The sequence below is a fragment of the Lolium rigidum genome, chromosome 2 (genome assembly GCF_022539505.1).
Source record: "Lolium rigidum isolate FL_2022 chromosome 2, APGP_CSIRO_Lrig_0.1, whole genome shotgun sequence".
NCBI classification, from domain to species: domain Eukaryota; kingdom Viridiplantae; phylum Streptophyta; class Magnoliopsida; order Poales; family Poaceae; genus Lolium; species Lolium rigidum.
In genome coordinates this window covers 225,291,057-225,362,626 of record NC_061509.1, presented here as the reverse complement: position 1 = coordinate 225,362,626, position 71,570 = coordinate 225,291,057, and the positions used below count along the sequence as shown (strand labels likewise).

General features: G+C 45.3%; 3 protein-coding genes across 4 annotated transcripts; 2 read left to right on the top strand and 1 right to left on the bottom strand.

The window, feature by feature from the left end:
* Window positions 1–2,013: 2,013 nt before the first annotated feature.
* LOC124688229 (metalloendoproteinase 3-MMP-like) lies at window positions 2,014–3,532 on the bottom strand. The gene has a single exon (XM_047221941.1). It carries the CDS (start codon window positions 3,331–3,333, stop codon window positions 2,218–2,220), a length of 1,116 nt encoding a protein of 371 aa, XP_047077897.1. The 5' UTR covers window positions 3,334–3,532; the 3' UTR covers window positions 2,014–2,217.
* Window positions 3,533–16,303: 12,771 nt separating this feature from the next.
* LOC124688228 (chaperone protein dnaJ 16-like) lies at window positions 16,304–20,260 on the top strand. 2 transcript variants are annotated; one of them, XM_047221940.1, is made up of 12 exons: window positions 16,304–16,568; window positions 16,912–17,035; window positions 17,109–17,191; window positions 17,276–17,387; window positions 17,471–17,575; window positions 17,959–18,009; window positions 18,867–18,953; window positions 19,033–19,141; window positions 19,222–19,370; window positions 19,454–19,507; window positions 19,575–19,872; window positions 19,968–20,260. In XM_047221940.1, exons 1-11 carry the CDS (start codon window positions 16,405–16,407, stop codon window positions 19,860–19,862), a joined length of 1,326 nt encoding a protein of 441 aa, XP_047077896.1. In that variant the 5' UTR covers window positions 16,304–16,404; the 3' UTR covers window positions 19,863–19,872; window positions 19,968–20,260. The 2 variants fall into 2 exon arrangements, with proteins under 2 accessions (XP_047077896.1, XP_047077895.1); XM_047221939.1 differs by having other exon boundaries at window positions 16,305–16,568; window positions 19,575–19,867.
* A 723-nt stretch (window positions 20,261–20,983) lies between these two features.
* Window positions 20,984–22,023, top strand: LOC124688227 (peroxidase 31-like). The gene has a single exon (XM_047221938.1). It carries the CDS (start codon window positions 20,984–20,986, stop codon window positions 22,013–22,015), a length of 1,032 nt encoding a protein of 343 aa, XP_047077894.1. The 3' UTR covers window positions 22,016–22,023.
* Window positions 22,024–71,570: the final 49,547 nt, after the last annotated feature.

The window sequence follows — 71,570 nt, the reverse complement described above, 5'->3', positions numbered from 1 at the left end:
GTGGTGCTTCCCGTCGCTACAGCGCCTCACCAGATCGGATGGTCTAGGGTTTGGTGTGTCGGTGGGGAGAACGGCATCGGACGACCTTGTCGTCTGTGCCCCGGCCCCCACCTCTTTTATATGGCGCTGGCGACAGGGGCCCACCAACCATACGGGTTGGGCGCCCCCGATCAGGGCGCGAGACCAAGTCGTACGACCGTTGGGTCGTACTGGAGATCAAACTAACAATGAACGGTCTTCTTCCATCACCCTATATGCGATCCTACATCATCGATTCAAGATAACACTTCAAACTAATATGTTTATGTTTAAACGTGTTGTTTACATGTTCTCTGTGATTGGTAATGTTTTATAAACAACTTTTGTGGACTAAATCTTGCGAAAATTGATCATATTATAACTAATATAAAACCCATTTGCAACATCTTTTGAAATATCTAAATATTATTTGATTTTAAAACGCCGCACACTTGCCTGCAGCCTTACTTAACTTATCTGGGTTTTATGGATGTGGTTCAACCCTCGTTCTGAATCCACCATGTTTTTGTAGACCCGGTGATAGCCACTCTGTTGGATCCGTCCCGTCCTCACAACTTCTTCTCTTGCTGGCTCCATCACCATCGATATGTTGTTGACCTCCTCCCACCCGTTGTCCTGCCATAGTCCATCAACATCTACAGCGAAGCGTTATCCGGATGGCCCAGATTAGGGCATCTCCATCATCGTCAGTAACCGAGTGGTATGTGGATGGCGGATAGCCTTCCTGATAGGGCTATTGGGGCGTTGGTGGAGATGGTGTTGGCATGTTGTCCATGGCGGGGCACATGATAATCACTATGAGTATTCAAAATCAGGAAAAATAATACTAGATATAACCGATCAGCTCCGTTCCCACCTTTAGTTACATGCGGCGTCTCTAAGGCGGTCACAAATTGATCGCCAATTTCCCACTGGAGCGAGCCAGTAGCTGGACAAGTAAGCCAGTTTGGGACCAATTGTACCGCCGGTTTGCTGCTATTTGGCCACACATAGAGCTAGGTTGGTTGGGCTAGAGAGGATAAATACTACATCATTTTCTGTTAGCAAAAAAAAATGTATTCAGCTGAATACCCATGAATATATGTGTGCATGCCTATGCTGCCCGACGATGATATTCTCCCTCTAACTACCAGCGAGCTTGTGAAGTGTCCATCGTATCAAACATTTCCTTATTTATTACTCCCTTCGATTCATATTACTTGACATTAATATAGATGTATCTAGATATATTTTAGTTGTAAATACATCGATTCTAGTTGCAAGTAATATTAATTGGAAAGTGTACATGAATCTTATATTTATCATATTTTTTCCACTTAGTATATTTTGTCCCGAAAGAGTTTTCATTTCCATATTGAATGTTAGGAGTGTACATATTTCTGACGGAAGTCAAATGTACTTGTGAATTTGGAATGAAAAGTCATGGCGCTATATTAATGCGTGCATGTACCAATTGGACGGGCGACCAAACAAAGCATAGAATTTTCCGATGAAATCTCAAAAATTCTTTTTCCAGATTGGACGGACATGGCGATCCTGAATAGAATAGCTAATCCAAACCAACTGCAGCAACTACCGTGTGCCACGAGCAAATAGATATTGGAAAAGTAGTGATACTAGTAGACTGCTACTCCCTCCTACCCAAAATATGTTGCATATAAGTTTTAATTAAAGTCAAACTTCGTAAAGTTTAATCATTTATATTAATAAAAATATAAACACAACAATATAATAATATTTTTATAATTGTTACGAAATATATTTTCATATTATATGCATTTGACATGGTATATTTTTGCATTATTATCTATATTCTTGATTAAAATTTACACAATTTATCTTACGCGGAAAATTATGCACAACATAAAATAGGCAGGAGAGAGTAGTAACATACTCCCCTGCGCCATGACCAAAGTTGTGATGGCAAACCAACGACTAAAGAGAGCTCACGCTTGACACCTAAGGAGTTCACCAAATAAGAAATATAATCATGTTGTATTTTCAAAACAAGACACGTGGTCTGTATAATCTAATTATTCTGTAAGTATTTTGTATGTACAGAAGAATGTATCCAAGAATCAATGGCCAATCGGACAAGCAATCGAGCTAGCTAGAGCCTAGAGCAGAGATGGACGTGATCGTCGTCACGGCAGGTAGAAGGATGGAACAGTCTACAGACTACAGTGGTAGTAGCAGCAGCAGGCCAACCGCCACAACCGCCCCAACGAACCCACTGACGGCCGGCCGGGAGTGCACGCCGGCGCTGCTGTCCGTCTCCCTGCTGCTCGTCGACGGCGACGTCGGCGCGACGCCCTTGAAGTCGGGGTTGGTCCCGTAGAGGCTCTGGATCCCCTGCACGTCGTCCGTCTCCAGCTCCACCTTCCTGGTGCCCGTCCGGATGGTCGGGTACATGATGGAGCCCTGCACCGACGAGTGGCCGAGCCCCAGCAGGTGGCCGATCTCGTGCACCGCCACCGACTCCAGGTCCACCGCGCCCGAGGAGGACGACGCGCTGTCCCCCACCGTCCACGCCTCGGCGGCGTCCAGGTGGAACCGGCCGTCCGTGGGCGAGAAGGCGTGCGCCAGCGTGCCGAGCGGCCCGTCGAAGCCCTCGCCGTCGCCGTGGTCCCCTGCGTAGAACCCGATGGTGATGTCCGCGTCGGCCCCCGGCGCCGCCTCAGCGAACCGCAGCGTGGTGGCGTCCGACCACCGCGCGAAGGCGCGCGCGAAGACGGCGCTGAGCGTGGCGCGGTCGATGGACGTGGCCGACGTCGCGGTCAGCGCGTACGTGAGGTCCCGCCGGAACGGCGGCCACATCGGCCCGCCGGGGAAGTAGGTGTACAGGTGGCGGCCGTGCGCGGACGAGGAGGAGTTCCTGTTCATGGTGGAGGTGCCGTTGATGACGTCGGCGACGCCGCAGCGCGGGGCGACCATCTGGGTGACCGTGGAGGGGTCGAGGGCCCCCGTGGCGTCGAGGCCGAAGTTGCGCTGGTACGTGGCGATGGCTGCCTCCAGGTCGGCGTCGAAGGCGTCGGTGAAGGGCGAGGTGGACGGCGCCGACGGGAGGTACCCGAAGTGGCTGAGGTAGCCCTTGAGCCTCGCGAGCCCGTCCCGCTCGTCGCCCATGTGGCAGCCCGAGAGGTTCTGGAACGCCGACCATGGGTTCGGGAACGGCGGCTCCGGCAATCCGGCCGGGAAGTGTGCTGCTGCCGGCGTGGCAACGATCACCAGCGCCGCCGCCACCATGGCGGCAGCAACAAACAAGGAGAGGGGAGGAGAGGCGTAAGAGGCCATTGGTGATGAAGCCCTCGGATCAGAGGAGACGAGGAGGTGAAGCAAGAACACCAAGCTGCTGTCATGTAAGCTTTAAGACACCTGCTCTGCTTGCTACGTATACTACGAACTCTGACATGAGCACTTCGGTCAGCCGGCGGAACGCGGTGATCACCACGGAGCGGGAAACATCCGCCGCTTGGGCTCAGCGAAATGTCCAGTTTCGTGTCTGCTTTTCCAAAAGTTTCGTCTGGTCAAGTACGTGGTATGTGGCCTTGCGTTTGCAGAATGTTGCTGTCAAGCCGTCACACTGTCGACTCGAAAGTCGACATGATATGGCGGCATGGCATTAGAGTTGGAACGCCTTTTGGTCTCGATAAAGCCTCGATGACTAGAACGGGAGAAGCTTCTGTCCGACTTGTTGGTTTCCGGTGAGCTACACGCAAGATCGACATCGATCGAGGATCGGAGGCTGAGGTCATGGCGGCATTGAATAGGAGGATATCGTTTGTTTCTCCTTTCTTCCAACCGCACCGGCCACGACGCAAGGAAGGGGACGACGATCGAGAAGCAAACGGAACAGACGTTGATGTTTTGAATCAGCAACTTTGTCAATCAGAATTCAGAAATTAGTAGCAATACGCGACCTTCTAGTTCTGGTAATCTGCAGGTGGCCTACTGACCTAACATTCCTCCTGCTCAGGTGAGAACCCAAAGCAAACGACGAGGTAGACGAATGGGAACGCAGGCCATTCCTAGGCCAGATGCTCTGCCTGAGTGCTGTCGCGTGACATGAGCAGGCCTCGCACTTTCAAAAGACCCAATTAGAATTTCTGAAATAATTGACTGGTTCAGGTTCAGCTAAGCCCTGTATAATGTCAAGTGGGAAAAGGAATAATTCCGCCACGCCATATGAAAATATCACCCAGGAATTTTCGACGCGAACCACCGGTCACTTCATCGCTTTGAAAAACCGTTGCGACGGCCATGAAGCGGATCAGCTTGAAAACATTACGCTGAAAGTGCCTAGATAATGACGGGCCTAGTAGACATTCCTAGACTTTAAAGGCATTGCGGCCAATCATATAGGGGATCGTCTGACCACTTCCTTTGAACAATTGCACCCGTTCTTTCTTCCTTTCTTTTCTTGTGCAATTCCCTTCACTTTTTAGACCTTGGTACGCGGAGGTGATTAATTCAAAAAATTGGATGGCATTTATCAAATATGCAAGGCAAGACTACTAATGGACACCTCATACACTCTAGAAATATCTAAACAATGATACATATACGTATCCACTATAACGAATCAAGGGCAAATGAATTGGTGGACCAATGTGAAAAATATATGTTTACTTAGACTTATGTTGAAACCCTCCGCAATATTGTTTTCTTGAACACCCAAAATTAAAAGTGCAAATAATTTAGGTTCATGGCGAAACCCGTTGTAGGAATATTTATTTTGTTAAATGCTCCTAACTAAATGGTGAAAACAATTTTGATTTACGGCAGAACCCTTCGGAAGAACATTTTTTTCTTAAACTCTCCAATATAAATAATGGAAGAAACATTTTCAATGAGATACAATGTTAGCGTAGCACTAGAAATGTTAGAGTAGGGTAAATATGGAAATTTTATGATTCAATTGCATCCGAGTATAAATTTTTTCGGAATAACATTTAAGAAAGATATTGGTGGCTTGCAGTTACTCATTGGTCGATGTAGTCAAGTACTCTAAAGACCCCATGTTTTAGTGTCGATGGGAGTTTAAAACAAGCACTAGCGGATCAACTAAAAGAGGAGAAGCAGTTGAGAGAACTACATGTAATACCATATAATCTTTGTTTGAAAAGCTGTCCACATATCTTTTTTTGTGGGGTCTAGTTCATGGTTTTCTTCATCCGAATCATACAAGGTGAAATATAGATATCATCTATTCTAGGTTTAGGTGTTGAATATTGAAAAAATTGATGACATTTATGCACGTAAATTAGTGTTAATCAAACATATATGTTTATTATATTGGTATGTTGTGAACCTAAAATATTATTACAACCCTTATTGTAGTCCATGCTTTATTGAAATTTTCATGTTAGACCAAAACATTAATTGCTCAAATAAATTTGTATCCACACCCTGAGAGCAAATATATGTGTGTGCACTTTTTGAAGAATATAAAGTAATTTTTTAAATTACAAAACAATATTATCATATGAGTAATATCATATTAAATCGTAATTAGGAGTCGAAGTAAACACACCGAAAAGAATTTAAGTGTAGACTGTTCACAACCATCGAATAAGTAATTATGAAACTAGATGGCCGAGTTAAGGTGTTTGAGATCCAGAGTGTCCCAGCTAACTTCTTCTTGTTATATTGGTTTAGATATGAATATAGATGTACATAGGAAACGGAATGAACTACCTATAGTTTATCAACTTTACGAGAAAAAAAAGGTATACTATATGGGTTGGTGAACATAAACACAACCATTTGCATAGAAGATCTAGGCGTGGTGCAGATTCACATTCTATCCATTCCAATAGACGATGATGTAATTTCTATTGCAGCTGTTGGATCCTCAAAGTTTCAGCAATTTACTTACTAGATCTATGCGTAGTGCAGAGCTCACATCCTACCCATTCCAATGAACGATGATAGAATTTTTATTGCAGCTGTTGGTTCCTCAAAGATTCAATAATTATTCAGTAATAAGAACCTTGTGAGTCAAAGTAATGATATCGACGATGAAAACTAGAGCATCCCAACATAAAAGACGATAATGAAAGTAGAAAAGAATATACTAAGAAGCCTTCCAGTTCAGTCGTGCTTGTTGCCTTTCTCTGCTCTCTGCTGTAGCCCGCTCCAGCCCATGTCCATTCACAAGCTATACATACAAGGATACGTCATAGACAGATGTATCGGTTTCATAGAAGAAGAGGCTAAGGGGCCAAAGTATAGGACGCCACGGGTGCAACACCACACTAACTCGAGAGGGTAGCACACATGGCTAAAGCAACTACTCGCGACATCTTCACTTTTCTACAGGTCCAAGGATGCCTCTAAACAGTCTAGCTGTTCACCATAGCTCCGCATCCTCAGAGATCTTCTAGATCACCACGTTCTTGAAAGGAGCCGCACCTTTGAAGACCACATCATTTCGATGGCGCCAGAGACTCCAGCATATGAGCACCATCACCGTTCATAGGTCCCGATCGCCTCCTGGATCTCCCTCTTCTCCTGCATCCAACTAACGAGAGTAGTATCCGGCTGTGGCATTCAGTGGAGCTTGCTCCACGCATCGGCGGACCTACTATCCCTGTTGCCTGGCGACTGCCCGGGCTTCTCGTTCGATCGGCTCTGCTTTTTTTTTTTTTTTTTGAGAAAAAATCCATCACCAGACATAGCTATGCCCGGCTTGAACGAGTTAATTCTTGGACAATGCCCCACGTCAACAGTTCTTGGGCCTCAAACTGGGCCAGGAATCCTATATTCCTCCTACTGGGCCATCATTAGGCGTTAGCTCTAACCAACCGATACTGTAGCAGAATAAAAAGAATCAATCCCCAACGCTCCTCCTGTGACTGGAAAGCTTGTCCAGCGACGATTGCATCCTTCTAGCACTGCAACTTGATTTACTGTTTCCGCTTTGCAGAATTGTTGTTCGGTGCATGAACTTCTAATTTTAGCACTGCATTTGCTTAATTTAGATGAATTTGGTCTCTACAAATCTACAACTGAAATGAATTAGAAGTGCTTTTACTGAACATAATTTTCTTTACATTACAGAAACAAGGAGTTTTTTTTTGGTTGACACAAGAAGCTTACCACAATCGCAACCATAACAGCAATAGTGTCTAGTACGACGAAGGGCGGGCCTATGTGTATTCATGGGTATGCAAGTGAATACCCAAAATATTTGTCAAAAATTTCAAATCATATGATACAGCTATCAGTTATCATTACATTGTATGGAATCCGGTCCACGTTTTGATAGTAATAGATTGTTGTTCTGCTGGCTAGATGTATTTGGCTTGTATAAGCACGTCCTGTGCTCGAATCCTGGTTCCCACACCATTTTTTCCAATTTTGTTTGTACTTTTTTTTATTTATTTTGAATATTTGAGCTTTTCTACTACATCGTTGTGTACCGATGAATATTTGCATGTGCTATTATGTTGTTTATGTATCGTGTCCATATATTTGAGCTTTTCTACTACATCGTTGTGTACCGATGAATATTTGCATGTGCTATTATGTTGTTTATGTATCGTGTCCATATTTACATGTGAAAACTTTGATACGATGATCTTTATACTTGCCGATGTATATTCACAAAATTTTGGTCATAGTTTGGCTTGCGCAGGCTTCGAAAAATTTCTAGGTCCGCCATGAATGCCTCGTTCCATTTGGGGAACTGAGAGTCGTTGTAGTCACCATTAGCGGGGAAGGCCTCTTGCTCGGGCTAGGGCTGCAGCGGCGCTGGCTTGGCTTGCAGCGCCGGTGGCCTGCGACCTTTGCGCTCCAACACTGGGTAGGTGGTGATGAGCCAAAGCGGCAGTGTGGCGAGTTTGGAGGCAAGTGTGAAGTTAGATACGAGGCGAGAGGGTGATAAATAGGTGGAGGCAAGCGAGTGCACATCTTTTTTTTTCTTTTTCGAAATGGGGATAATACCCCAGCCAGCCTCTGCATCAAAATGATGCATATGACTGCTTTATTAACTTATTAAAAGAGACTCCAGCGTTTACAGTTTATTACATCTCACTCATCGACTAAAGTCGAGACTAAAATCAACCATCTAAATAAACAAAGAAGTTGTCTCCAAGAAAACATCAAAGATTTAATCTAAGCTGATGCCGCCGACCACCTTTGGTTGTAAAAATCCCGTGCGACCATCTCCAGTCGGTTGCACCCAGACTCCATGGCAGCCCGGTGATCCTCTGGTTGGAGATAAGACCACATTCGGATCCAATGAATAGCCAAAGGAATTACCTGCAAGAAAGGTTGAGGTTTCGGCTTGTTAAAAACCACTTCATTACGCATATTCCATATAGCCCAAATCAAAGCGCATACACCCACACGAATATGCAGTACATCTTTCTTTGCAATACCACTAAGCCAAGTACCAAAAAGATGAGTGATATTCACAGGTTGGGATAAACCGAAAGTCATATATATTATGCGCCAAACAACCTTAGCTAGAGGGCATTCAATAAACAAATGGTGAATAGATTCATCCTTATCACAGAAAACACATTTCTTGCATCCTTGCCAATTTCTTTTTGCAAGGTTATCTTTGGTTAAAATAACTCTCCGATAGAGAAACCACATAAAGATCTTAATCTTCACGGTACCTTCATTTTCCAAATATATTTCCTTAAGAAGTACCTTTTATCTTGTAACAAATCAAGATAGTATGACTTTACGATAAAATTGCCTGAACTAGTTAGAGCCCAAACAAAAGAATCATTTTCATTAGACAACCGAACATGCATAAGACGTTCCACTACTTCTAACCAGAGAACCCACTTGTTGGGTGTTAGAATCCTTCTAAATGAAATCTGAAGAGGGTTATTCTCTAAAACATGCGCAACTGAGACATGTTTTCTTTCAGCAATGTTAAAAAGAGATGGGTATTGCTATGACAAAGGTGCGTTCCCCAACCACTTATCTTCCCAAAAACTAGTATTTTTCCATCGCCAATTTTGAAAGATCCACGCTTAAGAAAATCATCTTTCACTTTCATCAAATCTTTCCAAAAAGGAGAATCAAGTGGCTTTGCTTTTACTTGAGATAATGTTTTAGATTGAATATATTTGTTACGAAGCAATTCCTGCCACACCCCCTCTCCATTCAAAAGTTCAAACAACCACTTACTAATTAGACTCTTATTCTTTAGTTCCAATACTTCAATTCCCAGCCCCCCTTGGTCTTTAGGGCGACACAAGATATCCCACCTCGATAACCTATACTTACGCTTATGACCATCACTCTGCCAAAAGAAACGTGATCTATAATAGTCTAGCCTTTTTCTTATCCCTGGGATCTCAAAAAAAAAGATAACATTAACATAGGCAGGCTAGTTAAAACCGAATTAATAAGAATTAAGCGGTCTCCATATGATAAAAGCTTCCCAATCCAGCTACTCAACTTTCTCTCAAACCTGTCCTCAATTGGTTTCCATTCACCATTCCTCAATTTACGATAATGAATTGGTATGCCGAGGTACTTAAAAGGGAAAGCCCCAATCTCACAACCAAAAAGGATTCTACATTGCTCCTCAACTTCCTTAGCTTTACAAAAACAGAAGATCTCACTCTTGTGAAATTTAATTTTTAGGTCCGATAATTGTTCAAACATACAAAGAATAAGTTTCATATTTAACGCCTTTTCTAAATCATGTTGCATAAAAATAATGGTGTCATCTGCATATTGCAGCAATGACACGTCCCCTTCCACTAAATGAGGAATGAGTCCATCTACTTGACCATCATCTTTGGCCCTATTTATAATGATGGCTAACATATCAGCGACTATGTTGAAAAGAATCGGAGACAGAGAATCCCCCTGCCTTAAACCCTTTTTTGTTTGGAAAAAATGGCCGTTATCATCATTTACTCTAACCCCTACACTTCCACGAGTAACAAAATCTTGGATCCAATGGCACCACTTGGGATCAAAACCCTTCATACGCAAAGCTTGTTGTAAGAAATCCCAGTTAACTTTGTCATAAGCCTTTTCGAAATCAATTTTAAGCAAAATGCCATCCATTTTTTTACTGTGTAACTCATGAATTGTCTCATGAAGGATCACGACCCCCTCTAAAATATGCCTTCCTGGCATAAACGCCGTTTGTGTCGGTTTAACCACCTTGTGTGCTACTTCCGACACCCGATTCGTAGCAACTTTTGTAAAGATCTTGAAGCTTACATTAAGAAGGCAAATAGGTCTAAATTGCTGGATTTGAATCGCGTTCTCTTTCTTGGGTAATAAAACAATGGTTCCAAAATTAAGATGGAACAAAGGCAGAACACCGTTTTGGAAATCTTTAAACATTCTCATTAGATCAGTTTTTATGATATTCCAAAAAACTTGGTAAAACTCCGCTAGGAATCCATCTGGTCCCGGTGATTTATTTTTTTCCATTTGCATGATAGCCTCGTACACCTCTTTATCTGTGAAATCAGCCGCGAGAATGATATTCTCTTCCTCAGAAATTTGTGGGATATCAGCCTTGTCCGATTCCCTCATAGAAAAATAATTTTTGATTGGCGCCCCAAATAGACTTTTATAGTATTCAGAAATATACACTTTTAAATTATCTTGGCCAACAATTGTACCGTCATCTTGTTCTAACTGAAATTTTTTCTTCCATCTGTGTTTACTATTAGCAATAAGATGAAAATATTTCGTATTGTCTCCTCCTTCTTGAATATGCTTAACTTTAGCCCTTTGAGCCCACTTGGACTCTTCATCACGTCTTATCTTAACAAGCCTCTCGTTAGCATTGTTAAGATGAACACGTTCGGCGGAAGAGAGCGGCGTTGTTTCAGCTTTTTTATCAAGCAAATCAATTAGGTGCAGTAAGCGATCTCTCTGATTTATAAATATTACTCAGGTTTTTAGCCCACCCTCTAAGAAAACTTCTAAGATGACGTATCTTATTCTGCCAAACATCCATAGAGCTAGTACCATGCGATATGGATGTCCATTCTCTTTTTATAATCTCCGCAAAACCCTCAAGGCGCAGCCAAGATAATTCAAATGAGAACTGCGATCTATTTCCAAGGTGAGCTTGTTCACCAGAATCAAGTATAAGTGGGGTATGATCCAATTCAGCTCTTGCGAGAGCCCTAACACTAACGAGAGGAAACTTTTGTTCCATTCCACACTAGCCAGCACCCTATCCAGCTTCTCATACGTGGGAATATCCATACGGCTTGCCCAAGTATACTGCCTCGGTCGCTCCCCGCGAGCGACCTGGGCGCTAACCTAGCTAGCCGTCGGGAGAAGCTCCGCCTCCACCTTCCTCCCTCGCCGCCGCCGGCAAGCGTCACCGGGCAAAGCCCGCGCGGCGTGGGCGGCGGCGGGATCTCCTCCCCGCTCCAGCGGCGGGCTGCGCGGGGCAGCCTCGTCGTCCAGAGGCGCGGGCCGGCGCCTGGTCTTGGCGCAGGGCGGCGTGGGGCTCCGGCTGCTGCGTCGTGGACGGCCGCGCTCAAGCGAGCGCTGGTGCGGCGGTGGCCGGCGGCGCTCAAGCGAGCGAGCGTTGGACGCGCTCAAGCGAGCGAGCGTCGGACGCGCTCAAGCGAGCGGGCGGCCTTAGATCGGCGACGGGCGAGCGGCCTCGGGATGCTGCGGTCGGCGGTGGTTGTGCGCGGCTCTGGCTCCGCACGTAGATGCGCAAGCGCGCTGGTGGCTAGAGGGATCCTTAGCGCGGTGGAGGCGTCGGGGTCGCTGTGGGCAGGGCCGATCTGGGCCTCTGCGGGCCCATGGTGCGGTTGCTCGACGGCGCGGCGGGCGGTGACCCGATCTTCGACGGCTCCCGTCCCGTTCTGGTGCTCCGGCAGTTGTTGGATGCGGAGTGAGGTGCTGCTCTTGGCTCTGCATCGGGTGTGGGCGTTTGGTGGTTGGCGGCAAGGTCCCATGTTTTGTTGGTTGTTCTCCTTCTACCCGAGCTTCAAGTAGGCTTGACGGCGGAGATGGCATGCCAGGCGAAAGCTTAGCACCTGTTCTGTGTAGGTGTCGATGATGACGGTGCCCACGGGAGCCGTACTCCTTCTTGAAGGCGTCTTCGTGAGCTACATCTCCTGCCGTCGCGGGTGTCTGGCGTTCTCCTGGTGAAAATCTAAGCTCCTCGGGAGCGGGCGACGGCGACATCTATGCCGCTACCTTCTTGAAGGCGCTGCCTTTGGAGGCCCAACACCTGTGGTGTGGCAGGTTTGCGTCAACTAGGCATGGTTGCCTTGCGGCCGAAGATGGTGGAAGCCGGGCGGCCGGCTCCGGACGGTGGATGGTGCGTCGAGGCGGCGGCCTCGAACGGCCTTGCAACTGCGGGCATATGGGGTATGGTCGTGGTCTAGCAAAGCAAGGGTGGCGTGCTGGTGCTACGTGGGTAGCGAGTCCGTCGGCCCGGTCGGCGCGATCAAACGATCGGTCGGCTGGCACGCCGGGGCGGCGGCCCCGGATCTTTTTGGCGCGACGTTCGTGGTCTGCGGATGATCGTCTAGTGTAGCCCGGGCTACGAGGCGTCTAGCCGTGCGGCGTTGCGGCTCGTAACCGAGCGAGGGAAGCCGGAGTGGCGGCTCCGGGCACGGATGTGTTTGTTTGTGCAATGGTGGCTTTGTGTCGTGTGGGCGACGAGGCTCTGTTGTTTGTGCGGTTTTCTGGCCCTTTTTTCCTCAAAAATGGAGTCGTTCTGTACGGTTTTTGTGCCCGGTTTTCCTCATAAACTGGGTCAACCGGTCGTCTTGACCTTCTCCTCTATTGCGATGAATATAACAGTTCTCCTGTTGTTATTCAAAAAAAAAAGTATACTGCCTACCCCAAAGAATAATTTCCCGAAGATCAAGATTTTCAATGATTGCGTTAAAAACAAAAGGCCATCGAGTGTTGAAATTGGCATTATTCTTATCCTCTTGTCTACACATAATATTAAAATCTCCTCCTAACAGTTTAGGGAGAGGCTCTGCTTCACAGATCCTAACAAGCTTTGCTTCACAGATCCTAACAAGCGTGCACATCTACGGTGGCGGTATCCGAAGTGTCTCAGCGTGGGGGAATCGACGCTTCCATTAAAGACGGTGACGTACCTCTGAGGGTATTGGAGGTGTCTCAGGGCACTCACACCGGTCATTGAAGAGGAAACCACCGTTTGTGTCACTTCCATGCCAATGTGACGCGAGGAGACGGCGCGCCTGTCCAACACCGTGTGCGTATGGCCAACCCTAGCCTAGCCTCCCGCACCCCAACCCTCCCGCCGCCGCCGCCGCCGGCAGCGCCGCCGGGGCAAAGATCTCGGGGCGTGGCGGCGGCGGGGGCCCTCCCTCGTGACGCGTCGGGAACGGCGGCCAAGGAGTCTCTCACGCGGCGGCGGCCCTTCCGTCTCCCGGGGCGGCGGCGGTTGGACGAGGATGGAGGGGCGGCGGCGGTCCTCCCGGGGATGATCCAGCTGCGGGCTGCGGCCTCCCCGCCACCCATCGGCGGCATGCCGGCGGTGGTGGCTGGTGGAGGCCGGCAGCGCCTTTCCCTCCGCCTCTCGCCGGTGAGGGGCGATGATCTTGTGCTTCTCCCGTGGTACGAGGACGCCCGGGGCAGCAGCCTTGGGTTCGACGGTGGAGGTGACCCTCTTCTTCGCCGGAGAGGATCGGCCTGCGGTTGGTGGTGGTGGATCTTTTGATCTATCACCGCGTTCCGGCGGCGAGATGGAGGTGCTTGGAAGCCGGCGATGGTGTCGCCGGTGGAGGGTTGGAGTAGCCGGCCCGGGATGGTCGCCGACGTGGGGGTCCGACCCGAATAAAGGCGGCGGTCCTAGGGCCTCTCTTGCGTGAAGAGGAGGACCTACCGGAGGCCTGGACTCGTGATCCGGCCGGAGTGTTGAGTTCGGAAGGCTCCGCCGGCGAATGTAACGATGCTTTTGCTCGGAGTTTGCTTGGATCGGAGGTATTCGGTCGTGCGCACCCATGTTTTTATTCCGACCGTTTGGTTCTGGAGGGAGCGGCGCGAAGCTCTTTTTCCGTGTTGACATCAAGTGACTATGGATCCATGATGAAAGTCGGAAGAAGAGAATTTCATGAAGGCCGGAGGGAGGACTAGCTAAGGGAGGTTCAAGTCTCTGCGCTGTTGAGGGACTTGCTTGGTGTTCGGGCTTCACGGCAGCGGTATGAAAGTGGGGCGACAACACAGGTGAAGTACGAGTCCTACCTTTCGAGTGAAACCCAAGGTCCGGCCTTAATTGGTTGTGCTCGGCAATGGATCTTGGTGGAGGCATTGTTTTGAGAGCGGGGACTATCTTCGGGGTGAAAACCTAAGATCTTTGATCGGGCGACGACGAGTGTTTGAGTGCTTGTTCCCTTCTTGGAGGCGTCGTTTTTGGAGAGTCCGTAATTCGGGTGTTGTCTTGGCGGTGGATGTATTGCTTGTTGTTAGGCTCGAGATACCGTAGCGGGACTTTTGTTTCTTAGTTTTCTTTTCTTGTTTTTTGGCTGTGTGCATCCGTAGTGCCATTAGGGTGGTGCGTTGTTGCAGAGGCTGGGTGTAATTGGTATCTTGTTGATATTAATATATTCCCTTTATCGAAAAAAAAAAGATGCCGACGGCTTTATTGGGCTTGGAATCCCGCCGGCACATTATTGAACGCGCATGCGTGAACTCAAAATATGACTGACACCTAATTTCTCCCATTGAAGCTATTGCGCTGCCAATGTAGATGCTCTAAATTAAAGTTTGAGGTCAGGTGCGAATCGCCATCAGCTCAAGAAAAATACCATCTCCTGCAGGCAACTAGGCTGGAAGGGTGACACACATTCTTGCTGGCCGTGGACCACTTTGACGTCAATCATTCACGATCTCTATTGCCCAGTCCATCCATCCATCTGGCCGTAATCAGACAATTTTCACAGGTAAGCAGCGGGGCCCTTCTCGGTGATCCTGGATCGGTACACCCTGCTACAGTTGGCCTCTTGATCGCTGTGTCGCTGCGTTGCATCTACATGCTGTTTGCCAACCTTGTTTGTGTGTTGTATTTGGTGTTGGAACTTCTGCGAGAGGAAAGCCAGCATTTGCTGTCCTCCTTCTGGAGGTAATCGCCCTTTAGAGGACATGGCCGAATATGCCCGTTGCGTGAAGTGTTGAGCATGGTATCAAGCAAGACCGAGTGAGCTTCAGTGTGCGGTTTCTTGTTTTTCCAACTGGCTATTTTGCGACTCAAAATTCAAGCTGCTTTGGAGTGTGAAATTATGATATTTAGAGCATCTCTAGTAGCGACTGACCTCGTCGAAACAGAAAACGGCGAGTTCAGTCTCCCAAATTTTAGGGTTTCGTTAATTTTAAGTGAGATTAGAATAGAAACCGAATAAACGAACTGAAAAAATGAAATCAAACTTTTGCGGGAAAAATTTTAGGCGATGAACTTGCGAAATGTAAAGAGTTCGATGCTCCAATCGAGGTACATACAAACTTAATTTACATATAAAGCAGAAATTAACTACTAATCCTCCGCCACGCTCTTACTTTGACCAAAATTTAGCCTCGGGATACTTACCGGGACCTCTACGCGCGACGGTGGACGGCTAAGGGACGGGCGAGATTTTTCTTGGACCCCAGAACTCGGTTTACGGGCCAGGCCCTGTGCCACTTTGGGCTCAAACTCGTAAACTCCCCGGTTACTATTAGAGATACTTGGAAAAAAGATTCAGTCAAATCCGAACGATCCTCAAAAGATCTTTTCTTCGTGAGAGAAAAAGTCAAGCGATTCGATGTTTCCGAAATGTTGCAATCCCCGTCGACTGGCCATGGAATTCCACAGCAAAATCTTCCAGATCGTCTACCTTCCCAACACCTCCCTCTCTCAATTACAGTTCTGCCCCACCAATCTGGGCCCAACCTGCCATTCGAATCCATTTGCCAAATTGGCGCTCGTGGGCCGTAGGCAGTGCTACAGTCGAACCTCGAGGGCGGGCGGCCAAGACAGCGACACACTGCGCTCCAACGGGGCAAGGCTTCATTTCAAAAAATAAAAGACACGAGCTGGCCCACCGCCGGCCGGCCCCACCTGTCGGCGCCTAAATAATTCGTCCTTTGTCTCTCTCCCTATCGGCTATCGCCCTCGTTTCGTCGCCATTCCCTTGCCCCCTCCGTCGCCACCGCGCCCAAATCAGCAGCTCCCGGAGCTCGCCAGCCTCCGCCGGGCCGGCGAAATCCTCGCAGCTGCCCCTCCGGAGCCGTGTCCCGCCGCCGCCGACGGCCGCGGCGGGTAGTCGGTGTCCACGGCGCGCTCCTCCTCGCCGCCGCCATAAGATCTGAGCGAGCGAGCTCCTGCTGCTGTATAGGTCTGGGGGTTAGGGTTCCGGCTTGGCGGGTGCTGAGGCGGCGTCCATGGCGGGCCCCAAGTTCGGGTCCTTCAAGTCGGAGAGCAAGGGGGACTCCGCGGCGGCGGCCGGCGCGGCGGCGCAGAGGAGGGACCCGTACGAGGTGCTCGGGGTGGGCCGCAATGCCACGGAGCAGGAGATTAAGAGCGCCTTCCGCCGCATGGCCCTCAAGTAAGTCTAGCTCTCGGATTTCGGGCAGTTCTCTCGCGCTCTTGCTCTGCTTGCTCAGGAGTCAGCTCGGTCTATAGGAGGAATTGCTCTACTTTCTGCGGATATTAGCTCATTTCGCATCAGTTTAGCTCTAGTACGAGAGTCTATTAGCTAATTTTGAATGAAATTGTCGCTTCTAGCAACGGCCGGCACACCATTTTCTGGGACCTTTTTGAACTGCGTGTTAGACTCAAACACCAGACCAGGATGATTATGTAATTCAGTACTAGCTCCGCTAGCTTGTTTAGCAATAGTTTGATGAAGGGCCACAGGCAGCTGTTTCAGTAATTCGCTCGTCCTGCAGGTACCATCCAGATAAGAACGCAGATGACCCTGTGGCCTCGGAGAAGTTCCAGGAAGCCACATTCTCCTACAACATCCTGTCAGATCCAGATAAAAGGCGGCAGTATGATTCCTCCGGTTTCGAGGTGGCCTACGACATGATTTCAGTAGTCTGAGTGGCTTCTTTCTCCTGCGACTAACGCTTTTGTTACCGCTCAGGCCATCGAAGCAGATAGTCATGAACTGGAGCTCGACCTATCGAGTCTCAACACTGTAAATACGATGTTTGCAGCTCTTTTTAGGTAGCTTATTGAGGATATTTCTGTTTTATTCTACAGTATTTAATCTGTTTATGACGCCATGTAATGATAGTCACGTTTGTGTAGCAAGCTAGGGGTACCAATTAAGACCACAGTTTCAGCAACAGTTTTAGAGGAGGCGTTGAATGGGTCGGTGGAGATTTCTCAGCTTCATCTGGGCAAATCCGTGTGCAAGAAGGTTGACAACTGCTCCCATTGTCTCTTCTCTATGCATTTTTTTTTTGGTCGAGCAAGTAATATTTTAGATTTAAATGTTGGCAGGTGGAGAAACAAACAGCTCATTTTTATTCAGTCGACATAACAGAGGAAGAAGCCAAATTGGGGTTAGTGTGTAGGGTCCGTTCAACTTCGAAAAGTAAATTCAAGGTCAGTTGCAAATTTGTCATCTGCACCTACCTGTCTTATTCTTGTCACAACTTAACTACTCCATTACATTTCTTTGGCTGAGAAGCTACATCTTCTCTTCATTGTGATGTTGCACTTGGATAAATGAACTATGTATTTGTTCCTTTCTACTAGTTATTTTTTCACATTCTGAATATCAAGAAATTTGTGATGATATGTGCACCATTTCAATTTTTTAACCAAACAGATAATTAGTTGTTTCCCTTGAGATTATCATGGCATTGGATATTTGAAATTGGGAACAATCTGGACACCGTATTTTGTGTGATTGCACTTCAAGTTTAGCAAAATTTCGGGTTTCACATATAGGTTCTTATTTCTAAGGCAGATCCTTTTCCTTTCAGTTGCTCTATTTTGAACCTGAAGAAAACGGTGGGTTAAGCCTTGCTTTACAGGTATGTTTAGCCGGTTTATCATTTATTTATTCTTGACAGAAATAAATTCCAACGACTCTTCTATTTGCAACTAGTTTGTCACCTGCCAAGCATGAATTGTCAATGCATGATTTATTTGTTGCCATCAGCTGTTGATCTTTCCTAATATTTTCTTTCTGAAAAGTGTGTGTCACATAGTCCACAGGACGTTCTAGATCATATGGTGCATTATTCCATGTTTCTCTGTAACATGTATTTTGTTTCGTACAAACCTGTGTTATTAGAATCATCTTTGTGTTAATTGTTCGGTGACTCAACGGTTCCTTTTTTCTTTTAACCTTAAGATTACTCCTAAAAAAACCTTGAGTTGCATTGTAATAGTTGTACCACGTGAAGCCTAGAAGCTTTGCTTTCTTTATACAGTTGGAACTTCCCTCTTCCCTCACGTAGGTAACTTAGAATTGCATTTTGTAAATTCATGTGAATGCCAGATATGTCGCCAGCATCATCTGAGGTTTAGATATGGCCCGTATGTCTCCAGGCCTCCAGGGACCAGGGACATCTGCTATAAACTGCTTTCTGCATAATCTTACCAGGGAGCTGCTTTCTGTAAATGGCCTAAACCTTAACAAAGTATAATTGTGATTCTATCCCCTATCCAGAAGCTTTCTTTAAATTCTGGCACTTGCACGTGTTGCATTCTATGGCCTAACCAGGTCTTCTAGTGTGATGGGATTAGTCACATTTTCATGTCGTGAAATTTGTGTTGCATATACTGTAATGTCTTGAAACTAAACTTCTGTTCTTGATTTTTGGCGCGCTAGGTTTTGAGGCTTTTTTGAGCATTCTATCGGCTAACATCTATCAGTCTGTTGCAGGAAGATAGTGCAAAGACCGGGAAAGTTACTTCTGCTGGGATGTTCTTTCTTGGCTTTCCTGTGTACCGTTTTGAACATACTAATTCAGTGAGTATACAAGTAGTGTCTTGTTGTCTCCTTGTGTTTCTTTGTGTGTTACCTCTTTACAAGTTCCAATTATTTCCAGGCTGCTGCTGCAAAAGATCCTGATAGTGCATTCTTTAAGAGATTGGATGGCTTTCAACCATGTGAAGTTAATGAACTGAAAGAAGGGACCCATTATTTTGCTGTTTATGGTATGCCACTTTATGTTACATCCAGTAAAATTATTGATGGCAAACAAGCATTGGCTTAAATAAAGTAATTACTCTATTAGGCGATAATTTCTTCAAAAGTGCAACCTACACCGTAGAGGTTGTATGTGCCAAACCCTTTACCGCTGAGAAGGAGAAGCTACGAAGCGTGGAGGCAAAGATACTTGCAAAGCGGTCTGAGCTGTCTAAATTTGAGTCAGAGTATAGGGAGGTATTCCCTCACCTTCTGAATATTCTCTACTAAAATGGCCTGTTAAGTGAAAGCACGTCATTATTAAGAGCTGAAATTGGCAGGTTTTGGCAAAGTTCACTGAGATGACCAGCAGATATGCTCAAGAAATGCAAACGGTATGTGTAATTGTAGACAATTTGTTTCTGCTTCTCATCTTGTTCTGACGTCATGGTTTGTTCATAGATCGATGAGCTTCTCAACGAAAGGAATGCAATCCATGCATCCTACACCAACAGCCCAACTCTAAAGCGGAGTTCCAGTGGCGGCAAAGAGAGGCCATCCTCTAAAGGGTCCAAAACTGATGATGAACACAGTGCGAAAAAAGAGAAGAAATCGAAGAGTCCGGCGATGGAGGCACCAGTGAGTGATGAAGAGGGCCCTAAAAAGGAAAAGAAAGCTAAAGAGCGCGTTCGCAGGAAGAAATGGTTCAGCATCCATCACTTGAAAGTTGACAAGAGAAGACCCTGCTGAAAGACGTAATGTATTGTCCTACTGTATTATTTTGTTTTGATGACACCACTTGCAGTTATTCACCTTTCTTCCTTTCTAATTCTAATGTTATACTATTATCTGTAGGTACTACAACCTGGTACTCACAGGATATGGCAAGGATCTCGTTTTGACCTCCCGAAGGGCACGCGCTTGCTCTTATCTTTTCTCCTTGTACCGTACGGAATTGTTTCCTGAAAATTCAGGAATCTGGGCAGATTTGGAAATGTTGTAAAGAAATGTATGCGTAGCATTTTGTTAGGTGATTGCTGGTGCTGCATCTGTCCTCTCTGAATTTAGAGGGTTATTGTTGTTTGTATACAGCCTTAAGAACATGTAATGTTAAAGACTACGGCAGAATCCAGTGTTACATTCATTCATTCTTTTTTGGTGATGCCAATGCTGATCTGTTGCTTGACGTAATCTTTGCTTGGATCTCCCATTTAAGAGAGTTGCATCATTTCTAGTACAGTATTGGTTTCTTGTGATAAATTTAACAAAGAGGCTTCACCACAAATTGACTGATGAAACATCAATGGAACGACATCATTTTAGCAGCTGTGAGTCTGTCGTTGGCATACTCCAGTATTGACTAGTGAATAAGTTTTTAGATAGTGAGCTTCTGTATGACCATACTCGAGTGCTGAGCTCCTGATTAATAAGCACATAACGTTACCAACTGAAGCCATTTACTTGTGCAATCTGAAAACCAGGGAGTTGGGCAATTCGCCATGAATGTATGCTAACAGAATGCAGCAATCGTACGTAACAACGCAGCTAGCAATTAGCTAGGCCTAAAGGTAGTAAAGACCAGAGCAATGGACACGTTATTTCAGACATGCATGGTGCATGTCTGCTCTCCCTCTCCGGCCTCTTGTTCCTCCTAGAAGCACTCCCGGCCACTCCGTTCCCGCCATTCGCTCCCCTCCACCGGCTCCGAGAAACATCCTCTCCAAGTCCCCCGCCGTCCCCTCTCCCTCGCATTTCTTGGACCGCCGCGCACCTCGCCGGCCCTGACGTCGCCTGCTAAGCTAGGAGGGATAAAATTAACCCAAAGAGCCACACGCGCGCAGGATCCACGTACCAAGCAGCAGCTAGCAGCCATGCGGCGCATGTCCCTCCTCCTCCTGGCCGCGGCCGCCCTCCTCGCCGCCGCGGTGGTGGCAGTGCATGCCGGGCCCCCGCCTCCTGTGAAGCTGTCGCCGGACTTCTACAGCCAGACGTGCCCACGGGCGGAGCGGATCATCGCGGAGGTGGTCCAGTCGAAGCAGATGGCGAACCCGACCACCGCCGCGGGCGTGCTCCGCGTCTTCTTCCACGACTGCTTCGTCAGCGGCTGCGACGCCTCCGTGCTCATCGCGCCCACGCACTACGCCAAGTCCGAGAAGGACGCGGACATCAACCACTCCCTCCCCGGCGACGCCTTCGACGCCGTGGTGCGTTCCAAGCTGGCGCTGGAGCTGGAGTGCCCCGGCGTGGTCTCCTGCGCCGACATCCTGGCCCTGGCCTCCCGCGTCCTGATCACCATGACCGGCGGCCCCAGGTACCCGGTCCCGCTGGGCCGCAAGGACTCGCTCTCCTCCAACCCCGCCGCCCCGGACGTGGAGCTCCCGCACTCCAACTTCACCGTCGGCCGCATCATCGAGCTCTTCCTCGCCAAGGGGTTCACGGTGCAGGAGATGGTGGCGCTCTCCGGCGCGCACACGCTCGGCTTCTCCCACTGCCAGGAGTTCGCGTCCAGGATCTACAACTACCGCGACAAGGGCGGCAAGCCGGCGCCGTTCGACCCCAGCATGAACCCGACCTACGCCAAGGGGCTCCAGGCGGCGTGCCAGAACTACCAGAAGGACCCGACCATCGCCGCCTTCAACGACATCATGACCCCCGGCAAGTTCGACAACATGTACTACGTCAACATCCAGCGCGGCCTCGGCCTGCTCAGCACCGACGAGGACATGTGGTCCGACATGCGCACCAAGCCCTTCGTGCAGCGCTACGCCGCCAACAACGCCGACTTCTTCGACGACTTCTCCAAAGCCATGGAGAAGCTCAGCATGTACGGCGTCAAGACCGGCGCCGACGGCGAGATCAGGCGGCGCTGCGACGCATTCAACAGCGGGCCCATCACCCAGTGATCGTGCTATGATATGAAATGTGTCGCGACGATCACTGCATGGTGGCACTCAGATTCAAGCAACAAAGTTATAGAGGCTGGGTGATATGTCGAGTTTAATTAATTCTTGTTCGATCCAGTAATCCCTCCCTTTAGTTTGTGTGTGCGGTGACATCTACGCATTATTTATATTTATTTTCTTTCTTTTTCATCTATCATATCCTCTAACTCAGGTATGTCCTAAGTATATCCGTTTCATGATCTCATTCCCTACTGTTTCTTTAGGATATGTGTAAACTGTAAAGTCACATTGTTTAATATACAAGAAACTCTAGTGTTTGTTTTTCATTACTATTTTCTCCTATTCATATTAGTTGATGCTAATATATATGTAGCTAGACATATTTTAGTTGTCGATACATCCATTTCAGTACCAATAATATAGATCGGAGAGATTAAGAAAAAGAAATTTAAGTTTTTTTTTTTGAAAACACCATATATTAAGTCAGCAGGCCGCCTCATTAAAAACATCTCAGTCCCCTTAAGTACTCTGGTGAGCGGCCTTAAAAGATTTAGTCTTGCCCCCAATGAACCGTTTTTTTCTTCTCCCCGTGTCCCAAGAGTATCACGGTTCACGGCTGAAAGAACATCTCTCATATTATGTTTTTATGTGTTTGATGTCAATGTATGTGATACACTAATGTTTGTTTAAGTGGTACATGGATTATATAGATACATATATATGTGTGATGGATGTTGTAAGTCGTGTCAAAAAGAAGCTGTAACAGGATCACCAGGCCGGATAATCCGGGCCGGATATTTTCAAAATATCCGGGCCCCATTTTTTGGCTAAGGACTTGAGGATTTGTGGCTCAGTACACCCTGGACATGGGCCGGAGATTTGCCCGGATATTTGCCCGGATTTGCCACAGGGCCGGATAATCCGGGCCGGATATTTCCAAAATATCCGGGGCCCTCGAAATCGGCTAAGGACCTAAGGAAAAACAGCTCTGGACAGGGGCCGGACATTTGGCCGGGTTTTCCCCGGAGCCGGATTTTCCGGGGGGGCCGAATTATCCGGCCCTTACTTAGGTCGGATTATCCGGCCCCCCGGAAGCTCCAACGGCTGGAAATTGGAAGGGGGTATTTATACCCCCTTCTTCTACCTTGCTCCTTGCTCAATCATTGCACAAAAATCTGCCAAGCTTCACCTCCATTAGAGCCACCTCAAAAACACAAGATTTGCAAGATCTCCTTCCTCCCCCAACCAAAGTTGTTGATCTTTGGAGATTCGAAGGAGAAGACACCGATCTACATCCTCACCGAAGCGATTTACATTTCTCCCTCATTTGTTTGAGGGCCCTCTTGCTAGTGTTCCTTTTGGTTCCCTAGTTGATTGTTGTTGATGTGTTATTGTTGTTGATTGTTGTATTGCTACAGATTTGGGAGCCTCCAATTCGGTTGTGGATGTGTGCCCCAAGAACCTTGTAAAGGCCCGGTTTCCGCCTCGAGGAAATCCCTTAGTGGAAGTGGGCTAGGCCTTCGTGGCGTTGCCCATAGGAGATCCGAGTGAAGCCTTCGTGGTCTGTTGGTTTGGCTTTCGTAGCAACTACACTCCTCCAAACGTAGACGTACCTTCTTGCAAAGGAAGGGAACTACGGGAATCATCTCCGTGTCTCCGCGTGCTCCACTCTCGGTTACCTCTATCCTATTCTATCTCTTATATTGTGTAGCTATATCTTGCTTAGTTGATTACCTTGTCATATAGGTAAATTCACTTAGTTGCATATCTAGAGAATTTACCTTTGTGTCAAGCCTAAATTGAAAAAGAACTAAAAATTGGTTAGCACCTATTCACCCCCCTCTAGGTGCGGCATACGATCCTTTCAATCGGTATCAGAGCCTCGGCTCTTATTTCGGGCTTAACCGCCTAAGAGTATGTCGGACGAGGATGAAGGAGATATGCCCTAGAGGCAATAATAAAGTGGTTATTATTTATATCTTTATGTTTATGATAAATGTTTATATATCATGCTAGAATTGTATTAACCGAAACATTAGTACATGTGTGATATGTAGACAAACAAGAAGTCCCTAGTATGCCTCTTAAACTAGCTTGTTGATTAATGGATGATTAGTTTCATAATCATGAACATTGGATGTTATTAATAACAAGGTTATATCATTATATGAATGATGTAATGGACACACCCAATTAAGCGTAGCATAAGATCTCGTCATTAAGTTATTTGCTATAAGCTTTCGATACATAGTTACCTAGTCCTTATGACCATGAGATCATGTAAATCACTTATACCGGAAAGGTACTTTGATTACACCAAACACCACTGCGTAAATGGGTGGCTATAAAAGTGGGATTAAGTATCCGGAAAGTATGAGTTGAGGCATATGGATCAACAGTGGGATTTGTCCATCCCGATGACGGATAGATATACTCTCGGCCCTCTCGGTGGAATGTCGTCTAATGTCTTGCAAGCATATGAATGAGTTCATAAGAGACCACATACCACGGTACGAGTAAAGAGTACTTGTCAGGAAACGAGGTTGAACAAGGTATGGAGTGATACCGAAGATCAAACCTCGGACAAGTAAAATATCGCGTGACAAAAGGAATTGGTATCGTATGTGAATGGTTCATTCGATCACTAAAGTCATCGTTGAATATGTGGGAGCCATTATGCATCTCCAGATCCCGCTATTGGTTATTGGTCGGAGTGAGTACTCAACCATGTCCGCATAGTTCACGAACCGTAGGGTGACACACTTAAAGTTGGATGTTGAAATGGTAGTATTTGAATATGGAATGGAGTTGGAATATTTGTTCGAAGTCCCGGATGTGATCCCGGACATCACGAGGAGTTCCGGAATGGTCCGGAGAATAAGATTCATATATAGGATGTCATTTTATGTGAATAAAATGTCGCGGAAGGTTCTAGAAGGTTCTAGAAAAGTCCGGAAGAAACCACCAAGGAAGGTGGAGTCCACATGGGACTCCACCTCCATGGCCGGCCAACCCTAGTGGGGAGGAGTCCCAAGTGGACTCCCCCTTAGGGGGCCGGCCAAACCCCACATGGGAGGTGGAACTCCCACCTTGGTGGGAGTCCTAGCTTGGCTAGGTTTCCCCCCTCCTATGGAAGGTTTTTGGTTCGGGTCTTATTCGAAGACTTGGACACCACCTCTTGGGGTTCCACCTATATAATGAGGGGCCAAGGGGAGGGGCCGGCCACCCCAAGACCACAGCCTGGCCGCCCCCTTGAGTGGCCGGCTACCCCTCCCAAACCCTAGCCGCCCCCTCTCCTCCATAGCTCCCGCGTGCTTTAGCGAAGCTCCGCCGGAGTTCTCCACCGCCACCGACACCACGCCGTCGTGCTTGTCGGATTCAAGAGGAGCTACTACTTCCGCTGCCCGGCTGGAACGGGAGGTGGACGTCGTCTTCATCAACAACCGAACGTGTGACCGAGTACGGAGGTGCTGCCCGTTCGTGGCGCCGGAACCGATCGTGATCAAGATCTTCTACGCGCTTTTGCAAGCGGCAAGTGAACGTCTACCGCAGCAACAAGAGCCTCATCTTTTAGGCTTTGGAATCGCTTCAAGGGTGAGACTCGATACCCCCTCGTTGCTACCGTCTTCTAGATTGCATCTTGGCTTGGATTGCGTGTTCGCGGTAGGAAATTTTTTGTTTTCTATGCTACGTTATCCTACAGTGGTATCAGAGCCGTGTCTATGCATAGATGGTTGCACGAGTAGAACACAATGGTTTGTGGGCGTTGATGCTCTTGTTATCTTTAGTTGAGTACTTTGCATCTTTATGGCATAGTGGGATGAAGCGGCTCGGACTAACTTTACATGACCGCGTTCATGAGACTTGTTCCTCGTTCGACATGCAACTTGTATTGCATAAGAGGCTTTGCGGGTGTCTCGTCTCTCCTACTATAGTAAAGATTCAATTTACTCTTCTATTGACAACATTAGTATCAACGTTGTGGTTCATGTTCGTAGGTAGATTAGATCTATATCGAAAACCCTAAACCACGTAAAATATGCAAACAAAATTAGAGAGCGTCTAACTTGTTTTTGCAGGGTTTGGTGATGTGATATGGCCATAATATGATGATGAATATATGTATGAGATGATCATTATTGTATTGTGGCAACCGGCAGGAGCCTTATGGTTGTCTTTAAATTTCATGTTGAGTAGTATTTCAAAGTAGTTGTAATAGTTGCTACATGGAGGACAATCATGAAGACGGCGTCATTGACCTTGACGCTACGCCGACGATGATGGAGATCATGCCCGAAGATGATGGAGATCATGTCCGTGCTTTGGAGATGAAGATCAAAAGGCGCAAAGACAAAAGGGCCATATCATATCACATATGAACTGCATGTGATGTTAATCCTTTTATGCATCTTATTTTGCTTAGATCGCGACGGTAGCATTATAAGATGATCCCTCACTAAAATCTCAAGATAATAAAGTGTTCATCCTTAGTAGCACCGTTATCAAGTCTTGTCGTTTCGAAGCATCTCGTGATGATCGGGTGTGATAGATTCAATAAGTACATACAACGGGTGCAAGACAGTTTTGCACATGCGGATACTAAGGTGGCCTTGACGAGCCTAGCATGTACGGACATGGTCTCGGAACACATGATACCGAAAGGTAGAGCATGAATCATATGATTGATATGATGAACACTTTGAGTGTTCGCCATTGAAATCACACCTTTTCTCGTGATGATCGGGTTTAGGTGCGGTGGATTTGGTTCGTGTGATCACTAAGACAATGCGAGGGATATTGTTTTGAGTGGGAGTTCACCTAGATTTTTAATTATGTAGAATTAAAATTTGAACTCAATTTGTCATAAACTTAGTCTAAACTATTGCAAATATATGTTGTAGAGATGGCGTCCCCAATCAATTTTAACCAGTTCCTAGAGAAAGAAAAGCTTAAGAGCAACGGTAGCAACTTCACCGACTGGTTCCGTCATGTGAGGATCTTCCTCTCTCGGCGGAAATCTGCAATATGTGCTTGATGCACCGCTAGGTGACCTCGCTGCGTAAACTGAAACCGATGAAGTAAAAGCTGTTTACGCGACTCGGAAAACTCGGTACTCTCAAGTTCAGTGTGCCATCTTATGCAGTCTGGAATCCGATCTTCAAAAACGTTTTGAGCACCACGATCCTCATGAGTTGATGAAAGAGTTGAAGACTATTTTTGAGACTCATGCGGCGGCTGCATGATGGAAGAAGGTAGCTCCGTTAGTGAGCACATGCTCGCCATGACCGGGCATGCGAAGAAACTCAGTGACTTGGGAATAGTGATTCCTAACGGTACGGGGATTAATCGTGTCCTTCAATCACTGCCACCAAGTTACAAGAACTTTGTGATGAACTACAATATGCAGAACATGAACAAGGAGTTACCTGAACTCTTTGGCATGCTAAAAGCTGCGGAGATTGAGATCAAGAAAGAGCACCAAGTGTTGATGGTCAACAAGACCACCAGTTTCAAGAAACAGGGCAAGTCTAAGGGAAAATTCAAGAAGGGTGGCAAGAAAGCTGCCATGCCTCCTATGAAACCTAAGAACGGCCCTAAGCCTGATGCTGAGTGCTATTACTGCAAGGAGAAGGGACACTGGAAGAGTAATTGCTCCAAGTATCTGGCTGATCTGAAGAGCGGCCTTGTCAAAAAGAAGAAAGAAGGTATATCTGATATACATGTTATAGATGTTCATTTCACTGGTTCTCGTTCTAGTACTCGGGTATTTGATATCTGGTTCGGTTGCTCATATTTGTAACTCGAAACAGGAACTAAAGAATAAACGACAACTGCTGAAGGATGAAGTGACGATGCGCGTTGGAAACGGATCCAAGGTCAATGTGATCGCGGTCGGCACACTTCCTCTACATCTACCTTCGGGATTAGTTTTAAGCCTAAATAATTGTTATTATGTACCTGCGTTGAGCATGAACATTATATCTGGATCTTGTTTAATGCAAGACGGTTATTCATTCAAGTCCGAGAATAATGGTTGTTCTATTTTTATGAATAATATCTTTTATGGTCGAGCACCACAAAAGAATGGCTTATTTCTATTAGATCTCGATAGTAGTGATACGCATATACATAACATTGATGCTAAGCGAATTAAATTGAATGATAATTCTACTTATATGTGGCATTGTCGTCTTGGTCATATTGGAGTGAAACGCATGAAGAAACTCCATACTGATGGATTACTTGAATCACTTGACTTTGAGTCACTTGATAGATGCGAAGCATGTCTAATGGGAAAAATGACTAAGACTCCATTTTCTCGGTATGATGGAGCGAGCTACCGACTTATTGGAAATCATACATACCGATGTGTGCGGACCAATGAGTGTAGCATCGCGCGGTGGTTATCGTTATGTTCTAACCTTCACAGATGATCTAAGTAGATATGGGTATATCTATTTCATGAAACATAAATCCGAAACTTTCGAGAAGTTTAAGGAATTCCAAAGTGAAGTAGAAAATCAACGTAAAAAAAAGATCAAATTTCTACGATCTGATCGTGGAGGTGAATATCTGAGTTATGAGTTTGGCATGCATTTAAAGAAATGTGGAATACTTTCACAATTGACACCACCGGGAACACCACAACGAAACGGTGTATCCGAACGTCGTAATCGAACTCTCTTAGATATGGTTCGTTCTATGATGTCTCTTACTGATTTGCCTTTATCATTTTGGAGTTATGCATTAGAGACAGCCGCATTCACTTTAAATAGAGCACCATCAAAATCCGTAGAAACGGCACCGTATGAATTATGGTTTAACAAGAAACCTAAGCTGTCGTTCCTTAAAGTTTGGGGTTGCGAAGCCTATGTAAAAAAGTTACAACCGGACAAGCTAGAACCCAAAGCGGAGAAATGCGTCTTCATAGGATACCCTAAGGAAACTATAGGGTACACTTTCTATCACGGATCCGAAGGCAAAATCTTTGTTGCTAAGAACGGAACCTTTCTTGAGAAAGAATTTCTCACTAAAGAAGTGACTTGGAAGAAAAGTAGAACTCGATGAGATTGATGAATCTATACTCGTTGATCGAGTAGCGTTGTACCGGAAGTTGTACCTGTACCGCCTACACCGGCAACGAGAGGAAGCTAATGATAATGATCATGAAACTTCGAACGAGGAAACTACCGAACCTCGCAGATCGACAAGGGAACGTGCCACTCTCGATTGGTATGATCCTTGTCTAAATGTCATGATTGTAGATAACAATGATGAGGACCCTGCGACGTATGAAGAAGCGATGATGAGCCCGGATTCCAACAAATGGCAAGAAGCCATGAAATCCGAAATGGGATCCATGTATGATAACAAAGTATGGACTTTGGTAGACTTACCTGATAGCCGAAAGGCTGTCGAGAATAAATGGATCTTCAAGAGAAAAACAGATGCTGATGGTAATATTACTGTCTATAAAGCTCGACTTGTCGCAAAGGGTTTCCGACAAATTCAAGGTGTTGACTACGATGAGACTTTCTCACCGGTAGCGAAGCTAAAATCTGTGAGGATTTTGTTAGCAATAGCTGCATTTTTCGATTATGAGATTTGGTAGATGGATGTCAAAACAGCATTCCTTAATGGAGACATTGAGGAAGAGTTGTATATGGTACAACCCAAAGCTTTTGTCGATCCTAAAAATGCTGACAAAGTATGCAAACTTCAGCGTTCAATCTATGGACTCGAAGCAAGCATCAAGAAGTTGGAACCGACGCTTTGATAAGGTGATCAAAGACTTCGGGTTTATACGATGTCATGGAGAGGCTCTGTATTTACAAGAAAGTGAGTGGGAGCTACTGTAGCATTCCCGATATTATATGTAGATGACATATTATTGATCGGGAATGATATAGAACTATTAAGCAGATGTTAAAGGTTATTTGAATAATAGTTTTTCAATGAAAGACCTTGGTGAAGCATCATATATATTAGGCATCAAGATTTATAGAGATAGATCAAGACGCCTAATAGGGCTATCACAGAGTACATATCTGGACAAGATTCTAAAGAAGTTTAGAATGGACGAAAGTAAGAAAGGGTTCTTACCTATGTTACCGAGCAAGGTCTTGAGTAAGACTCAAGGACCGGCTACGACGGAAGAAAGAGAAAGGATGAGTAATATCCCCTATGCCTCGGCAGATAGGATCTATCATGTATGCCATGCTATGTACTAGACCGGATATAGCACATGCTCGTTAGTTTGACTAGCGAGATATCAAAGTGATCCAGGAATGGAACAACTGGACAGCGGTCAAGAATATCCTGAAGTACTTGAAAAGAACTAAGGATATGTTTCTTTGTTATGGAGGTGACCAAGAGCTCGTTGTAAATGGTTACACCGATGCAAGTTGGAACACCGATCCCGATGACTCTAAGTCACAATCCGGGTACGTGTTTATATTGAATGGTGTTGCGATAGAGCTGGGCAAGCTCGAAGCGGTGCACGGTGGCGAAGTCTTCAACGGAATCGAGTACATAGCGGCTTCGGAGGCTTCATCGAAGCGGTATGGATGAAGAGGTTCATTGTAGAGCTCGGTGTGGTTCCTAGTGCATTGGACCCATTAATCATTTACTCGTGATAACATGGGTGCCATCGCCAATGCACAAGAGCCAAGGTCACACAAGAGGCTGAAGCATATCAAGCTGCGTTACCACTCGATTCGCGAGTACATCGAAGATGGAGAAGTAAAGATTTGCAAAGTACATACTGATCCGAATGTAGCAGATCCGTTGACTAAAGCTCTCCCTAGGGCAAAGCATGACCAACACCGGAATGCCATGGGTGTTAGGTATATTACAATGTAATCTAGATTATTGACTCTAGTGCAAGTGGGAGGCTGAAGGAGATATGCCCTAGATGCAATAATAAAGTGGTTATTATTTATATCTTTATGTTTATGATAAATGTTTATATATCATGCTAGAATTGTATTAACCGAAACATTAGTACATGTGTGATATGTAGACAAACAAGAAGTCCCTAGTATGCCTCTTAAACTAGCTTGTTGATTAATGGATGATTAGTTTCATAATCATGAACATTGGATGTTATTAATAACAAGGTTATATCATTATATGAATGATGTAATGGACACACCCAATTAAGCGTAGCATAAGATCTCGTCATTAAGTTATTTGCTATAAGCTTTCGATACATAGTTACCTAGTCCTTATGACCATGAGATCATGTAAATCACTTATACCGGAAAGGTACTTTGATTACACCAAACACCACTGCGTAAATGGGTGGCTATAAAAGTGGGATTAAGTATCCGGAAAGTATGAGTTGAGGCATATGGATCAACAGTGGGATTTGTCCATCCCGATGACGGATAGATATACTCTTGGCCCTCTCGGTGGAATGTCGTCTAATGTCTTGCAAGCATATGAATGAGTTCATAAGAGACCACATACCACGGTACGAGTAAAGAGTACTTGTCAGGAAACGAGGTTGAACAAGGTATGGAGTGATACCGAAGATCAAACCTCGGACAAGTAAAATATCGCGTGACAAAAGGAATTGGTATCGTATGTGAATGGTTCATTCGATCACTAAAGTCATCGTTGAATATGTGGGAGCCATTATGGATCTCCAGATCCCGCTATTGGTTATTGGTCGGAGTGAGTACTCAACCATGTCCGCATAGTTCACGAACCGTAGGGTGACACACTTAAAGTTGGATGTTGAAATGGTAGTATTTGAATATGGAATGGAGTTGGAATATTTGTTCGAAGTCCCGGATGTGATCCCGGACATCACGAGGAGTTCCGGAATGGTCCGGAGAATAAGATTCATATATAGGATGTCATTTTATGTGAATAAAATGTCGCGGAAGGTTCTAGAAGGTTCTAGAAAAGTCCGGAAGAAACCACCAAGGAAGGTGGAGTCCACATGGGACTCCACCTCCATGGCCGGCCAACCCTAGTGGGGGAGGAGTCCCAAGTGGACTCCCCCTTAGGGGGCGGCCACCCCCACATGGGAGGTGGAACTCCCACCTTGGTGGGAGTCCTAGCTTGGCTTGGTTTCCCCCCTCCTATGGAAGGTTTTTGGTTCGGGTCTTATTCGAAGACTTGGACACCACCTCTTGGGGTTCCACCTATATAATGAGGGGCCAAGGGGGGGGGGGGCGGCCACCCCAAGACCACAGCCTGGCCGCCCCCCTTGAGTGGCCGGCCACCCCCTCCCAAACCCTAGCCGCCCCTCTCCTCCATAGCTCCCGCGTGCTTTAGCGAAGCTCCGCCGGAGTTCTCCACCGCCACCGACACCACGCCGTCGTGCTGTCGGATTCAAGAGGAGCTACTACTTCCGCTGCCCGCTGGAACGGGAGGTGGACGTCGTCTTCATCAACAACCGAACGTGTGACCGAGTACGGAGGTGCTGCCCGTTCGTGGCGCCGGAACCGATCGTGATCAAGATCTTCTACGCGCTTTTGCAAGCGGCAAGTGAACGTCTACCGCAGCAACAAGAGCCTCATCTTGTAGGCTTTGGAATCTCTTCAAGGGTGAGACTCGATACCCCCTCGTTGCTACCGTCTTCTAGATTGCATCTTGGCTTGGATTGCGTGTTCGCGGTAGGAAAATTTTTGTTTTCTATGCTACGTTATCTTACAGAGGAGCCTCCGGTAGGGGCCGCTAAGATGGTCTCCATGGGTGACTTCAATTCGTTGAAGTCCTCCATGGAAGCTCAAATGGAAAGCATGAAAAAGATGATTTCCGAGCTTTTGAATCCGGTCCCTCCCAAGGCTCCCATCGTAGAGGTTAAGGACACGGGTGCGTTAGAAGAAGGAGATGCTTCGGCATTACCCTCCTCTACCAAACCCGTGGAAGGTGATAACTTAAACACTATCAAATCTCCCATTGCATCTCCTAGGGGAACTAGTGGAGGTGAGAGCTACAATCGAGTACCTCCGCCTTTCCTATCTCCCGATATACCGGTTCCCCATCCTCATATAAACATTCGGGGCGACCCTCCTAAGTTTTCCGTTAATGATTTCGATATTTGGCAATTTGAGTTTAGCTCTCATGTTCGCAGTGCCTCCAATGAACTTTGGAGAATCATCGTGGAAGGCTTCAAGCCTTACAACCCCAACAAGTTGACTAGAAGAGAAACGGTTGATAGTCAACTCAACAACACCGCCTTGCACATGATTCAAACTAGTGTGGGGACAAAGGATTTGTCTCGTGTTCAGAATTTCACCACCGCCAAGGAAGCTTGGGATGGTTTGGCCGCTAGTTGCATTGGAAGTGAGAGCATGAGAAGGAACAAGTATAATGCTCTTCAGAATAAAGCCGAAGGTTTCATGAGGCTACCGGATGAAGATCATGAAGTCATGTATGGAAGACTTCTCACCGTTGCCGATGCCTTCCGGATTGTTGGTGCCACCCACATCAATGACTCTTGGATCAAGGAGAAGTACATCGATTGCATGATGCCGTTTGAACCCATTGATGTCAAGACTCTTGTCGGTAGAGAATGCTATCCCTCTCTCACTTCTCAACAAGTCATGCACGAGATGCAAGCTCTCAAGGTGCTTGAGCAAAACTCTCGTGATTCTCGCAATCGAGCTCTTGGGATGTCAAAAGGGTCCAACCTTGCCTTGGTGGTCAACTCCGTGGAAGAAGTGATTCCTCAAGAATCTTATAGGGCATCTTGGAGTATGTCCTATCCGGAAGACTTGGAACACCACTACCATGACCACATGGCATTCCATGCTAACACCTTTTGGGTTGACCCATCCAAGGCCAAGGAAGACAACATCAAGAGAAACAACTCAAGGGGGTTCACAAGTTCGGGCCCAAGGACAAGATCTTGCTACAATTGTGATGACAAGCACCATTTCATTTCCGAGTGCGCCTATGAGAATAGGGAGACTCATGGTGGAAGGCTCATCCCCAAGGACAAGAGCAAAGACTCAAAGGGCAAGTATTCAAAGCCCCCCAACAAGAAATTCTACAACAAGAGCAAGAAGGGCAAAAGGCCCTCAAGGATTGTGCTAGTGACTAAATAAGATTATTCTTCCGATGAAGTTAAAGTTCTAGTGATGATGAAGAAGAAAGCTCAAAGGAAGTGGCCGCCATTGTCACTACTAACATTCCCTCTTCCTCTCTCTTTGATTCACCCAATGAGAATCCTCAAATCAAGAATGCACATTGCTTCATGGCAAGGTCCTCCTTGGACACATCAATTGAGCTATCAACTCAAGAAGAGTATACCTCCGGAGATGATGATGTTGATGATGAAGAAGATGCAACCTCAAATGGTTTGGTTGCCCTTGCCTCCCTCTCCACTAACTCTTCATCAACAAGTGAATCTCCCAATGAGGTCATTCATGTGGAGGAAGAAAGTTGCCTCATGGCTAAATCTTCCGAGGTATCTTCTCCTAACCCCTGTACGCCTAACATTTCAAATGATCTAGGGGTTGATCTTGCTAGTCTAAAAGTGAAACAAGAAATGCTAGAGTTTGATTATTTCATTCTTAACCTACAAGGTAATACTAAAAATCATGTTTCAAATCTCATGGTTCGTATAGCTCAACTAAATGGTACTCTCGAGAAAAATGCCAAATAGAGAGAGAAGACTCTCTTGAAATACATGCTCTTAAAAATGCTCTTGAGGAAAGTCAAGAAACTATAGCTTCTCTTGAAGAGAGGCTAGAAAATCTTGAAGAGCCTCAAGATAAAATTAATAAGCTCACTAAAGCTAGAGATCTTGCTAGAGCTAAGACTAAAGTTCTTTCAAAGGAAAAGGCCAAATTTGGTGTTGATCATGAGAAACTTGTGAAAGATCTAGATGAACTAGACAAGGCACACAAAGCCTTGAAGAGTGAATACTCTCTCCTCTCCAAGTCTTATGAGCAACTTCAAATTAGGCTCGCTTCATATGACATACCTAGCACCTCTACTCCTTCATGTGATCATGCAAATATTATTGAGGAAAATGATAGGTTGAAGGATGAACTTGCTAAGGCCTCCTCTCCCCAAAGTAAACTTTCCTTGGATGATCTTTTGAGTAAGAAAAGGTCAAACAATGGGAAGGATGGACTTGGTTTTAATGCCAAGGCTAAAAAGGCAAACAAGCCAAAAGCCAAGCCCGCACAAAAGAAGGTTATCACTAATGATGAAGCCCCTAAGGCCAATGTCATTAATAATGATGATGCGGGAATTGATAATCCTCACTATGTTTTATTTAAAGATTATTATGGTGATGTTTATGCAAAGTATGTTGGTCCATATGATGGTTATGTTGCTTGGTCTATTTGGGTCCCAAAGACCCTTGTTGCTAACAAAAGAGGACCCATTGAGAAATGGGTACCTAAATCCAAGAATTGATCTCATGTAGGACTATGCCGCCGGAGGTTCAAAATGGGTACTTGATAGTGGATGTACCAGTCATATGACCGGCGGCAAGAACCTCGTCAAGGAGTTGAGGCCCAACATAAATAATAGGGATTTCTATTTTCGTGCCCTCGGTTCCTTAGTTGTGCTCAGTTTTCCCCAGCTCCTTAGTTTTTCCTCAGTTTTCCCCAAGTGCTTGTCTGAAACCATCACAGGTGCTATAACGGCCGGTTGCCCGACGGTTGACCGTTATCTTCTGACTAGTGGGGCCACGTAGAGCCCGCAAATACACGTCAGACCATCCATCTTTGTTTGACCGTAAGCATCGCTGTATCCCTGACCAAAACACGCACGAGTGGGGCTTCGGTATATCGAATGACAAGTGGGCCATGGCACTGATACAAGGGGCAATACACGGGTAGGAATAGATTTTTAAACGGAGCTCTACAGCGATGGCACGGAGGAGGTGGCCTGCGGGGTGCCGAGATGAGATCGACGTCCACAAAGAACCGCATGAGGCGAGACCGGACGCATTAGATAGTTATGAACTAGACGCGTTTAACCATGCAAAGAAGAGAAGAAATGGTCGACGACATCGACGACTACCTCAAAACTTTGACCGACCGTGTCCGACACGAACGCGAGCAATGTAGAGAAAACTAGTGTCTCTCCTTTCCGGCGTGTATAGATGGGTGCTAGAAGAGTGTGGTGGCGAAGGGAAAGACCTCGCGGTGGTCTGTGGCGTCCAGCATAGCGGGGCGGCGTGGCCGTGCCCACGTCGGCGTGGATGCATGTTCGGCATTGGCATCAGCATGTACGTTCAGCATTGACCTCGGCGGTATCTCTGGTGTGTCAGTGATGGAATGAGGGGACGGGATTGAGGGTGCATCCCGACGGTGACCTAGCAGTGGCGTCGAGCATAGCCGTTCTGACCATGCCGATATCGGCATCGGCAAAGTTTGGAGGCTGTGGTGCTCGAATCAAAGAGGGATTTGTTTCTTGTACGCCAAAAGTGATTTGAAACAAGTTTCGTGTTGAAGGTTAGGTAACGAAAGTTTGTAACTAAGCCCAAAATTATACTAGCGCCATGGTGAGGTTCTTTTTGATAGAGCTATACGGTTGGGCAAACTTTTTTGACACTTTTTAGATAGGGTTCCTTGTTGTTACATGTATGGCATCATGTATGGCAAATTTGGGATCATTTGGAGATGTTCGAAAAAATCACTTTGCTTAAACGCATGCCGTTTCGTCTCACTGAAACCAGCTTTTCTAACAAGGTGATTTATTCTACCTCCTCTAAATGACCTCAAATTTCATACAACTGATCTTCTATACATAGATAGATAGATTGTTTCTTTTTATATTTTTCGAACTTTTTATTTCCCTTTATAATATCCAATTGATTTTCAGGTCAAAACCTCGAAAAACAGCATCATGTATGGCATCATTTTCGCCATAAATTTCAAATTTTGTGAAACTTTCCCTTTTAGATATTCCTTGTTGTTATAGATATGGCATAATGTATGCCAAATTTGGTTAGGTCTCACTGAAACCAGCTTTTGTAACAAGTTAGGTTTTTTTGACCTTCTCAAAAGGGATTTTTTTCTACCTTCTCTAAATGACCTCAAAAATCATACATACGATCTTCTATACAAAGATAGGTAGATTTTTTCGTTTTTACATTTTTTTGAACTTTTATTTGCCTTTATAATACCAATTTGTTTTCAGGTCAAAACCTCAAATACAGAGATAGATAGATTGGTTCGTTTATCATTTTTACCGTGAATAGTAATGGCTACAAGAAATCGGTAATGGTCTATCAATTTTTGCGTGAAAAGTAATGGATACAACAAATCGGTGATGGTTTATCATTTTTTGCGTGAAAATTAATGGCTACAACAAATCGGTGATGGTTTATCATTTGGGATTTTCGTGAAAATTAATGGCTACAACAAATCGGTGACGGTTTATCATTTTTTGCGTGAAAATTTATGGCTACAACAAATCGGTGATGGTTTATCATTTTTTGCGTGAAAAGTAATGCCTAAAAGAGTTTATAATTTTTAGCGCGTGAAAATAAATACGGAAAACCGCCCTTTAGCATACTTAGAGAGTGGAAGGTAACCGCCGACGGAGAGAGAGAGGGTTATCCTGCCCGTTAGATCATACGATCAACGGTCGGCGGGCACGATCCGCGTGACATGGGCTAGACCAATCAGGGTAATGTTGCACGTGTGAGAGAATTTGTGGAGGGAGAGGGCAAAACTGAGTAGTATCAAGAAACCAAGGGCACCTATGTAAAAAACAGACTAAGGGATTCAAATATGAGATTTAAAAAATGGAAAATGCGTGTTTTGTATAATAAAACCCATCTTGGCCTATCTCAAACTATTTGCAATACAAATATACATGAGTGTGAGAATTGTGGCCTCATTTAGACAAAGTATGTTTTGGGGAAAGCTGTTTTGGGAAGGGTTTATTGTGGAAAACCATGCACCTTCATAGCTACTAGGTGATTTGAGAAGGCCTTTGAGAAGTGGCAATTTGTGGTAAAACTTGATTTATCTATGACTTATCTATGTTTTGAGAACTGGCAATTTGTGGTAAAGACTCCATGAGTATGTGCCACTATTTTTCGGAATTTTTGCACATTAAATGACTCATTTAACTAGTTAATCCCATTTGTTGACTGTTTGTTGACCAACTACTTGAGGGTAAAACTGAGCATATTGCACTAGCCGGTATTAGCACTCAAGGGGAAAACCGAGCACACAAAAAATGCTAGTATAATGCTCGAGGTTATACCTGAGTATATCTAAATTTCCGGGGTTAGACTCGAGGACGCGTGTTGCGGTGCGGAAATGAAAGACGTGCAATTGTTGACGCGTAGACGCCGGTCGCGGTGCAGAAGTCGAAGACGTGCAATCGTGGACGCGTGGCGCATTGCAGAAGTCCAAGACGTGCAGCGGTGGACGCGTAGGACGCAGGTCGCATTAACCACCCCTTGCCTTTATAGACGCCTCCTCCCACTATCTCTGTCACTCCCACTCGCCTACGCAACGCCGCCTCTCTCACGTCCCATCATCTTCTCCAAAGCAAAAAACCCTCTCCCTCTCCCTCTCCCTCTCCTCTGTCGGCGAGATGGACAAGGAGAATGCCAATCCCATCGTCCACGACGCCGTCGGCTCCAAGCGCGACGCCTCCCTCTTCGACGCTGTCCCCTCAACGGACGTCGCCGCCGTCCCCTCAACGGACGTCGCCGCCGCCTCCGCCGGTGCATCGGAGGCTGCTGCCGCCGGTCGCGGCCAGATCCCGCCGGGATGGGACCCCTACGAGCCGGTGCCGTACGTCCCGCCCCCGAACCGCTACGACACCTCCATAGAGGACCCATGGAACGAGGTAACTACGGTTTGCTTCCTTTTTTTGTTCCCCATTCCTTTTTGAACCCTATTTGTGCTGGTGTAGATGGATCTGTGGATGGATGAGTATTGGGCTAACATTTGCGCCGATTTTATTCCATTTTTCTTTGATCCCTCCTTGATTTCGTTTAAGATTTGGGGTTCGGCCGTTCGGTTAATTTATGCAAGTAATAATGGGATCTCAATCGGTTAATTTATGCAAGTAATCATAGGATCTCAATCGGTTATTTTATGCACGAATCAAAAGATATCAACCGTTTAATTTACAAATAATCTGGAATGTGTTCAAGTTCGGATCTGAAATCTGTTTCTTTGCCTATGATGAATCGGTGGGCACAGATTTTTACGGGGAGGGTTCAACGAACCATTTACGTGTACAAATCTGTTGTGCATGAGCTTTGGTTCGCTTACACCGTCCCTCGTAGACATATAATCGTGTCCACTCTAACTGAGGCTGCCTCTGTTTTTTCTAACTTTGTTATCATGCACGTTTGCAACTCATTCACTAATAAATTCCCGTTTGATATGGATCAGCTGTCTGGCAGCGACGACGAGCACCATGACGTCAAGACTCGCCAGGTGCTGCGGAGGCTGCAGGTCGGCCAGTACGTCTCCTACCTCGACGTCGCCAAGGGTGTCTACAGGTGCCCCTTCTCACTAGGAGGCTCGGCGGCACTGACTTCAACTGCGTCCTCACGCATGCCGAGAACATCGGCCACACCAACCCCAAGGTCGGCGCGTCGGTGAACCCCAACTCCTTCCGCGCCAAGCACTTGGCGCTCGGCATGCACCTCCGCAGCATCCGGCGGGTGGAGATCTCCGGCGGGCGCATGCCTCCGCTCAAGCCCAAGGCTCCCAAGGGGAGCAACAAGTGGAGGCGAGGCAGATGGGGTAGGCGGAGTCTCGGACGTGTCTGCTCGCTGCCTCCTCCATTTTGTTGTTGGGATCCCTTTGTTGTTAGCTAGGGATCCCTCGTTGTTATGTTGTTAGTATGATGGTACTGTACTGCTGTGAAGAACCTCGAACCCTACTATGTTTGGCTGCTGAATGCAGCTTATTATCTATATTATCTATCCCTATTATACTATATGACCTTGTGAATTTATCGTACATTCCCTGTAGATTTGCTTCTAGATTTAACTACATACATATGGACTAGATGGAGTACTAGATTGGGCTCCCTACTAGATTTGCTGCCATATTGGGCAAACAACGAGGGCCAAAAGGCACAAATAATAATTGAAGAAAGACAGAAATGCAAGCTTCTCTAGATTTGATACTAATTAGGTGAAAAAGGCGAGAGAAGGAGGCGGAAAAGGTACTCTCAAAAGGGAAATGCCAATGGCCGAGAGAGACAAAACCCAGCTCCTGCTCACGTGCAACCAAACGCTATCTCGTCCTGTCCCACGCGGTCCCTTTCTACCAGCCCCACACGATGTGGGCCCACACGACGCGGCCCCACAAGTCAGCACGGAGCGGTCAACTTAACGGGAATCCTGCCGTCTGAGCTGCCTTCTGCGGGTTTCAAACAAGCACTTGGGGAAAACTGAGGAAAAACTAAGGAGCTGGGGAAAACTGAGCACAACTATGGAACTGAGGGCACGAAAATAGAAATCCCTAAATAATATCACCGTCTCCTTTGGCGATAATTCTACATCCGAGGTATTGGGTTTTGGCAAGGTTGTGGTTGCACACAACATTACTCTTGTGGATGTCATGCTTGTCAAAACCCTTGGTTACAATTTGCCTTCCGTTTCCGCCCTTGGCAAGATGGGTTTCGCCGTCTTTATTGATAAGGATATTGTGGTCCTCTTGTGGAGCAAGACTCTAAAAGTCGCTTTCCTTGGGTATCGCGAACACAACTTGTATGTGGTGGACTTTTTGGGGAACACCACGGCAAGTGCGATATGCCTATTCGGAAAGGCGGATGTGGGTTGGTTGTGGCATCGCCGCTTGGCCCATGTCAACATGAGAACTTTGCAAAGTCTTCAAAAGGTGAACCATATTGTGGGACTAATGGAAAATGTGTCTTTTGCCAAAGATCGTGTTTGTAGTGCTTGTGTTGAAGGCAAAATGCATGACTCTCTGCATCCAAGCAAGACTATCATCTCTTCCAAGAGGATCTTAGAGCTCCTTCATGTGGATCTCTTTGGTCCCGTCACTCATGCAAGTCTTGGTGCGAAGAAACATTGCTTGGTGATTGTTGATGACTACTCAAGATAAACTTGGGTCTAGTTTCTCAAGACGAAAGATGAGACTCAACATGTATTCATTGACTTTGCTACCGAGGTGCAACGCCAACACAACCTCCTCATTATGGCAATAAGAAGTGACAACGGCTCCGAGTTCAAGAACTATACACTCAATGATTTTCTTAGTGGTGAGGGGATTCGTCATCAATATTCCGCTGCTTACACCCCTCAACAAAATGGTGTTGCGGAGAGGAAGAACCGGACTCTTATGGATATGGCAAGATCTATGATGGCGGAGTATAAATCCCGCTATAACTTTTGGGCCGAAGCCATCTCCACCGCTTGCCACTCCTCTAACCGGCTCTATCTCCGCAAGGGCTTGAACAAGACTCCATATGAAATACTCACCGGGAACAAGCCTAATATCTCATACTTCAAGGTGTTCGGGTGTAAGTGTTTCTACAAAATCAAAGGAGTTTGTTTATCTAAATTTTCTCCTAAAGCTTTGGAGGGTATATTTGTTGGTTACGGTGCCGAATCTCACACTTATAGAATCTTTGATATATCTTCCAAGATTATCATTGAATCTTGTAGTGTGAAGTTCGAAGAAAATGATGGCTCCCAAGTGGGGCAAGTTGATGTTTGTGCAGGTGATGAAATACCTCAAGATGCCATAGTAAGAATGGGTGTGGGATTTTTCCGCCCCATTGAGGGACACGGTGTGGCGTCTCGGGAAGGACTATGCTCTACCACGGTGGAGCACTCATCTTCTCAACATCAAGGACAAGATCAACCAAGAATTCATGATCGATGGCTCCAATGAGGATCCAATCAACTCTTGTCATTCTCCGAATATTGTTCAAGATCAAGCACATGAGGATGAGCAACTTCAAGATATTGAGGAAGCTCAAGTTGAAGGTCAAGACGGGGACCCAAATGATCAAGTTGATCAAGTGACACCTCCAAGGCCAAGAAGAACCAAGGAGGAGATCGAGGCCCATCGTCTAGCAAGAAGAGATAGGAACCTTGAACTTCGTGGACACACTCATGACAAGGTCCTTGGTGATGTAAGGGCAAAAGTTTCCACAAGAAGGCAATTGGCTAACTTTAGAAATCATCATGCTTATATCTCCTTAGTGGAACCCAAGAAAGTATTTGAAGCCCTTGAAGATTCGGATTGGTTGGAAGCTATGCACGAAAAACTCAACAACTTCAAGCGCAACAAAGTATGGACCTTATTAGAGAAGCCAAAGGGGTGCCGCAATGTTATAGGCACTAAATGGATTTTCAAGAACAAGCAAGATGAGTTTGGAAATGTTGTGAGGAACAAGGCAAGATTGGTGGCTCAAGGGTTCTCTCAAGTTGAGGTAATTGACTTTGTAGAAACCTATGCTCCCGTAGCTCGCCTTGAGTCCATCCGTATCCTTCTTGCTTATGCATCGCATCATAACTTTAAGTTACAACAAATGGATGTGAAAAGTGCATTTCTTAATGGTCATTTGCATGAAGAGGTTTATGTTAAGCAACCCCCGGGGTTTGAGGATCTCAACTTTCCTAACCATGTCTATAAGCTTGATAAAGCACTTTATGGTCTCAAACAAGCTCCTAGAGCTTGGTACGAGCACCTTAAGGAATTGTTGATAGACCGTGGATTTGATGTTGGGCTAATCGATCCCACTCTTTTTACTAAGAGGGTCAATGGGGAGCTTTTCGTTTGCCAATTATATGTTGATGATATTATCTTTGGCTCTACTAACAAAGCTTTCAATGATGAATTCTCAAAGCTTATAACCGATATGTTTGAGATGTCTATGATGGGAGAGATGAAGTTCTTCCTTGGTTTTGAGATCAAGAAATTGAGGGAAGGTACCTTCATCAACCAAGCAAAATATCTCCAAGATATGCTCAAGAGGTTCAAGATGACCGAGTTGAAGGGTGTAGCCACTCCTATGGTTACTAAATGTCATCTTGCACTTGATCACAATGGTAAAGAGGTGGATCAAAAGGTATATCGCTCCATGATTGGATCCTTGCTTTACCTTTGTGCATCTAGACCGGACATAGTGTTGAGCGTTGGTGTGTGTGCAAGGTATCAAGCTTCTCCTAAGGAGAGCCACATGATGGCTCTCAAAAGAATCTTTCGGTATTTGGTTGATACCCCAAGATATGGTATTTGGTACCCCAAAGGCTCAAGTTTTATTCTCAATGGATATACCGATGCGGATTGGGCGGGTGACAAGGATGATAGGAAATCAACTTCCGGGGCTTGCCAATTCCTTGGTAGGTCCTCGGTGTGTTGGTCTTCTAAAAGGCAAAATTGTATATCTCTCTCCACCGCCGAAGCCGAATATGTTGCCGCCGCAACTGTATGCACTCAATTGTTATGGATGAGGCAAACTTTAAGGGAATACGATGTCATTTGTGACAAAGTGCCTCTATTATGTGATAATGAAAGTGCCATCAAGATTGCCTATAATCCGGTGCAACATTCAAGAACGAAGCATATTGAGATCCGGAATCATTTCATTAGGGATCATGTTGCCCGTGGTGATATTGAGCTTATCTATGTTCCTACAAAAGATCAACTTGCCGATATATTCACGAAGCCTCTTGATGAAGCAAGGTTCTCTTATTTGAGGAATGAACTAAATATCATTGATTCAAGGAGTATAGCTTGACCATCTTGCAAACACACATTTGTCTCAAAACTTTATTTGGTTTAGATGTGGGCATGGAAATAGGGGGAGTGCGGTTTAAATTATTGAGCTATCCCTCCCCCATAATGCCAACATTAAGAAATCATTCTCTTAATATCATATGTTGATATGTGAGCTTCAATGATGAGTAGTGGCTTAGACCCAAGATATATCTTCGCGGTGCCATGCCATAAGACTCATATATGGTGGCCTAGGCCACCGCACTCTTCTTTGTGAAGAGTTGGAGTTATTTGGATCTTATCGCCGTTTTATTTGACAACTCCTTGTTCTTATGGGAAATCACTCTAGCTTGGCCTTATTTGCTCATATCTTGCAAACTTGAGTGATCATGTACCATTAACAGTTTGTGCCTTCTAAACCTAAGCCTACTCTCATCTATAAGCCATTTCCATCTTGCTCATATGTCTTGTTTTGGTAAAAAAAAACTTGGAGTTTGAGGATTTTCGGTCGGATGATCTAGGTTGCCCAATCTTATTGGTAAATATGCTTCTTATATGTGACGTGATACATCATTGCATCACATATGGGTTTATGCAAATAACCAACAAAAGATAGGCAGAATTTCCGGTGTTCTGGAATTTTCCAGAAAACCGGATAATCCGGCCCCTTGGCAACCCGGAAAATCCGGCCCGGCCGGATTATCCGCCCCAACTTAGGGCCGGATTATCCGGCCTGGGCAGGTTTCGATGGGTTATGAGGGGAGGCCGCGGGGTGAACGGTTCCAGAACCTATTCCCCCACGCGCCTCTCTCTCTCTCTCTGCCCTCAACTCGCCGGAGCTCCTCCTCCTCGCTGGAGCCGCCCCGTCCGCTCCCTTCCGGAGTTTTTGGGTGGATCGGGTGCTCCTCCTCCCTAGCTCTCATCTCCTCCAAGCGGCTCCTCCAATGGATGGGGGTATGGCTCACAATCCCTAACCCTAGGTGTTGTGATTTGTATGTTCTATTTTCTTGGTGGATTTGGTGTCTAGTTGTTCCAAATCATGTGTAATATACTCCTCTTGCATGCTATAAGGCCGATCTGGTCATAGACAAGTTTTTGATTGCAAGGTCTGCTAGATTCGCAGGGCCAGATTATCCGGCCCCCACGAATACCGGATTATCCGGTCAGGCCGGATTATCCGCCCCCCGGGGACACCGGATTATCCGGCCTGGAGCTTCATCGCCGCTGCTGACATGGGCATCCCTAATGGGCCTGCCGAAGATAGTACCCGGGGTTTACTGAAGGCCCACTACTCGAAGTATAAGAAGATTCGGAAGCCCAAGATATTATTAAGGAAAGCTAGAGTTGTAATAGAAAGTCTTATTTGTAATCTTACGGGATGAGTTAGAAACCTTCCCGGACTTTGTAACTTGTACAGCACGAATCCCTCGGCTCCGCCTCCTATATAAGGGGGAGTCGAGGGACGCAGAGATCATCGAATCATTGTTTACAAACCCTAGTTTTCATAATCGTCGAGTACTTTTCGGCTGAAACCTTCGAGATCTACTTGCCCTCTACTTCCAACTAAACCCTAGCCTACAATCCATAGGCATTGACAAGTTGATACCTTGTCAATTGGCGCCGACCGTGGGGATTAGAGGCGACAAGGAGCTGATCTCGATGGCACGTTCAAGATCGTCGACTTCATCAGTAGCAAGCAACATCATGGACAGAGGTAAACAGATCGAAACTGGTCTTGTTGATTTTGTTCCTCACCCGCCCTCCCGTTTGGATGCATATGCGTATCTGGAGGAGCCAATGAAGATGACGTTTGGAAAATTCGATTTCCGCGTCGAGAAAGAAGGAGTGTATCGTCTTGAAGTTCCGATCTCGTCGGGATTATCGGCGGGTGGTCCTGATCTCTCAAACTCAGTATCATCCGTCGAGTCAAGCGATAAGGAGATTTCGTCGCCACGCTTCATCGACAGCAGGGCAAGTGAAAAACTCGCCAAAATCTTCAGCGACATGTCCTTCGAATCATCGGCGGACTCTTATATAAGCGATGATTCGAGCGGCACTGATAGCTTCGACTTCATCGACAAATCCACCTCTATTGGGAAGGTCTTCACCAAACTCTATGATGGTGTTACCGAACCAAGCAAAGTGAAAACTCCAAAATATCACCAAGTATCAAGAGGAAACATCGGAGGCTTTCGACGATTTGGGCAATCCCTATGTCGATCCCTCAGATCTAAGGAGAGGTTTGGGCACTAAATATGTCGGGCCCACACCACGCGTCAGAGTTCAACTTCCACAAACAGCCTGGGATAGAGCTGCGAAAGCTTTAGATGGCTCGGAACCAATGACGACAACTGCTACAGTCCAAGAACTGCAAGCTTATCAATATAGACTCGCCCGAGCTGGAAGAGAACTAGAAAAACAGATAGAAGCTTTAAACAGAAGAAAGGAGGCAGCCTCCGCGTCAAGCAGACGAAGGGCAGAGTTAAGTCGACAATCTGGAACCTCGGGAGATAGCCATAGAGAAGCTCGGAACAGAGCAAGGTCAAGATTGCAACATATACCTGAAGGAGAAAGAGAGTACCTGGTTCAAAATCTCGACATGTCTTTTATGTCGATAGACACAAGAGGGAATATTGTCCCCAAGACACCAGAAGCTGGGTATATGGCGACACAAGCCTTTATTCTTGCATCTAGGCCACCTCCAGGAGATCCAAGGGAGGCATTGTACAACATGGCAGTGGCAGGAGCTGAAGCCATGGGAACGGCGTTTGCATCAACACCGCCAGAAGGAGCAGCAAGGCAAAATAGTCCACGACCTACGGCAGCAGCAGCAGCAAATGTCAAAGGAACAAGTGAGCAAGAGACACGGCAGCACAAGAAAGGGTAGACAGAGCACGGCAAAGCAGAAGGGAACATCGGTATTCCCCAGAATTAAACGACGAGGATATGTGCGGTTTGCCGTGCTTCACAAGGAGAGTACGAAAAACTCGAGTCCCTTCGGGATTTAAGTTGCCCGATAATTTCAAAAAATTCGACGGCCTGCAAGATCCGAGAGGATTGGCTAGTTTATTACCTCGAGACGGTGAAGTTAACCGGAGGGACCGGGGCAACAGACCATGCAAAGCATTCAGGTGCATTTAAGTGGAGCTGCACGATCTTGGATCAAAAAGCTTCCTCCAGGGTCTATCGACAGCTGGGATAGCTTTGAGGACATATTCGTCAAGAATTTCCGATCCACCTGCAAGAAACCCGCGTCTCTAGAGGAGTTACGGGCGTGTCGACAGAAGCCAGACGAGCCAATGAGAAAATATATCCAAAGGTGGAACATCATAAAAAACTCGGCAGAAAATATATCTGACGAGAGGGCAATAGATGCATTTGTCGCAGGGATCAGGCGTGGAGATTCTGTCGAAGATTTGGGAAGAACCAATCCAAAGACAAGATCTGCATTAATGGAAATAGCAAACAGATGGGCAGATGGAGAAGATGCTGTCCACAACAAACGGCATAGGTCGCCAGAGGAGGACCGCGGTCGAAATTATCAACCAAGGCGACGATTTCCTCGGCAGTACTCGAATTATGATGCTCCAGGTCAAATTTCGACTGGTTTCCGAGCCGATGCGAGGAGGAAATAATCGAGATGATTACCAGAGAAGTAATGAGCAACGAAGTGACAATAGAGATGAATTTCGACACAATAGGAAAAATAGCGGGACAAGGTTCCAGAGGCCTTTTGTGTCTCCCGAAGAAATGATGAACGGGCCGTGTCAGATGCACTTTTTCCTCGACAGCAACGGAAAAAGACAGTCGGGACATCTGCAGAAGGATTGTCGAAATTTCTAGGCAATGCTGAGATATGCAGGGCATGCTAATGCTCAGGCGGCGCATAGAAATCCTCGAGAACCCAGAAGTGAGGTTCACCTGCCACCTCCTCCCGTGATAACAGATGACAATCGACATCAGCTAAGAATAGCGGCGGCGCCTGCACCACCACCTTACGTTGATCCCAACTCTAATGGAGCGGTCTCGATGATTCAGAAGGGAAGGCCATCCAATAGATCTTAGAAAGTAATCTCGCGACAGGTGTTCATGGCAGAGAAAATGCCTCCACCAACAGTTGAGTACCTTAATTGGTCAGGGCAAGACATTGGCTTCACTATAGCAGATCATCCGCAGCAAGTTCCTCGACCAGGGCAGTCAGCACTCATACTACCAGCGGTCATCGCAGGATTCGACGTGTCTCGCGCGTTTATAGATGGTGGCAGCAGCTTGAACCTCATGTACGCAGATACATTAAGGAAGATGAATATATCCCTAGCAAACCTGAAACCAACAGACACGAGATTCCACGGCATCACACCAGAGAAGCCAAGCTATCCGTTGGGGAAGATTAATCTCGACGTTCAGTTTGGGACCCGAGAAAATTACGGAATCGAGAAATTGGAGTTTGAAGTCGTAGATTTCCCGTCACAATACCACGCTCTGTTGGGACGACCAGCATATGCTAGATTTATGGCGGTACCACATTACACGTACCTATTGTGGAGGATGCCCGGACCCAAGGGACCAATCACAATCAAAGCAAGCTTCGCCCTAGCCGATAAATGTGACAAGGAATTTCATCGACTATCAGAAACTTTCGGGATGCAAGCTGAGTATTTGGCATCAAGGCTCATGACTGACTACGACGTGCTGCCAGACGTTGCAAGGCCAAATAAAGAATCAACTTTCAACACTGAGAAAAATTCTAAGGAGGTGCAGATTCACCCGACGGATCCAAAAAAGACGACATCTATCGCAAATGACATGGACCTCGCATAGGAAAGCGCGCTCGTCAAGTTCCTCCGTGAGAACTGGAAAATCTTCGCATGGTGTCCAGCTGACAGGCCAGGAGTACCCAGGGAACTTGCCGAGCACCACCTAAACTTGGATCCACTAGCGAGACCAATCAAACAACCTTTGCGACGTTTTTCGGAGCCAAACCGCAAAGCTATGCTATCAGAAATTGATCGACTCAGAGAAGCTGGTTTCATCAAAGAGATATCCACCGAGGCCACCTGGGTAGCTAACCCAGTGATGGTGCCAAAGAAAAACACGAAAGTCCTTCGCATGTGTGTCGACTTTACGTGTCTCAATAAACATTGTCCAAAGGATCACTTTCCCCTCCCAAGGATCGATCAGATTATCGACTCCACGGCAGGATGTGAACGTCTTTCCTTTTTGAACGCATACTCTGGTTATAACCAGATCAGATTAAAAGAAGACGATGAAGCCAAAACAACGTTCATCACACCGTATGGCGTATTTTGTTATAAAACAATGCCCTTCGGGTTGAAAAACGCGGGAGCAACGTATCAGAGGATGATGCAGAAGTGTTTGGCAACACAGATTGGAAAAAATGTGCAAGTATACATTGATGATGTAGTCATAACGCCAAAAAAGGGGACGACGTTGATCGAAGATCTCAAGGAAACTTTTGATAACCTCGACAAATTCTGCCTCAAGCTAAACCCGACGAAATGCTCTTTTGGCGTCCCAAAGAGAGAACTTCTTGGGTTCTTAGTTTCAGCAAGAGGGATTGAAGCAAACCCCGACAAAATACAAGCCATCGTAACGATGAGGAATCCAACCAAGTTAAAAGAAATACAGCAATTAACTGGGCGAGTCGCAGCTTTGAGTAGATTCGTCGCCAGGTGGGAGAAAAAGCACTACCGTTCTACGCTTTGATAAAACAAGGGGAGAAATTCCAGTGGAACGAAGAAGCCGATAGAGCTTTCGAGGATCCGAAACGCAAAATCTCGACACCACCGGTCTTGGTGGCGCCGAAGGAAAAGGAACCTCTCTGTCGTACATCGCAGCCACACCACAAGTGGTTAGCACGGTGCTAGTTGTCGAAAGAGAAGAAGAAGGAAAACTCCATGGAGTGCAAAGGCCGGTATATTTCATTAGTGAAGTTTTATCGCCGTCCAAACAGCGGTACCCGCAGTATCAGAAACTAGCATATGGAGTGATTACAACAGCAAGAAAGTTGCGCCACTATTTTTCGGCACACCCGATAATAGTAGTCAATGAAGCACCTCTCTCAAATATACCGAACAATCCAGAAGCTACAGGGCGTGTCTCCCTTTGGGGAATAGAACTTTCCCCTCGGGACATCACGTATGAAAAAAGAAAGGCAATCAAGTCGCAAGTTTTGCCAGATTTCATCGCAGAATGGATGGAGCTGCAAAACACGGGACCCCCAGATTTGTCGAGAACTTGGACAATGAACTTCGACGGATCCAAGAGAGTAGAAGGAGCTGGCGCAGGAGTGATACTCATATCACCTGAAGGCGACAAGTTAAAATATGTCCTACGGATGACGTTCCCAAACGCATCCAACAATGAAGCAGAATATGAAGCCCTTATACACGGGATGAAGATGGCGAAAGCCTGCGGTGCAACTCGACTAAAAATCTTTGGCGACTCACAATTGGTGGCTCAGCAAGTTATGAACCAATGTGATGCAGTCAATGATAGCATGATAGCATACAAGGAGGTGTACAATGAGCTTGAGAAACTGTTTGATGGATGCGAGGTAAATCATATCGATAGACTGAGCAATGATGAAGCCGACGTCCTCGCAAACATCGGGTCACAATGCCTCCCAATCCCGCCAGGCGTATTTTGGGAAGAAATAGCGGAGAGATCAACGAAGCCGAAGAAGATGCGAGAAAAAGCAAAAGGAGAAAAAACTTCGGCGTCTCTCAAAGAAACCGTGGAGGACGAAGAGGACCAAGAACTTGTGATGATGATAGAAGTCCCTTGGATGCAAGCGTACATATCGTATATCCTCAGGAAGGAAATACCCGACGATCCAGTTGCAGCAAGGCGAGTTATTCGACGATCCAAAGCTTTCACAGTGGTCAAAGGGGAGTTATATAAGCGAAGTATTTCAGGCGTCTTGCAAAGGTGTGTCACACCCGAAGAAGGAAGAATAATCCTAAAGGATGTGCATGAGGGAATATGTGGTCACCACGCAAGCAGTCGAGCTATTGCAGCCAAAGTCTTTCGGGCAGGATTCTACTGGTTGATAGCAATCGAGGACGCAAAAGAGATAGTACGAACTTGCGACGCGTGCCAGAGATTTGCCGCAAAACCGCACTCTCCGGCGGCAGAACTAATGCCAATACCATTGTCATGGCCCTTTGCCCAGTGGGGACTCGACATGGTAGGCAAGTTGCACAAAGCTTCGCCAGGAGGATACGAGTACCTGTTGGTTGCTGTCGACAAATTCACCAAGTGGGTAGAAGCGAAGCCAATAAATTCACCAGATGCACAATCAGCAATAAAGTTCGTGAAGGGCATCGTTTTTCGATTTGGAGTACCTCACAACGCATCGTCACGTGATAATGGCAGCAACTTTACGTCGAAGGAGTTCAAGGCGTACGTGCGTGAAGTGGGCATCAAATTGCACTTCGCGTCGCTTGCACATCCCCAAACTAATGGTCAAGTCGAGAAAGCCAATGGCATCATCCGCAATGGCATTAAAAAACGTCCGCTAGGACCGCTTGAAAAGGCTCGACACACCCGGCCGAAGAACCGCCAAGTGTTTTGTGGAGCATCCGAACAACACCAAACACGGCGACACAAGAAACCCCGTTCTTCCTCGTCCACGGAGCTGAAGCCGTACTACCAATTGAAATAGAGCACGATTCTCCAAGAGTAACAGAGTATGACGAAGAAACATCACGAAAAGTTCGGGAGGATGATATGGATGCACTCGATGAAGCTCGAGATGAAGTACTGTCATGGGTTACCAAATACCAGCAAGACTTGAAGAACTACCACAGTCGACGATTGCGGCCGAGATCTTTCCAGGTCGGTGATTTGGTCCTACGGCTCAACCAGCAAAGTACAGAGAAGCTCGAGTCACCATGGTTGGGGCCTTACATCGTCACGGAAGTCATCGACGGAGGAGCGTACAGGATCAAGGACAAGAAGACAGGGGTTCCCGAGAAAAACCCCTGGAACGTGGCGCAGCTCAGGCGGTTCTACGCCTAGAGCTGAAATATAGTCCTTCTCTGTAAAAATACAATGTACTGAAACACCCGCGAGTTTTCAGACGCACTCTTTTCCTTTTCGGGGCACCGAGTGGGGCCGGAAAGGTTTTTAATGAGGCGGGCTCGCGGTGCTGCAATATAATAAAGATAGTGGAGATATACTTCTTATTCTTCGACACGCTCGGGGGCTCAACGCCTTTAAGTCTCAAAATACGTTCAATATAGATTTACCGAAATATTTCTCCTTGGTACACTAATACCTCGCCAAATATAAAAATCGGAAGCCAACAACTATAAATATAGTGTACACGTCAAAAATCTTATTGCTTTGGTCCAAGAACCTCACAACGAAAATATAGAACTTCGATATTAAGATACTCGAAGACTTGCAATCCATCAATGAAAAAACAAGGATGTCTTATTACAACAGAAGGAAAAATCTTCAAGATGGAAAAAACAGTACAAACTCTAGCCAGAAGGCTCGGGGGCTCCAACAATATAGAGCACTTTGCAATATACAACCAATTTCTTCGGAAATAAAAAAGAAATCAAAAAAGATAGAGACACAAGGTTTTGCAATATGGCACAAATCAGTCAAAGCCTAAAATACTATCTACGGACAAGCCTCTGGTTGTTTTGTGTTCAGCATAGGACCCCTTGACGAAGAATTTTGAGTCCATCCGAAGAAGCTCATCTATCATCGACTCGGCCACAGGAGCTACCATCTCATCGATTGTGTCAATATCATTTTTTCGCCGCGATTTCTTGGCCAGGCAATCAGCAACAATCTTCGTCAGGTCTAATTTTGGATGACAAATATTTATCATAATCATGGCAAACCTTGCTCCAGCAGTCAATTGAGCTCGCACAAAATTATGAATGCGGGGAGCGTCTCTGAATATCTCCAGCAATTCAGGAAGAGTTTTGGGAACCTCATTTCGAGGAAACAAAGTCTTGTAAACAAGGGTCAATGTTGTCGTGCAAAAATTGAGAAATTCGCACACTTGGCAAGCACGATCTTGGAACCTAACAATTTGCTGGGTTTGTTCAGGGGTGGCCCAGAATAAACAGCCATGGTTAAGGGAAAGATTGACAAGAAGATTTGTTCTCTCGTTCACTCTTCGATCTTCGGCGGCAGCATCAAGAACCGAGCCTATTAAGTGACAAGGCAAGAAATTTGAAGGAGGGCACAAGCAAAATAAAGAGGAGGCATTGTGAGGTTGGAAAAACATACCTAACATATCCGTGCTAGCTTCCAACATTAGCTCGAGCATGCTATTTTCTCGGGTAGTGGCTCCCTCTCGCTTCCAATACAGCGAGTATCCTTGGCAGCCATAGCCTCTTTGGCTTGTTGGAGAGCAAATTTTTCTTGTTCGGACGCTTTCCGAGATTGTTCCATCATTGCCGCAGTTTGTTTCTTCATGGATTGAAGTTGTTGTCGAAGTTCTTGCAAATCTTCCGACAAATGTTTGCTTGAAGAACCTTCGAGGGGATTATCATCGACTAGTATTTTGTTCGAGAAGGAAGACGCAGGTGAAGCATCGACAGAGCAAGGGTTGGTCGTATAATTATCAAATATTAACTGGAAAAGAAAGTCCCAGGATCAATGATAAGTACCAAGAGGAATTTCATTAATTTCTAGAAAATTTACACGGACATTACAAAAGAAGTTCTCCAAAGGGACTAACAGGGTAATTGTCGCCAAGGCTAAAATGGCGACAACAGCAAAAGGAATAGAGAAAGCAAAGGAAAGAAAAAGCAAAGGCATTCAACTAGACCTCCGGCCTTGATGAGCTAGGAGTTGAAGATGGCTTGATCCCGAGATAGGCCAGGATTTTCTTCGTGTTGGGCATGGCTGCCTTGATCAACGACCTCCATCTTGATTGCTCTATCTGCTCGGTGTCGCCTACCTTCATCCAGATCAACGGCTTGTTGATCGTCGCCGACCAAGGCAATAGTGTTCTCAACAGCAACCTTCATGTTCTCTTGGCGCATCTTCAGTCCAAGCACCTCTGGTGGATTGAAGTCCTTGGCAAGGGCAAGGAAAGTCTTAGGCTCCTTTTTCTTCGGGAAGAAGTAGGGGAACAACTTCGACAATCCTGCGTCAGCATTCACCATGCCTTCGCGAATTTCTTGGCCGTGAAACTCCAGATAAGACAGTGCGTCAAGCAGAGGATCATTGGTGGGATTCTCAAGGTCAAAATCTTGGCTTGTTTGACCTGCCATAGAAATTATATGTTAAGTTGACAGCAAGTAAAAACAAAAGAAAGCAAGTCTTACGAAAAATAGAAGGGATCAACAAAGCTACCGAGGAAGCTTGTCAATTGGCGCCGACCATGGGGATTAGAGGCGACAAGGAGCTGATCTCGATGGCACGTTCAAGATCTTCGACTTCATCAGTAGCAAGCAACATCATGGACAGAGGTAAACAGATCAACATCATAGACACTCCGTCAGTGTTGATTCAATCTATCTTGTCTAGACTTGTACCGACTTATAGTATGCTTCTAGAGTACATTACTGTATCATACATGACTTATGAGCATTATCTTCTCTTTGCTATCCATCTTTGTTGTTCACAGGTAGTGGTTCTCGGGGTCGGAGACGCCCAAGGCGTGACCAGTCAAGTGATGAGTTTGCACCGAATGCTCCCCGCAAGTCCACCGCCTCAAGGCAGAAGAACAAGGAACAGAGGCAGAACTACAAGTCTATGGACATTGTCACTTATGCAGCAATCCGTATGAAGAACTGGTATGAAGACCTCCCAAGGGATGAAGAGACAGAGGGCAGGCAATTCTGGTGCATGGAGCAGGAGTTCATCTACAAGGATATTTATGAGCCCATGAAGAAACTGCGACCCATGCAAGCTATCGATGTGGATCTTCTGGCAGTCAACAATCATTTTGAGGATGCCATCTGGGTGACTGGCAGGTTGGGCTTGCAGGATCTGATGAAGATTCAATGTGACTATAGAGTCCAGAGTTGGTGAAGCAATTCTTTGCTACTTTGGCCATCAAGAAAGATGCTGAGCACACTATGGAATGGATGTCTAGCTCCACTCACTGTGAGGCAACCTTGCGCCGGTTTGCCTCTATTCTTGGACTTCCTGAAGAAGGAGGCCGTCGCCTCCATGGTCCTCAGAAGACGGATAAGAATGTGCTGTTTGATCTCTATAACTCTTCTGGAGCAGTTGGTACTACCAAGGGGCTTCTTCCCATCTACGGTCAGTTGCTCTGTTTCTTTCGAGCCACCATTGCTCCAAGTGGTGGAAACAATGATGCACTCCGGGGAGCTCTTGTGGATCTTATGCAGCTCAGTCTTAAGTGTGCTCGTGATCCTAATGAGGAACGTGACTTCTCTCTTGATGTCATGGACTTCATCTTCCATGAGATTCATGATGCCATGGTCTCCCGGACCACCATACCCTATGCACCATATATCCAGCTCCTCATCAACAACTATGTGTCTATGAATGAAGACTTGAGCCGGTTCTCATTGGTGAAGCACACTTTCAAGAAGGCCTACAAGCTTAAGCCGGTTCCTCATGCTGCACTTGCCCTGACTCCTTTATGGGAGATGCTCGCTCTAGTGGTTTTGCTCCTGCTCGCCATGCTGATCTTCCTGCCATGAAGAGACAAGTGAAGAAGCTCAGTTGGTTTCAGCGTCACATTCTTTGCATGAATATTGAGATCCATAAGGAGAACTATGCAGCCAGCCATGAGCGTTCGGAGATTCAGCATACTCAGGCGGTCATTCTTCATAAGCTCAGTGGTGAGCAAGGACCTCCGCCTCAGCCTCCAGTTCACCCAGGTTACAGTGGGTGGCATTCTTCACAGGTTCCATGGAATGATCTTGAGGACTGCATTTAGAGGGCCAACTACACTCGCAACTCTCCGGAGGCCCTGACACTGATGAAGAAGAAGAAGAGGCGTACCAGTCCAACGATGAAGATGGCTCCGAGTGATCTCCATGGGGCGAGTAGCATCGCGCTTGTCCCCTTTTTGGTGTCTCGATGCCAAAGGGGGAGAAGTGTTCTATTAGGAATTCTCTTGGGGATTTGCATGGTTTGGGCACAAGCATATGCGTTTATCATTCCTTTATTGCTTGTGTTCCCTCTTATTTGAACTATTTGGTTTGGTTGTGTTTCGTTTCAAACTATGTGCTATGTGGTGTGAGACATTGTTAAGGTTTTCGGATTTCTATTTGTTGAGATCAAGGTTATTATATTGTGTGATGCTATATCTCCGTATTATATATCTCCATATGGGTATGATTTCTATCACCTTATCTCAACCTCATATATGTCTATGTCTCTCTTGTTAGAGCTCATGTTGGATATCTCTTGTGTTGAGGCACCCCGCACCTATGTGTTGTGTATTTGTATTCAAATGCAAATTACTTATATGCACACATGTAGGGGGAGTGCCTCTATGTTTTGCCATCATGCTTGACTCTATAGTGATTCTCTTGCAAATCCGTATATTGTCATCAAACACCAAAAAGGGGGAGATTGAAAGAACATCTCTCATATTATGTTTTGTGTGTTTGATGTCAATGTATGTGATACACTAATGTTTGTTTAAGTGGTACATGGATTATATAGATACATATATATGTGTGATGGATGTTGTAAGTCGTGTCAAAAAGAAGCTGTAACAGGATCACCAGGCCGGATAATCCGGGCCGGATATTTCCAAAATATCCGGCCCCCATTTTTCGGCTAAGGACTCGAGGATTTGTGGCTCAGTACACCCTGGACATGGGCCGGAGATTTGCCCGGATATTTGCCCGGATTTTCCACAGGGCCGGATAATCCGGGCTGGATATTTCCAAAATATCCGGGGCCCCTCGAAATCGGCTAAGGACCTAAGGAAAAACAGCTCTGGACAGGGGCCGGACATTTGGCCGGATATTTGGCCGGATTTTCCCCGGAGCCGGATTTTCCGCGGGGGAGGGGGGGATTATCCGGCCCTTACTTAGGCCGGATTATCCGCCCCCCCGGAAGCTCCAACGGCTGGAAATTGGAAGGGGGTATTTATACCCCCCTTCTTCTACCTTGCTCATTGCTCAATCATTGCACAAAAATCTGCCAAGCTTCACCTCCATTAGAGACACCTCAAGAACACAAGATTTGCAAGATCTCCTTCCTCCCCCAACCAAAGTTGTTGATCTTTGGAGATTCGAAGGAGAAGACACCGATCTACATCCTCACCGAAGCGATTTACATTTCTCCCTCATTTGTTTGAGGGCCCTCTTGCTAGTGTTCCTTTTGGTTCCCTAGTTGATTGTTGTTGATGTGTTGTTGTTGTTGATTGTTGTATTGCTACAGATTTGGGATCCTCCAATTCGGTTGTGGATGTGTGCCCCAAGAACCTTGTAAAGGCCCGGTTTCCGCCTCGAGGAAATCCCTTAGTGGAAGTGGGCTAGGCCTTCGTGGCGTTGCCCATAGGAGATCCGAGTGAAGCCTTCGTGGCCGTTGGTTTGGCTTTCGTAGCAACCACACTCCTCCAAACGTAGACGTACCTTCTTGCAAAGGAAGGGAACTACGGGAATCATCTCCGTGTCTCCGCGTGCTCCACTCTCGGTTACCTCTATCCTATTCTATCTCTTATATTGTGTAGCTATATCTTGCTTAGTTGATTACCTTGTCATATAGGTAAATTCACTTAGTTGCATATCTAGAGAATTTACCTTTGTGTCAAGCCTAAATTGAAAAAGAACTAAAAATTGGTTAGCACCTATTCACCCCCCCCTCTAGGTGCGGCATACGATCCTTTCAACGGCCCAACCTTTATAATGAAGTAACATAGGTAGTAACATAGTACTACATGCAATGTCAACTAAGTATTTTGGTGACATACGAAGTTGTTAATTGAAGAAAAAGGAGGGTGATACGTCTCCGACGTATCGATAATTTATTATGTTCCATGCCACATTATTGATGATATCTACATGTTTTATGCATACTTTATGTCGTATTTATGCATTTTCCGGCACTAACCTATTAACGAGATGCCGAAGAGCCAGTTGCTGTTTTCTGCTGTTTTTGGTTTCGTAAATCCTAGTAAGGAAATATTCTCGGAATTGGACGAAATCAACGCCTAGGGGCCTATTTTGCCACGAAGCTTCCAGAAGACCGAAGAGAAGACGAAGTGGGGCCACGGGGCGCCGCCACACTAGGGCGCCAGGGGGGCCCGCGCGGCCCTAGCGTTTGGGGCCCCCGTGACCCCTTCGAGGCTGCCCTTCCGCCTACATATAGTCTTCGTCGCGAAACCCCCAGTACCGAGAGCCACGATACGGAAAACCTTCCAGAGCCGCCGCCGCCGCCGCCAATCCCATCTCGGGGGATTCAGAGGATCGCCTCCGGCACCCTCGCGGGAGAGGGGAATCATCTCCCGGAGGACTCTTCACCGCCATGGTCGCCTCCGGAGTGATGAGTGAGTAGTTCACCCCCGGACTATGGGTCCATAGCAGTAGTTAGATGGTCGTCTTCTCCTCATGTGCTTCATTGTCGGATCTTGTGAGCTGCCTAACATGATCAAGATCATCTATCTGTAATGCTATATGTTGTGTTTGTCGGGATCCGATGGATAGAGAATATTATGTTATGTTGATTATCAATCTATTACCTATGTGTTGTTTATGATCTTGCATGCTCTCCGTTATTAGTAGAGGCTCGGCCAAGTTTTTACTCTTAACTCCAAGAGGGGGTATTTATGCTCGATAGTGGGTTCATGCCTCCATTAAATCCGGGACGAGTGACGGAAAGTTCTAAGGTTGTGGATGTGTTGTTGCCACTAGGGATAAAACATTGATGCTATGTCCGAGGATGTAGTTATTGATTACATTACGCACCATACTTAATGCAATTGTCTCGTTGTTTGCAACTTAATACTGGAAGGGGTTCGGATGATAACCCGAAGGTGGACTTTTTAGGCATAGATGCATGCCGGATAGCGGTCTATGTACTTTGTCGTAATGCCCAATTAAATCTCACTATACTTATCATATCATGTATGTGCATGGTCATGCCCTCTCTATTTGTCAATTGCCCGACGGTAATTTGTTCACCCAACATGCTATTTATCTTATGGGAGAGACACCTCTAGTGAACTGTGGACCCCGGTCCATTCTTTTACATCGAATACAATCTACTGCAATACTTGTTCTACTGTTTTCTCGCAAACAATCATCATCCACACTATACATCTAATCCTTTGTTACGAGCAAGCCGGTGAGATTGACAACCTCATCTGTTTCGTTGGGGCAAAGTACTTTGGTTGTGTTGTGCAGGTTCCACGTTGGCGCCGGAATCCCCGGTGTTGCGCCGCACTACATCCCGCTGCCATCAACCTTCAACGTGCTTCTTGGCTCCTCCCGGTTCGATAAACCTTGGTTTCTTTCCGAGGGAAAACTTGCTACCGTGCGCATCATACCTTCCTCTTGGGGTTCCCAACGGACGTGTTAATTACGCGCAATCAAGCTCTTTTTCTGGCGCCGTTGCCGGGGAGATCAAGACACGCTGCAAGGGGAGTCTCCACAATCCAATCTCTTTACTTTGTTTTTTTCTTGCTTTATTTTATTTACTTACTTTGTTTGCTGCATTATATCAAAACACAAAAAAATTAGTTGCTAGCTTTACTTTATTTACTGTCTTGCACTCTATATAAAAAAACACAAAAAAAACTAGTTAATTGCATTTGCTTTACTTATTTCAACATGTTTCCTTTTAATTTTACTGTAAAAGATATACCTGTGGGACAACGGTCTATAATTGGAAGAGATAATATAGAAGAATTTTTCACCCATGTTAGTATGCATGAAGATCTTAAAGATGTACCCCTTGCAAAAATGGTCCCTACTTATGAAGATGCCTCTGTTTGTTTGGTACGCATGATGGAAGCTAGATTTATTAGTCTCAACCCCATGATACAACACATGTTTCTTACACTTTCTGATATGGAGCGGGGAGAGAAGAGAGATTTTGTTCTAAAAGTCTTAGTGCGAGAATTTGCGGATATAGCTAAAGAAGCTAGAAAAGTTTTTAGTAAGCATGAGAGGCTTGGTACGATCACCGATTTTAAAAGAACACTTGAAAACATGGATATGGATAGAATTAAGTACACTAATAGTGTTAATGATGGTGGGGAGATTAAAGCACCAATACCATGTAAGCTCCTAGCGATGCATGAAGCTCTAGATGATAATTATGCTTGGCTTGTTCCTGAAAATTTGTTTGATGAGAGTAGCAAGCCCAAGACTAATGAAAAGGGAGCCGCTGAAACCTATGTATCCAAAATACTATGCATGGTTGAGAAAACTCCAAACCCCGTTGTCGATGCATCATCTCTTGATAATACTTGATACACACTTTCTGCGCCTAGCTGAAAGGCGTTAAAGAAAAGCGCTTATGGGAGACAACCCATGTTTTTACTATAGTACTTTTATTTTATATTTGAGTCTTGGAAGTTGTTTACTACTGTAGCATCCTCTCCTTATCTTATTTTTGTGCATTGTTGTGCCAAGTAAAGTCGTTGATAGTAAGGTTCATACTAGATTTGGATTACTGCGCAGAAACAGATTTCTTCGCTGTCACGAATTTCGACCTGCCTCTCTGTAGGTAGCTCAGAAAAATATGCCAATTTACGTGCGTGATCCTCAGATATGTACGCAACTTTCATTCAATTTGGGCATTTTCATTTGAGCAAGTTTGGTGCCTCAATAAAATCCGTCTTTACGGATCGTTCGTTTTGACAGATTCTGCCTTTTATTTCGCATCGCCTCTTTTGCTATGATGGATGAATTTATTTGTTCCATTAATGTCCAAGTAGCTTTGTGCAATGTCCGAAGTGTTAAGAATGATTATGTCACCTCTGAACATGTGAATTTTTATTATGCACTAACCCTCTAATGAGTTGTTTCGAGTTTGGTGTGGAGGAAGTTTTCAAGGATCAAGAGAGGAGGATGATACAATATGATCAAGGAGAGTGAAAGCTCTAAGCTTGGGGATGCCCCGGTGGTTCACCCCTGCATATTTTAAGAATACTCAAGCGTCTAAGCTTGGGGATGCCCAAGGCATCCCCTTCTTCATCGACAACATTATCGAGTTCCTCCCCTGAAACTATATTTTTATTCCATCACATCTTATGTGCTTTACTTGGAGCGTCGGTTTGTTTTTGTTTTTGTTTTTGTTTTTGTTTGAATAAAATGGATCCTAGCATTCATTGTGTGGGAGAGAGACACGCTCCGCTGTTGCATATGGACAAATATGTTCTTAGGCTTTACTCATAGTATTCATGGCGAAGGTTGAATGTTCTTCGTTAAATTGTTATATGGTTGGAATCGGGAAATGCTACATGTAGTAATTCTAAAATGTCTTGAATAATTTGATACTTGGCAATTGTTGTGCTCATGTTTAAGCTCTTGCATCATATACTTTGAACCTATTAATGAAGAAATACATAGAGCTTGCTAAATTTTGGTTTGCATATTTGGTCTCTCTAAAGTCTAGATAATTTCTAGTATTGAGTTTGAACAACAAGGAAGACGGTGTAGAGTCTTATAATGTTTACAATATGTCTTTTATGTGAGTTTTGCTGCACCGGTTCATCCTTGTGTTTGTTTCAAATAACCTTGCTAGCCTAAACCTTGTATCGAGAGGGAATACTTCTCATGCATCCAAAATCCTTGAGCCAACCACTATGCCATTTGTGTCCACCATACCTACCTACTACATGGTATTTCTCCGCCATTCCAAAGTAAATTGCTTGAGTGCTACCTTTAAAATTTCCATTCTTTACCTTTGCAATATATAGCTCATGGGACAAATAGCTTAAAAACTATTGTGGTATTGAATATGTACTTATGCACTTTATCTCTTATTAAGTTGCTTGTTGTGCGATAACCATGTTCCTGGGGACGCCATCAACTACCCTTTGTTGAATATCATGTGAGTTGCTATGCATGTCCGTCTTGTCTGAAGTAAGGGAGATTTACCACTCATTTAATGGGTAGAGCATGCATATTGTTAGAGAATAACATTGGGCCGCTAACTAAAGCCATGAATCATGGTGGAAGTTTCAGTTTTGGACATATATCCTCAATCTCATATGAGAACATTAATTGTTGCTAAATGCTTATGCATTAAAGAGGAGTCCATTATCTGTTGTCTATGTTGTCCCGGTATGGATGTCTAAGTTGAGAATAATCAAAAGCGAGAAATCGAAATGCGAGCTTTCTCCTTAGACCTTTGTACAAGCGGCATAGAGGTACCCCTTTGTGACACTTGGTTAAAACATGTGTATTGCGATGATAATCCCGGTAATCCGAGCTAATTAGGACAAGGTGCGGGCACTATTAGTATACTATGCATGAGGCTTGCAACTTGTAAGATATAATTTACATGATACATATGCTTTATTACTACCGTTGACAAAATTGTTTCTTGTTTTCAAAACCAAAGCTCTAGCACAAATATAGCAATCAATGATTCCCTCTGCGAAGGGCCTTTCTTTTACTTTTATGTTGAGTCAGTTCACCTATTTCTCTCTACCTCAAGAAGCAAACACTTATGTGAATTGTGCATTGATTCCTACATACTTGCATATTGCACTTGTTATATTACTTTACATTGACAATATCCATGAGATATACATGTTATAAGTTGAAAGCAACCGCTGAAACTTAATCTTCCTTTGTGTTGCTTCAATACCTTTACTTTGATTTATTGCTTTATGAGTTAACTCTTATGCAAGACTTGTTGATGCTTGTCTTGAAAGTACTATTCATGAAAAGTCTTTGCTTTATGATTCATTTGTTTACTCATGCCATTACCATTGTTTTGATCGCTGCATTCATTACATATGCTTACAATAGTATGATCAAGGTTATGATGGCATGTCACTCCAGTAAATTATCTTTGTTATCGTTTACCTGCTCGGGACGAGCAGGAACTAAGCTTGGGGATGCTGATACGTCTCCGACGTATCGATAATTTCTTATGTTCCATGCCACATTATTGATGATATCTACATGTTTTATGCATACTTATGTCGTATTTATGCATTTTCCGGCACTAACCTATTAACGAGATGCCGAAGAGCCGATTCGTTGTTTTCTGCTGTTTTTGGTTTCAGAAATCCTAGTAAGGAAATATTCTCGGAATTGGACGAAATCAACGCCCAGGGGCCTATTTTGCCACAAAGCTTCCAGAAGACCGAAGAGAAGATGAAGTGGGGCCACGGGGTGCCGCCACACTAGGGCGGCGCGGCCCAGGGGGGGGCCCGCGCGGCCCTAGCGTGTGGGGCCCCCGTGACCCCTCCGAGGCTGCCCTTCCGCCTACATATAGTCTTCGTCGCGAAACCCCCAGTACCGAGAGCCACGATACGGAAAACCTTCCAGAGACGCCGCCGCCGCCAATCCCATCTCGGGGGATTCAGGAGATCGCCTCCGGCACCCTGCCGAGAGGGGAATCATCTCCCGGAGGACTCTTCACCGCCATGGTCGCCTCCGCGAGTGATGAGTGAGTAGTTCACCCCTGGAGTATGGGTCCATAGCAGTAGCTAGATGGTCGTCTTCTCCTCATGTGCTTCATTGTCGGATCTTGTGAGATGCCTAACATGATCAAGATCATCTATCTGTAATGCTATATGTTGTGTTTGTCGGGATCCGATGGATAGAGAATATTATGTTATGTTGATTATCAATCTATTACCTATGTGTTGTTTATGATCTTGCATGCTCTCCGTTATTAGTAGAGGCTCTGGCCAAGTTTTTACTCTTAACTCCAAGAGGGGGTATTTATGCTCGATAGTGGGTTCATGCCTCCATTAAATGCGGGACGAGTGACGGAAAGTTCTAAGGTTGTGGATGTGCTGTTGCCACTAGGGATAAAACATTGATGCTATGTCCGAGGATGTAGTTATTGATTACATTACGCACCATACTTAATGCAATTGTCCGTTGTTTGCAACTTAATACTGGAAGGGGTTCGGATGATAACCTCGAAGGTGGACTTTTTAGGCATAGATGCATGCTGGATAGCGGTCTATGTACTTTGTCGTAATGCCCAATTAAATCTCACTATACTTATCATATCATGTATGTGCATGGTCATGCCCTCTCTATTTGTCAATTGCCCGACTGTAATTTGTTCACCCAACATGCTATTTATCTTATGGGAGAGACACCTCTAGTGAACTGTGGACCCCGGTCCATTCTTTTACATCGAATACAATCTACCGCAATACTTGTTCTACTGTTTTCTGCAAACAATCATCATCCACACTATACATCTAATCCTTTATTACGGCAAGCCGGTGAGATTGACTACCTCACCGTTTCGTTGGGGCAAAGTACTTTGGTTGTGTTGTGCGGGTTCCACGTTGGTGCCGGAATCCCCGGTGTTGCGCCGCACTACATCCCGCTGCCATCAACCTTCAACGTGCTTCTTGGCTCCTCCTAGTTCGATAAACCTTGGTTTCTTTCTGAGGGAAAACTTGCTACTGTGCGCATCATACCTTCCTCTTGGGGTTCCCAACGGACGTGTTAATTACGCGCAATCAGAGGGTTGTGTTAAATAAGATAAACTTTGAGGATAGCTTCAACCAGCAAAAAACAAACAACAACACCACAAGAGGTAAGATACAACAAAGGCAGCAGCTTCTGTCATCTTCGGTAATCAGCAACTAAAAAAAATTAGCTCAATTGGGCATTGTTTCCTACCCAAATTGTTCATCTCCCAAAATTTCTTTGTGCAGAAACTGCAGCAGTCCGAACTGACTTAACCCCTCTCAAATATGATTCTCCATTGACCCAAATCTCAAACCAGCTAACCAGATCAAAGCACTCAAAGTAAGGAACAAGCTCACCGAGTTTGTAGCCGATCGATCCAAGAACGTTTGAGCCTCTAAACACCACCACCGATCTGATATCAGAAAACTGAACAAAAATCACCTCTCCTTGTTCATATCTTCTCACTTGGTTGTGGTGTTCTAGTGTTTTCTCCTTATATACCTCCCAAGAAGACAACACAACCGTTGGATGTAAACATCAATCAACAGTTGAGACGTGTTGAACTTCTTAGGCTGATGTTAACGCACGAACTAGGGAGAAACCCTAGCTCCCCCATCCCCCACCCCATCTGCCCTCCCTCCCCTACCACTGGGAAAATCTCGTGTGGTGCTAGTGGCAGCAGGCCATCCTTTCCCCGACGCGAGAAGATCCGCCGGGATGGCGTTCTCCTTCGCGGCGGTGCAGATCGACGGAGGTCTGTGTGGCCTGGCCTGGCGGTGGTGGGGGATCTGCATCAGGGGCGGCTTCTCGTTGGTGGAGGCAGTAAGGGTGGTGTGCTCGGGCGGGATAGTTTGACGCGATGGTGGCCCTTCTCTCAAAGCTGGTCATGCTGCAACTATGGACCAGAATGGGCTAGGACATGACCGGGCGGAAGCTGGTCATGGATGACGGGCCCTGCCCTTGGCCTTGATCTAGGCCTGATTCGGGCTGGGTGGCCCCTGTTGTCCGCATGGTTTCAGGAGCTCCCGCCAAACTAGGGAGAAACCCTAGCTCCCCCATCCCCCACCCCATCTGCCCTCCCTCCCCTACTGATACGTCTCCAACGTATCTATAATTTCTTATGTTCCATGCTAGTTTTATGACAATACCTACATGTTTTATTTATACTTTATATCATTTTTATGCATTTTCCGGGACTACAAGATGCCGAAGTGTCAGTTCTTGTTTTCTGCTGTTTTTGGTTTCAGAAATTCTACACAGGAAATATTCTCGGAATTGGACCCCACGAAGACAGAAGTCGATATTTTGCCGAAACGGACCCAGAGAGCTAGAGAAGGGCCAGAGGGGGGCCAAGGGGCTCCCACACCATAGGGGGGCGCGGCCCCACCCCTGGCCGCGCCGCCATGTGGGGTGGGCCCCTCGGGACTCCTCCGAGGCCGCCCTTCCGCCTATATATTCTCCCAGATGCGAAAACCCTAAGGAGTCCGGTCTTCCTCCACAGAAAGTTACGTAGCCGCCGCCATCGCGAAGCCAAGTTCGGGGGACAGAAGTCTCTGTTCCGGCACGCCACCGGGACGGGGAAGTGCCCCCGGAATCCATCTCCATCGACACCACCGCCATCTTCATCGCCGCTGCTGACTCCCATGATGAGGAGGGAGTAGTTCTCCCCCGAGGTTGAGGGCTCTACCGGTATCTATGTGGTTCATCTCTTTCCCATGGTGTGATCTTTATGTGATCATGAGCTTTGTAATCTAGTTGAATATGTAGATGTTACTCTTGTCTATTATGCACTCTAGAGGTTACTTTAATATGAACTCCGGATTCACTCTCCACGGTGTGATGGTGACAGTGTGCGCATCGTGTGTGATTCCTTTATGACGTTGTGGATCTTGTTTACTCCGGCTTGAGGTGTGCTTTTGCAGCCCTACACAATGAATGGTGTTTATTATCCAACAAGAGAGTGTTTGAGAGTAGCATTTATTTATTCAATTATGTGATCATTGTTGAGAGTGTCCACTAGTGAAAGTATGATCCCTAGGCCTTGTTTCTAAGCATTGAAACACCGTTTTCAACAAGTTCTGCTACATGTTCGCTTGCTGACATTTTTATTTCAGATTGCAATTACTACTTATAATCATCCATATTACTTGTATTTCACTATCTCTTCGCCGAACTAGTGCACCTATACATCTGACAAGTGTATTAGGTGTGTTGGGGACACAAGAGACTTCTTGTATCTTAATTGCGGGGTTGCTTGAGAGGGATATCTTTGACCTCTACCTCCCTGAGTACGATAAAATTTGGGTGATTCACTTAAGGGAAACTTGCTGCTGTTCTACAAACCTCTGCTCTTGGAGGCCCAACACTGTCTACAGGAATAGAAGCGCCAGTAGACATCAAGCTATTTTCTGGCGCCGTTGTCGGGGAGGTAAGGTAAAAGGTATTCACATCCTCCGACTACTAAGCTATTTCCTAGCACTATTGCCGGTGTGTGAGTGCTCGAAGGTATCTCCTTTAGATTCTGCAATTTTATCTTTTTGCCTCTTGTTTTTATTTTCAATAGTTAGGCTTAATGGAAAACAACAAAATATTAGAGATCTTTATAGTATTTATCTTGAGTTAGAACATGAGGTGTTTGAAGAGAAAATTAAAAAACCTATGAAACTTTATATGCATGCTAATGGCAATGTTATTAGTATGAATGCTTTGAACACCATTGTTGCTAATGCTATGGAAAATTCTAAGCTTGGGGAAGCTGGTTTTGATAAGCATGATATTTTTAGTCCCCCAAGCATGGAGGAGAAAATTTACTTTGATGATACTTTACCTCCTATATATGATGATTACAATGATGACTATCATATTTTCAGTCCACCTACTATTGAGGAGAAAATTAATTATGATTACAATATACCTCCTATATATGATGATTATGGTGATGAGAATAATAATGATAGCTATTTTATTGAATTTGCTCCCACTACAATTAATAGTAATGACTACGCTTATGTGGAGAGTAATAATTTTATGCATGTAGCTCGTGATAAGAATGTTTCATGTGATAGTTATATTGTTGAGTTTGTTCATGATGCTACTGAAAATCTTTATGAGAGAGGACAATATGGTTGTAGGGATTTTCATGTTACTAAAACACCTCTCTTTTTGCTGAAAATTTTGAAGTTGCGCTTGTCTTGTTTTCCTATGCTTATTGCATTATGCTTACATGACTTATTTATTTACAAGATTCCTTTTCATAGGAACTGGGTTAGAGTTAAAAGTGTTTCTTATTTGCTTTTGATGCTCTCTTTTGCTTCAACTCTTATTTCTTGCGAGAGCATCATTAAAATTACTGAGCCCATCTTAATGACTATAAAGAAATCACTTATTGGGAGATAACCCATGTTTTTATTTTGCTACTGTTTTGTTGTGTCTTGGAAGTTGTTACTACTGTAGCAACCTCTTCTTATCATGTTTATTTCGTTTTTGTGCCAAGTAAAGTCTTTGATAGAAAGTTGATACTAGATTTAGATTTCTGCGCAGAAACAGATTTTTAGCTGTCACGAATTTGAGTTGTTCTCTCTGTAGAAAAATCTAAAAATCTTGAAAAAATTCATGAGTAATCCTCAGATATGTACGCAACTTTCATTCAACTTGAGCTTTTCCATCTGAGCATGTTAAGTGCCTCGAAAAAATTCGTTTTTACGGATTGTTCTGTTTTGACAGATTCTGCCTTTTATTTCGCATTGCCTCTTTTACTGTGTTTGAGTGGGTTTCTTTGCTCCATTAAATTTCAGTAACCTTGGGTAATGTCTAGAAGTGTTGGGAATGATTGTGTCCTTGCTGAACATGTGAATTTTTGATTATGCACTAACCCTCTAATGAGATTGCTTTGAGTTTGGTGTGAAGGAAGTTTTCAAGGATCAAGAGAGGAGGATGATATAATATGATCAAGAAGAGTGAAAAGTCTAAGCTTGGGGATGCCCCCGTGGTTCATCCCTGCATATTTCAAGAAGACTCAAGCATCTAAGCTTGGGGATGCCCAAGGCATCCCCTTCTTCATCAACAACTTATCAGGTCACCTCTAGTGAAACTATATTTTAATTCCGTCACATCTTATGTGCTTTACTTGGAGCGTCTGTGTGCTTTTATTTTCATTTTGTTATCTTAGTTCTCTGAATAAATTGGATCCTATCTTGTTTGGGAGAGAGACACGCTCCGCTTTTTCATTTGAATACTCCTATTCTTCACTTATATTTGTTGAGTATTCAGTTTTCGCACTGTGTAGCTTCTAGCTCTTGGTTTTCATGTATCTCTTGTTCAGAGCTATTAGTTATTTTATAGAAAGTACTCTCTTACTTCACTTATATTTTGTTTTGAGAGTTTCTTGCTATTTGGTTGGAAACAGAAAATGCTTCATGTGGTAGTTGGTATATTGTCTTGAATAATTTGATGCTTGGCAATTGTTTTGAGCTTCCAAAGTAGATCATGTTTAAGCTCTTGCATCATGTAGTTTAAACCTATTAGTGGAGAACTACCGTAGAGCTTGTTGAAATTTGGTTTGCATGATTGGTCTCTCTAAGGTCTAGATATTTTCTGGTAAAAGTGTTTGAGCAACAAGGAAGACAGTGTAGAGTCTTATAATGCTTGCAATATATTCTTATGTAAGTTTTGTTGTACTGGTTTATACTTGTGTTGCTTCAAACAACCTTGCTAGCCAAAGCCTTGTACTGAGAGGGAATTCTTCTCGTGCATCCAAAACCTTGAGCCAAAACCTATGCCATTTGTGTCCACCATAACTACCTACTATGTGGTATTTTTCTCGCCATTCCAAGTAAATACTTCATGTGCTACCTTTAAACAATTCAAAACTTTATTACTCCTTATTTGTGTCAATGTTTTATAGCTCATGAGGAAGTATGTGGTGTTTTATATTTCAATCTTGTTGGGCAGACTTTCACCAATGGACTAGTGGCACATCCGCTTATCCAATAATTTTGCAAAAAGAGCTAGCAACGGGGTTCCCAGCCCCAATTAATTAACTTTCATTAAAAATTCTCTTCATATGTTTTGCCCTGATTTATCAGTAAGCAACTTAATTTTGCAAATAGACACTCCTCCATGGTATGTGAAATGTTGGAAGGCACCCGAGGATTCGGTTAGCCATGGCTTGTGAAAGCAAAAGGTTGGGAAGAGTGTCATCCATAAATAAAACTAAATTACATGTGTAAACAAAAGAGAAGAGAGGTGATCTACCTTGCTGGTAGAGATAACGTCCTTCATGGGAGCCGTTCTTTGAAAGTCTGTTTGACAAGGGGGTTAGAGTGCCACTACCATTCGTTGACAACAACAAACACCTCTCAAAACTTTACTTTTATGCTCTCTATATGATTTCAAAACTTGAAAAGCTCTAGCACATGATTTAATCCCTGCTTCCCTCTGTGAAGGGCCTTTCTTTTACTTTATGTTGAGTCAGTTTACCTACTTCTTTCTATCTTAGAAGCAAACACTTATGTCAACTGTGTGCATTGATTCTTACATACTTGCTTATTGCACTCATCATATTACTTTGTGTTGACAATTATCCATGAGATATACATGTTGAAAGTTGAAAGCAATTGCTGAAACTTAAATCTTCCTTTGTGTTGCTTCAAAACCTTCTATTAAGAATCTATTGCTTTATGAGTTAACTCTTATGCAAGAATTTTTGATGCTTGTCTTGAAAGTACTATTCATGAAAAGTCTTTGCTATATGATTCAGTTGTTTAGTTATTATCTATTTGTTAGTAAACTATAGACCATTGCTTTGAGTCACTTCATTCATCTCATATGCTTTACAATAGTATTGATCAAGATCATGTTGGTAGCATGTCACTTCAGAAATTATTCTTTTTATCGTTTACCTACTCGAGGGCGAGTAGGAACTAAGCTTGGGGATGCTTGATACGTCTCCAACGTATCTATAATTTCTTATATTCCATGCTAGTTTTATGACAATACCTACATGTTTTATTCATACTTTATATCATTTTTATGCATTTTCCGGGACTAACCTATTAACAAGATGCCAAAGTGTCAGTTCCTGTTTTCTGCTGTTTTTGGTTTCAGAAATTCTACACAGGAAATATTCTCGGAATTGGACCCCACGAAGACAGAAGTCGATATTTTGCCGAGATGGACCCAGAGAGCCAGAGAAGGGCCAGAGGGGGGCCAAGGGGCTCCCACACCATAGGGGGGCGCTGCCCCACCCCTGGCCACGCCGCCATGTGGGGTGGGCCCCTCGGGACTCCTCCGAAGCCGCCCTTCCGCCTATATATTCTCCCAGATGCGAAAACCCTAAGGAGTCCGGTCTTCCTCCACAGAAAGTTACGTAGCCGCCGCCATCGTGAAGCCAAGTTCGGGGGACAGAAGTCTCTGTTCCGGCACGCCGCTGGGACGGGGAAGTGCCCCCGGAATCCATCTCCATCGACACCACCGCCATCTTCATCGCCGCTGCTGACTCCCATGATGAGGAGGGAGTAGTTCTCCCCCGAGGCTGAGGGCTCTACCTGTATCTATGTGGTTCATCTCTCTCTTCCATGGTGTGATCTTTATGTGATCATGAGCTTTGTAATCTAGTTGAATATGTAGATGTTACTCTTGTCTATTATGCACTCTAGAGGTTACTTTAATATGAACTCCGGATTCACTCTCCACGGTGTGATGGTGACAGTGTGCGCATCGTGTGTGATTCCTTTATGACGTTGTGGAGCTTGTTTACTCCATCTTGAGGTGTGCTTTTGCAGCCCTACACAATGAATGGTGTTTATTATCCAACAAGAGAGTGTTTGAGAGTAGCATTTATTTATTCAATTATGTGATCATTGTTGAGAGTGTCCACTAGTGAAAGTATGATCCCTAGGCCTTGTTTCTAAGCATTGAAACACCGTTTTCAACAAGTTCCGCTACATGTTCGCTTGCTGCCATTTTTATTTCAGATTGCAATTACTACTTATAATCATCCATATTACTTGTATTTCACTATCTCTTCGCCGAACTAGTGCACCTATACATCTGACAAGTGTATTAGGTGTGTTGGGGACACAAGAGACTTCTTGTATCTTAATTGCAGGGTTGGTTGAGAGGGATATCTTTGACCTCTACCTCCCTGAGTTCGATAAACCTTGGGTGATTCACTTAAGGGAAACTTGTTGTTGTTCTACAAACCTCTGCTCTTGGAGGCCCAACACTGTCTACAGGAATAGAAGCGTGAGTAGACATCACCTACCACTGGGAAAATCTCGTGTGGTGTTAGTGGCAGCAGGCCTTCCTTTCCCCGACGCGAGAAGATCCGCCGGGATGGCG

What these genes read in the sequence shown, in the direction of transcription:
- LOC124688229 (XM_047221941.1), bottom strand. Translation starts at nt 3,333, where the DNA reads ATGGCCTCTTACGCCTCTCCTCCCCTCTCCTTGTTTGTTGCTGCCGCC.
- LOC124688228 (XM_047221940.1), top strand. Translation starts at nt 16,405, where the DNA reads ATGGCGGGCCCCAAGTTCGGGTCCTTCAAGTCGGAGAGCAAGGGGGAC. An exon ending in TTCCGCCGCATGGCCCTCAA is followed by an intron (nt 16,569 to 16,911) that starts GTAAGTCTAGCT and finishes CTCGTCCTGCAG; the next exon opens with GTACCATCCAGATAAGAACG. An exon ending in ATGATTCCTCCGGTTTCGAG is followed by an intron (nt 17,036 to 17,108) that starts GTGGCCTACGAC and finishes GTTACCGCTCAG; the next exon opens with GCCATCGAAGCAGATAGTCA.
- LOC124688227 (XM_047221938.1), top strand. Translation starts at nt 20,984, where the DNA reads ATGCGGCGCATGTCCCTCCTCCTCCTGGCCGCGGCCGCCCTCCTCGCC.